The 72,089-nt window shown below is 42.0% G+C and overlaps 1 protein-coding gene and 1 long non-coding RNA gene across 3 annotated transcripts; one reads left to right on the forward strand and one right to left on the reverse strand.

Moving 5' to 3' along the window:
- Window positions 1-5,552: 5,552 nt before the first annotated feature.
- C1GALT1C1 (C1GALT1 specific chaperone 1) lies at window positions 5,553-9,050 on the reverse strand. Of its 2 annotated transcripts, none has more exons than XM_049644792.1 (2): window positions 8,858-9,050; window positions 5,553-6,770 (listed from the first exon to the last, which is right to left on the reverse strand). In XM_049644792.1, the coding sequence occupies exon 2, from the start codon at window positions 6,763-6,765 to the stop codon at window positions 5,812-5,814; it is 954 nt and encodes a 317-aa protein (XP_049500749.1). In that variant the 5' UTR covers window positions 6,766-6,770; window positions 8,858-9,050; the 3' UTR covers window positions 5,553-5,811. The 2 variants fall into 2 exon arrangements, with proteins under 2 accessions (XP_049500749.1, XP_049500750.1); XM_049644793.1 differs by lacking the exon at window positions 8,858-9,050 and adding an exon at window positions 8,648-8,844.
- Window positions 9,051-9,229: 179 nt separating this feature from the next.
- On the forward strand, window positions 9,230-40,773 carry LOC125932279 (uncharacterized). Its single transcript, XR_007460571.1, has 5 exons — window positions 9,230-9,531; window positions 12,889-12,958; window positions 28,472-28,595; window positions 38,933-39,127; window positions 40,538-40,773. It is a non-coding gene; the product is annotated as an uncharacterized LOC125932279 (long non-coding RNA).
- The last annotated feature ends 31,316 nt before the right edge of the window (window positions 40,774-72,089 follow it).

Genomic DNA, 72,089 nt, shown 5'->3' on the forward strand with positions numbered 1-72,089 from the left:
GAAGGGGCACATGCACCCCAATGTTTATAGCAACACTATCAACAATAGCCAAAGTATGGAAAGAGCCCAAATTTCCATCAATGGATGAATGGATAAAGAAGATGTGGTGTATACACACACACACACACACACACACACACACACACACACACACACACTGGAGTATTACTCAGCAATGAAAAAGAATGAAAGCTTGCCATTTGCAACTACATGGATGGAACTGGAGTAAAATTAGAGAAAGACAAGTATCATATGACTTCACTCATATGAGGACTTTAAGATACAAAACAGAGGAACATAAGGGAAGGGAAGCAAAAATAATATAAAAACAAGGAGGAAGACAAAACATAAGAGACTCATAAATATGGAGAACAAACAGAGGGTTACTGGAGGGGGTGTGGGAGGGGGGATGGGCTAAATGGGTAAGGGGCATTAAGGAATCCACTCCTGAAATCATTGTTGCACTATATGCTAACTAACTTGAATGTAAATTAAAAAAAAAAAAAAAAGGCTCCACGCCCAGTGCAGAACCCAGCATGGAGCCCAATGTAGGGCTCAATCTCACCACCATGAGATCATCACCTGAGCTGAAATCAAGAGTTGGACACTTAACCGGTTGAATCACCCAGGAGCCCCTTGAGTGATTTAAAAAAATTTTTTTAAATATTTATTATTGAGAAACAGAGAGAGACAGAGCATGAGCAGGGGAGGGGCAGAGAGAGAGAGGGAGACACAGAATCTGAAGCAGGCTCCAGGCTCTGAGCTGTCAGCACAGAGCCCGACGCGGGGCTTGAACCCACAGACCGCGCGATCATGACCTGAGCCAAAGTTGGATGCTTAACCGACTGAGCTACCCAGGCGCCCCATCCCCTTCAGTGATTTTTAATTAAACTTTGGGGGACTCTTTTGTGGAGAGGTTGGCAAACATTTCTGAATTTCTTTGTATGCCAAAAAAAAAAAAAAAGCTAAACTTACAAACATAAAGCTCTTCATGACACCACTCAGATCCTGCATCGAATTCATCAATACAAGTCAGCCAGCACTAAAAGGAACACAGTATTCTTTTTTTTTTAATGTTTATTTGGGGGGGGTAGGGCCAGAGAGAGAGGGAGACACAATGTGAAGCAGGCTCCAGGCTCTTTGCTGACAGCGCAGACACAGCCTGATGCGGGGCTCAAACTCAAACCGTGAGATCATGACCTGAGCCTAAGTCAGAAGCTTAACCGACTGAGCCACCCAGGTGCCCCAGGAACACATTATTCTTAAAAAATTGAGGGGAAATTAGTGGTACCTCATCACTAGACTCTGTGATTTTGGTAACCTTCCTAATACAGGTGTGCCCTGTTTTTTTAATTTTTTTTTTTTTACCGTTTATTTATTTTTGAGACAGAGAGAGATAGAGCATGAACGGGGGAGGGTCAGAGAGAGAGGGAGACACAGAATCCGAAACAGGCTCCAGGCTCCGAGCTGTCAGCACAGAGCCCGACGCGGGGCTCGAACCCACGAACTGTGAGATCGTGACCTGAGCCGAAGTCGGATGCTTAGCCGACTGAGCCACCCAGGCGCCCCAGGTGTGCCCTGTTTTAAGAAGGCCCAAATGCGCCTGGGTGGCTCAGTCGGTTAAGCGTCCGACTTCGGCTCAGGTCATGATCTCACGGCCTGTGAGTTTGAGCCCCGCGTCGGGCTCTGTGCTGACCGCTCAGAGCCTGGAGCCTGTTTCAGATTCTGTGTCTCCCTCTCTCTGACCCTCCCCCATTCATGCTCTGTCTCTCTCTGTCTCAAAAATAAATAAACGTTAAAATTAAAAAAAAAAAAAAAAGAAGGCCCAATTAGGGTGCCTGCGTGGCTCAGTTGGTTAAGTGTCTAACTCTTGATTTAGGTTCAGGTCATGATCTCATGGTTCATGGGATTGAGCCCTGTGTTGGGCTCAATGCTGACAGCATGGAGTCTTCTTGGGATTCTACCTACCTCCTCTTGGGATTCTCTCTACCTCCTCTCTCTCAAAATAAATAAACTTCCCTCAAAATAAATAAACTTGAAAAAAAAAGCCCAAAAGAAGGGTGCCTGTGTGGTTCAGTTGGTTAAGTGTCCAACTCTTGATTTCGGCTTGAGTCATGATCTCACAGTTTGTGAGTTTGAACCCCATGTTGGGCTCTGCACTGACAGTGTAGAGCCTGCTTGGGGTTCTCTCTCTCCTCCCCTCTCTCTGTCCCTCCTCTGCTGTCTCTCTCTCAAAATAAATAAACATTTTTAAAAAAGCCCAAAAGATGAGTTTAAATGCATTACAGCAAAATCTGGGCACTATAAATCAGATTGGATACATACGCAACCTTTTAGCTACATGAAAAGAAAAAGGGCAAGGGGTCTAATCTGTATTTTCCTCCAAACTGATTGTTTTCATTTTGAGGAGGAAGATCTAGTGATTAAATTCACACAAGGAGATGGCCTAGGGCCTGCTAAAAGTCAGGTTGCAGTTTCCACTGCATTCAAGATACCCAGCAAGATAAATAACTTTTAGAAGAAACTTCAAATTTTCTCTCATTCACATCTCACCCAGTGGGTCTAACATTTCTGGAATTGGTTAGACCTGTGTTGTTCATTATAGTAGCCACTAGCCATATGTAAAATATATTCACAACCATGATCAATTTTCATTAAACTTTCACTCTTCCCAATTCTGTCCCCAATAACAGAGCAAGGTTAGGGTTACAGTTTTTGCCTATTGAGTGCACAGTGATCAAAACTGTAACCGTGACCTCAGTAATACTATTTTCTATGTTACTGATTCAGATTTTATCTACAAGACTGGGTACAAATAAGTTCAAAGACACAGCATATTATTTATTTTTCCTCTTTTTATTTTTTTTTAACTTTTTTAATTTATTTTTGAGACAGAGAGAGACAGAGCATGAATGGGGGAGGGTCAGAGAGAGAGGGAGACACAGAATCGGAAGCAGGCTCCAGGCTCTGAGCCATCAGCCCAGAGCCCGACGCGGGGCTCGAACTCATGGGCCGTGAGATCATGACCTGAGCTGAAGTCGGACGCTTAACCAACTGAGCCACCCAGGTGCCCCTATTTTTCCTCTTTTTAAAAAAAATGTTTATTTTTGAGAGAGAGAGAGAGAGAGAGAGAGAGAGAGAGAAAGAGGCAGAGAGATGGAGACACAGAATCTGAAGCATGCTCCAGGCTCTGAGCTGTCAGCACAGAGCCTGACGTGGGGCTTGAACCCACAAACCGTGAGATCATGGCCTGATGCAGAGTCAGATGTTTAATTGTGCCACCCAGGTGCCCTGAGGCAGCATATTATTTAAGACAAATAATATTTTATAAAGGAATACTTGTGTATAAAAATACAACCAAAAGCATCAATTTGGTTTATTTCAAAAATTTTTAAAATTTTTTATTAAAGTTTTTTTAATGTTTAATTTTGAGAGAGACAGAGAGAGACAGAGCACGAGCTGGGGACGGCAGAGAGACAGGGAGACAGAGAATCCGAAGTAGGCCCCAGGCTCTGAGCTCTCAGCACAGAGCCCGACGTGGGGTTCAAACTCATGAACCGAGATCATGACCTGAACCGAAGTCAGATACTTAACCGACTGAGCCAACCAGGTGCCCCTAAAAAATTCTTTAAGTAATCTCAACACCCCATGTGGGGCTCAAACTCACAATTCCAAGATCAAGTTGGCATGCTGTACCAACTGAGCAAGCCAGGCACCCCTGAAGAGCATCCATTTGGTTTAAAAAGCAATTGTTACCTGAGGCGCCTGGGTGGCTCAGTTGGTTAAGTGTCTCACTTCAGTTCAGGTCATGATCTTGCAGTTTGAGCCCCGTGTAAGGCTCTGTGCTGACAGCTCAGAGCCTGGAGTCTGCTTCAGAATCTAGGTCTCCCTCTCCCTCCCCTGCTCACACTGTCACTCTCTCTCAAAAATAAAATAAACATTAAAAAAAATAAAAGCAATTATTATCTTAGCACCCACTAGGAAATCAAACAATGGGATGCATTCTTTGATATATTTATTACAATTACACCTTAATATACTAATATAATTGAAGCTGATAAATGCATAATTAAAAAAATATATTGTTGGGGCACGGTTGACACTTCTAAATTTTTTTTTTACCGTTTTTATTTATTTTTGAGACAGAGAGAGACAGAGCATGAACAGGGGAGGGTCAGCGAGAGGGAGACACAGAATCTGAAGCAGGCTCCAGGCTCTGAGCTGTCAGCACAGAGCCCGACCCGGGGCTTGAACTCACGGACTGCGAGATCATGACCTGAGCCGAAGTCGGCCGCTTAAACGACTGAGCCACCCAGGCGCCCCACGGTTGACACTTCTAAACTGGGTGTCACACTCAGGGTGATACTGTTTATCATTGTACTTACACCAAACATGACTTGATCTGTATTAATTGCATCTGAGACCACATATTAGGGTGCTCGATAAAGAGATTTTTATTATTTTTAAAAATTAACAATTCTTCATTTTAACCAAAAACCCCAATAAGGAATATCAGATCAATTGTTAAAAAGTGCTTTACACACCATTCTGATGATCAATAATAATTTGAAGCCCGAGGCCCTCGAGGAAATTCTTTCTGGTTTGCAAAAGCTGTGGGAGACCATTAACATCATGAGGCCAGTTACGGCAAATATTGATCTCTAAAATGTCATGGTCTCACACCCTATGGGGGGCGGGGGCTTATGGATCTGACTTAATATAGCATGTGCAGGCCTGATTATAGGACAAATCAGTTCCAAGTACTTCACACATTTATAAGCACAAGAACTAGTATATCCACCAGTGGATAAAGCTTCTGTGTAGCCACTGAAATTAGGCAAATGGTATGGTAATCCAAGGTGACTGGTGAGGTTAAGGCCTCCACACCCAAAACCATTGGATAGGATGCAACTATGAACATGGGAAAAATCTCAGAATTTTAACAGGTAAAGAAAAACCAAGGCAGACTCTACTGCCAGATTACCAAAACAAGTTCTTCAAAGACTTCCAAAGAACTCATCCGCCCAGCAGCAGTAAAGAACACTCAAGTATTTTTATCCAAACCACAGCCAAGAGCTTGATAAAGTGGGAAACAACACAGTTAAATGTTAAATGAAATTAGATTCTTCATAGTGACCACTCCTATTTCAGTATCTGCACAGAGAAGTAGAAGAGAGTTACACTGAGCTTGTGTATGCTGAAGAGTGCCACTAAATTAGCTCCTGGTGAAATTATTAACCTTTATAGATCATTTTCACTTTTTCTCCCAGGGACGCAATTCCACTTTCACTGTAACATTAGTTGGGAACATTTATTTCCTTTGTGGCTTGGTTGTGTATTTTGAGAAAGCAATCCATGGGCCCTTGCAAAAGTTCAGAACATATATCAGCATTACAAGTAATGGAAACACATAGCTGAAAGTTTTAATCACAAATTCACAACTAGAGATTTCATTCACGTATCTTAGAAAGCTAAAAAGACATGTTAAATTTTTTAACGGATCAGCAAAAATATGTGCCACAGATTCATAATTTAGAATTTATCACATAAATATATTTATAAATATCTTTTATTTGCAAAATTATTAAAACATTTCTTTCCAACATGTTTGACGTTTTCACATGTGTATTAAGGGGAAAAAACCACCCTATTTAAAATGTACCACTAAACTTTAATGTGCCATTAAACCAGTGCCACCAAAGTAAAAAAAGGAAAAGAAACATACTGCTGTGTTGGACATGCAGTTGTTACTGCAAATAGTGACAATACCTGTCCTACATGGTGATTGTACACATGCTCTTCTTTCACTTCTCAGTCATTGTCAGAACCATTTGGAGGTAAGAAGACCAATGCATCATTGAAAATATGCCCAAACGCCCTAAGACGGTATACTCCATACATCATCACATGCATCTGATTAGGAGTCAGTCCATTAAAAGTAACAGCCATATCCGAACAGCATCCTTCTACCACCAGGTTGGGGTGATTAGTCATTGCCTCTTTAATAAAAAGCCCAATGGATTTGGTATTAAATACATCTTTTCCTTCAGAATCTTCTGCATTTTCTGCAAACACTCCAGCATATTTCAGGCAGACTGCTAGCTGCTTATCTTCAGATATCTTCCAAATCATCCCTCCCTGTTCAGGACACTTTTCAGGGATACTGAGAAGGCTGTTAAGCCTTTTCATGGATTCTATACTTAAGACAATGCCTCCTTCCACACTCACGTATTCAAGGTCTCCAGATTTTATAGTGTGGCCTAGATAGAAAGGTTGTGATGGATCCTTTTTTAACAAAAAATACTTTAAGTTTTCAATAATAGCAAATGTAGAGGGGCGTGCAAGGAAGAACCAGTTGTATTGGTCTCTGTATTTATCAAAGGCATATTTGTAAGCTTTTCTCATCATCAACCACATGTCATTTGTTTCCATGTTAATTGACTCAAACACTTTAACATTTTCAGAACTGAAGAATTCTGCTTTGTCACAGTGTTTGGTCCAAGTCTCCTTCACTGCAGCCCAAAGACTCACATCTTTGGGTTTTACAAGAATGATACAGTATACTCGAAAGCTCTTACTGAGCTCCATGCGTTCATCCTCTGAAATCTTCGAGATATCTTCTTTATTAGGAGCTTGTAGGTGATGATGCTCATGGTGCATTCTGTTTCCATGACCAATCCTAATGTGTCCTAGCATAGTGATCAAGGCACAGAAAATGCTTCCGAGCATCACACCCTTCAAAAATGAACTGCTTTCAGAAAGCATTTTTCCTATAAAGAAGAAAAAAGATCCTTAGGATACTTAATAGAAAAGGATTAGTCTAGTGATTTGATTTGGTATGCCTTATAGACTTACATTTTGCTCTTAACATTAAAAAAAGTTCCCAAGTTTGAAATCAAGTTAGTTGCATAGAATACCAAGAAGTCTAAGAATCTTTAGCTTCCAATGGTATCTGATTACTGTTCTGTATAAACTGGAACTTTCCAACAACACCTCTATGCACTAGAATTTTCTGGGAGGCCATTTTTGCACTTCTTCTACGGGGATTTAATTAACTAAGTACTAAATCAAAACATTAACTCTAAAAATCAATGTTGTAGAGGTTGTCAGTCCGTCATTCTCTTTAAAGGAATTTCACTTCACAAGCTTGCTTATATTAAATATTTCTGTAGATATGAATGGACTTTATATCAAAACCTTAAATTGAACAGATAGAACCACCTATAATTAGCAAATCACCAATGACATCTGTGCTAGCATTTCTGTTCTTAACCTAGTGCTTTATTTAACTGATGGCTGCTGTCCTTAGGTGTTCTGAGTACATCTAAATCAAATTTCTTGAGATTGAAACCATACATGTTAATATTTACTCTTTTGCTCCTAAGACTAAATGGTTTCTGATACAGTAACCCAACTAACTGATGTAATAAAAGCCCATAATGAAAATAGTTAAATTATTTAGATGAGAACTGACTCAATATAGGCATATCTGGAGAACCATTAACCAACATCTTTATTGCCTCCAAAGGCATTTTCTTATTCTGGAAGTAAAAAGAGAAAAGTCTACACTTTTATTTCAATCAGAAATTAAAAGAAAAGCCAACATTAAATACAACTGTTGAGATTTCCCAATCTTCTATCTTCACAAGAAATGTTCTACTGAGCTACTTAGATTTTTCTCTTTGTCTCTTAAAGCTGAAAGAAGCCTTAGAAGCCACCTAATACCATTTCTCTCACTTTACAGATAGGGAAAGAGAGGGTCTACAGAGGTTAAGTAACTGACCCAAAGTCACACAGTCAGTGGTAGAACTAAACCAGCAATCAGATCTCCTGAGATCAGTGTAATGCTTTTTCTATTACAGAATAGTGATCTGAACAGTGCTTCTATTCATACTGTTGAAAATTTAATAGATGGGTTACTGGATAACCTTGTTTTCCTACAAATGAAAAAAATATGGGATTTGTTAACCGTAATTGACATTTTGCACCCACGATCAACATCCTGCTAGAAGGAAACCACCCCTTTGGTTTTCTTCTAGAGGAAATGGACTTTGACTTCTACTAGGACAAGGTGTGGAATAGTTTGACAGATGTAATTCGTGAGTGGGGGAGGAAGGGTGAGCAAAGAGGCTGGACGGTTTTCCTATGTCACTCACAGAACTTGGTCAATACACAGCTCTATGAAGAAAGAGAACTGACAGAAAATAAGCTCTGCTTAGTATCAGAATTCTCAGATGCACTCTAAAAGTAATTTATATAGGATTTTGACACTTCATATTATACAATTTTCATTATTTCTAGCCAATATATGATAATCCACACGTGTCTCTTAGTTTGATAATAGCATATCTAGATCAGAATTCTTCCTGATGGGGATACTACTCATGGATCATTTGCATAAATTATTCTAAGGAGATTTTTTTTTTCCATCAGGGGAGGCAAAAAAATGTAACACTGAAGATGTACATGATAGGATATTTGTTGCAGAGGAGAGGGAAACTTAAAACTGCACACAGGCATAAATGAAGCAGAAACTCCCAGAGTGGTTTCTGAGATGGCATCTTTTTAGAAGGTGAAAGTGGCTGGATGGAGTATGGAAAAGGGAGAAGAACGAAATAGAGAAAAACGAGAGGGAGGACGTGGTCACCTCAAAACCCCACTGAGGGGCCAAGGCAGCACCTCCAGGAAGGCAGTTCTCGGTCTCCCCGACTAACTACTGCACCCCCAACACCTGCCCGGGGATCCGGCGTGGAGCATGCTGGGAGTGGGCCAGGGCCCAGGCCTTCCCCCAGGAGAGGGGCGGGGTCGATCCGCTCCGGGGTCCGCGCAGGGTGCGGGCCGACGCCCCAGCACTCACCCGCGTCTACAACGGCTCAGGGGCGGGAAAGCGCAGCCGCGCACGGCTTTCCTCTCACGTTCGCGCGCCACACGCTTACGCTCCTGGTCGGGCTGCTCTAGCTGCAGGCGGTGTTCTCTCGTTGGTTTCGCTAAAGGTGGGGAGGGCCAGGAAGTGAACGCCGCTACGGCGCGGGTAGCGGGGCGGGGCGGGGCGGGGCAAAGGAACCCGCGGCCAGGCGGAGCGGCCGGCCCGGGCTGACGTCGGAAGGGCCGGCACGCACGCGGCGCTCCTTTATTCCCCGCCTCCCGCGGAGTTCACAGAAGCGCGTCTAGCTGGCGTGACCCGCACGCTTGCCTGTATCCAATGGGACGCCCGGAGGCGTGCGTGCGTAAGAGCCGCTGACACCTCCCGCCTCTTCACCTTCTTGGCGTGGAAACCGCGAGGGTGAGGTAGAGCATCGCTGCTGGCAGCGCTTGTGTCAGGTTTCTCGGTGGTTTCTCTCACGTGCTCCTGCATCGTTGCACCTTCATATCGACGAGAGGGTGCGCCAGCCCGTATTCCTGGGCTGGGACCAAAGTGCAAGCCACTGAAATATTCCTCGAATTATGAGGGCAAGGATTTTCTGTGGTTATTGGAATGGCATCTGAAGCCCCACTGACTGGAATCCAATCCTGTCTTCACCGCGTCCTTTGGTATGCTGGGAAAGTTACTTCACCTCGCTATGCCTCAGTTCCCTCCTTTGTAAAGTACAGAAAATATCACAGTAGTGCTAGGAGATTAAATGAGTGCATATGACTCCGTTAGCAAAAGACCAAGCACAGAATAAGCATTCATTAAATGTTGGCTATTACTATTATTCATCCCTGTATCACTGGCACCTCGCTTAGTGCCAGCGCACAGTAGACAATACATGTTTGTGGAATTAATGAATGTTAGAACTACAAATGAGACTAGGACCAGAAAGGAAAGGAACTTCCTAAAGGCCACACAGTAATTAATGTTGGAAGTGAGACTAGAATCCAGGTGTCCTAATTACAAGTGCAGAACTCTGTTAAACACATGATCTTTTAAAATTCTTTTTTTTTTTTTTTTTGTGGTAGCGAGGGTTTTTGCTAAAAAACACAATTTACCCCAAATATTTAAAATGACTAGGTTCCATCCAGATAACATTGAGTGGTGACTGTCTTGGGTCTGAGTTCCTAAAGATAAATGTTTTGAGTATTGACAGTGACCCAGTTTAAATAGACTGAAGGTTTCCTGAGGCACCGAAACAACAAATAGATACTAGGCAACTACTATCCTAGCAGCACTAACCTAAATTCTGGAGATACAGTGGTGAACAAAATTGGCCCCCTGCCTTCATGGAGCTCTTAGTTTAGCAGGGAAGAAAGACATTGAACAATTCATTACAAATAATTATAGTGGTGGTATGTTCTGTGAAGGAATACAAAAACAAGTTTTAGAACTGGAAAGGAACTTAAGACGAGTATCTCCACTGTGTTTTGTTAAATGCTATATATTGTCATTGTCACATATATATAAACATATGTATGTATATATGGACATACATAGTTCAGTGAAACAAGTTGCAGAATAATGTGTATAGTATGATTATACTGTGGTCTAAACAAAATTTTATATATGTGTGCATGTTTGATCTGTATGAGCAGGGAGAGTTGTGGAAGACTGGGCAGGCTGTTAATAAGATTACATCAGGAGGTTGAGGTGGAGGTGATTAGCTTTGTCTTTCTACATCCTTGTAATGCATTGTTTCACTAGTTATAATAAGCATTTGTTACTTTTGAATTTGAAGAACAGCAAATAAAGGGATCTTCAAAATGAGAGGGACAAAGAGTAAAAGGAAAAGTTACCAAAAAAAGTACCGTTTTAAGGACAGATTGACATGGCATTTAGAATTCAGAGACTGACAAAGTGACAGTTTAAAATGCCACTTCTGGGGTGCCTGGGTAGCTTAGTCTGAAGCATCTCATTTCGGCTCAGGTCATGATCCCAGGGATCATGGGATTGAGCCCTGTGCTGTCAGTATGGAGCCTACTTGGGATCCTCTCTCGCTGTCTCTGCTCCCTCTCTCAAAATTAATAAATAAACATTAAAAAAATGCCACTTCTTTCTAGTACAGGAAGGTATGCCAAACTGGAACTACTGATAACAGGATGCTCTGAAGGAGAATAAACCATGGGATATTTAACATCAAAGGCACTGTTATTGAGAGGTTGTCCAAGAACCCAGTTCTCTACTTAAAGCAGAGCTGAAATACACTTAATCATTGGAAGTGAAGTTAGTAAGGTGATTGACTTGTAGTTAGGTGATTGCATTTTTAAAACACCATTCCACAATGTAGCCCTAATTTAAAAATACATGCAAATAGTATCTATTAAAATTAAGAATATTTATACCCTTGGCTCAGCCAACCCACTTATAATCTCTCTCCCAGAAATTAAAGGCCCAGAATGTAAGGCTAAATGTATTGTTGTCTTATAACAGCAAAAGTGGGAAACATCCATCAATAAGAGAATGGTTGAATTAGTTATAGGGCATCCATGCAGTGGAATATTTAGCATAAGATAAACAGTTTATTTCACTTACCTACATTAAGCACTTCACTAAAAACATTAACCTGAACCTTATGCAGGTTGCTTTTGAGTTTGGTTGCCCTCATGTACCCAGCATGTAAGGCAAGATTGCATTTAAAGCTGATAATGCTGCATTTTTTTCTTAAAGTTTTTTTTTACATTTATTTATTTTTGAGAAACAGAGTGAGACAAAGTGTGAGCGGGGGTGGGGCAGAGAGAGAAGGACACACAGAATCTGAAGTAGGCTCCAGGCTCTGAGCAAGCGGTCAGCACAGAGCCTAATGCGGGGCTCAAACCCACAAACTGTGAGATCATGACCTGAGCCCAAGTCGGATGGATGCTCAACTGACTGAGCCACCCAAGTGCCCGAATACTGTATTTTTGATAAAGACCTCCTGTCAAGTGCATGGATTATTCAGCATGAGAAGTCATAAATTTCTAGTATTTGGCGATTTACTTGCATGTGAGCACTAAAATTTTCTAAATCTGGGGGTGCCTGGGTGGCTCATTTGGTTAAGCGTCTGACTCTTGTTTTCATCTCAGGTCACGGTCTCACGGTTCATGAGTTCGATGCCCCGCATCAGGCTCTGCGCTGACAGTGCGGAGCCTACTTGGGATTCTCTGTCTCCCTCTTTCACTGTCCCTCCCCTGCTCGCTCGGTCTCTCTCAAAAATAAATAAATAAAACTTTAAAAATAAATAAATAAATAAATAAATAAGTAAATAAATAAAAAATTCAAAATCTGTCCAAAGGCCTTTAGGAAATTAATCTGGCTTTCCACAACAGTTCACTGGAGTAGTAAATATTGAAGAAAACCTAAGGTAGATTGTTTTCTGCATAACATCTTTTTGGAGGGTTAAAAATGTTTCTATGTTTACCAAAATTAAGTACCTGTAATGTATGTACCTCTTCTGCCCAGAGTTTCACAACTCTTCGTCCTCAGTAAACAAATTCCCTTGTCTGGGCAAATTCATTATTGTTTCCATTTGAGTATAGTTGGTCCCTAAACGAATCTAATTTGTGTTTTCAGGCATATTCATGCTTGTAATTTCATTTCCAAAATGCTTTTCCACTTGATGGCCATCTGAGAGTTTTCTTAAAAAAAAACACAAATGATTCACCTGCCAACAGATACATATTAAGTATTAACAGTATGTCAGTCACTGTGCTAAGTATTGTTTCTTTTAAAAACTTTTATTAAGGGAAATTTCAAACACATTCAGAAATAGAAGAGTGTAATGAAACCACATGTAGTTTTTTTTTTAAATATTTTGTTTTTAAGTAATCTCTACGCCCAACATGGGGCTCAAACTCAGAAGCAAGAGTAGTGTGCTCCACCGACTGAGCCTGCCAGGTGCCCCTGAAATCACATGTACTTTTTAAGGAAGCTTCAATGTCATGAGTTCAAAGCCAGTCTTGTTAAATCTATACCCCTTCTATTTCTCTCCTTTCCAGATTGTTATGAAGGACCTTCAGGACATCATATAATTTCACCCAAAAACATTTCAATGTGTATCTGTAAGAGGTAAGAGCTTCTTTAAAAAAAAACCCACAATACAACTAGACAACTGAAAAATTAATTCCTTAATATAATCAAACATCTAGTGTTCAAATTAATATGTTTCTCTGTTCTTTGTGCTTCTTATAAATGGGTAGTTAGATCTAAAGTAGGATTGTCAGATTTAGCAAATAAAAATACAGGGCACCCAGTTAAGAGTGAATTTCAGATGAATAATGAATACTTTCTAGAAAAAGTATATCCCAAATACAATGCATGGGACATACCAAATATTGCATAGGACATGCTTACACTAAGAAAATTATTTGTCGTTTAACTAAAATGTGATTTTAACTGGGCTTCCTGAATTTTATCTGGCAACCATAACCCTAATCTAAAAGCTTTGTTTGATTAAGGTTCAGTTTGGGGTGGGGTGGGGGACAAAATTAACTTCAGGAGCCACGTAATGTCTGGTTTTCTCTGTGATGATAGCTGCATTGATGCCCAATGCCTAGATCTGCAGTTCATTAGGGTCATAATATGGCGATCTTCTAATTTTCCAAGGCATATTTTTTCCACTGATTTTTATTTTTTAGCTTTTTTTAAAAGTAAGCTCCTAATCCCAACTTGGGGCTTGAACTCACAACCTGGAGATCAAGAGTTGCAAGTTCCACCAACTGAGCCAGGCAGGTGCCCTTCAAGGCATATTTTTAAGAGGAACTTTGGTGTGGTGATTAAGAGGTCAGTCCTGAATCATGCATAGGAGAAAGACTTGGCTTGAGCTTTGGGTCAGCTGCTTTCTGGCTGTGTGACCTAGGGCAAGTTAGTTTGCTCCTCTCAGCCTTAGCTTCCTCATCTGTAAACCAAGGCACATTGTAGTACCTATGTCATAGGAGTTTGTGATGATCAAATGAGTTAAGGTATGTGGAGGATTTAGAACAGGGCCCAGCACACAAAGTAGATGCTCATGAAAGCTAGCCCTTATGAGACTCTTGAAGAGTTATGTACTTTAAAATTCGGCATTTTTTTAATATTAGAAACTTTAAATCCTCCATTCAACAGTTAGGTCTTATTTTCACATTAATAAAAACAGTAAAGATTTATTGAGTGAATAGTGTCTCATATTTGTCCAATGCTTTGCAGTCAACAAAGGCCTTCTTCACATATATCCATTCTCATTTGATCCTCATAGCAGCCTTTTACTTGTTTATTTTTTAAACTTTTTTTAAAATGTTTATTTTTGAGAGAGAGACAGCTACAGAGTGTGAGTGGGGGAGGGGCAGAGAGAGAGGGAGACACAGAATCTGAAACAGGCTCCAGGTTCAGAGCTGTCAGCACGTAGCCCGATGTAGGGCCTAAATCCATGGACCATGAGATCATGACCTGAGTCAAAGTCAGATGCTTAACCGACTGACTGAGCCACCCAGGCGCCCCTTCATAGCAGCCTTTTAATTGGAAGGACTGGTGTTATCCGTTTTTTACATCTGAAGAATTTTGGGTTTACGGATATGATTTGCTTAATGTGTAATACAGCTAGAAAGTCATACAATAGAGCAGGGACCGAGTCTTAGCCCAAGACTCTTTTGATGGAAAACATTAAGTAAAACTGTGTGGTCCTCCCTCTGTGCAGCGTTTTCATTTTTTGGCTCCAGTGACATCTGCTATCTTGTTTTCCTTTTCAACTTTTCATCTGTTTCTCAAACTGCTCCCTCCCATCCCCATCCCAGGGGTCTCTTTCTTTTCTTCCTGAATGTAGTTGTTCGTCAAGGTTCTATCCTTGGGCCATTTTTATTGCTGTATTCTCCCCTTATGATATCTACTCAGTAGTTTCATTTATTCAAATATCATTCACTCGGGGAAGATGATTTCTAAATCTGTATTCCTGGCCTTTACCTCTTCATTGAGTTTTGGACCCCAAATTTCAGTTGCCTGCTTGATATCTCCATATGGCTGTTTTAGACAGAATCTTGCATTCAGTTGATCTGTTTATCTGGTCCTGCTTTTAACCAATCAACTATAAACAAACAAGGAGGACATGAGGAAATTTGAATACTTACTGATGACATTAAGTATTTGATGGCATTAAAGGCTTAATGTTAATATTTTAGTTAAGATAATTGTATGTGGCTATGTGAAGAGTATCTTTTAGAAATAGATACTGAAGTGTTTATGGATGGTATCGTATTTATGGGATTTACTTTGAAATAATCCAGTTGGGGAAAGGGGAAAGGAGGACTAGGTAAGGCTCTTGATGAACCGAGATTGGCCGTGAGTTGATAATCGTTGAGCTGGGTAATGGGTATAGGGCTTTAATACCCTATTCTCTCAGTTTTTCTCTATGTTTGAAAATTTTAATTATAAAACATTTGAAAGATTAAATAGGTCCCAAACCAAATTGATCAACCTTGCCTACATATCCATCTCCTGACAGTCATATTCCTATTAATGTCACCTATCTTCCCAGTCACTTATTATGAAAACCTAAAGCTCTCTTGGTTTCCTCCTCCCTGACCTCTGCATCCAACCAACTGGTAAGTTAGGCTGAAACTCCCTTCACAGTGAATCCTGTTTCAATCCTTTCTTTTCCATTCCAACTGCTACTATTCTACTAAGTCCTTCATTACTTCTTGACTAAATTGGTGTCATAGCATTAATACATTTCTCATTTCCAGTCCCTCCTCACTTGGTATATGTAAAGCATCTAGCATAGTGCTTGGTGCTTAGTCCCTTCTCTCTTTTTCCTGACTTGTGAATTCACCTTCCTTGCTCCTGCTTAACCCTATGATGACGTCTCTCTTCCCTGAGAAGACTGTCCCTCTCTCTCTTTCAGCATTGCCTTCTTCCCTATCCCACCTGGATCCTGCAACCTCACTGCTGCCTCCACTCCACCCCCAGCTGCCATGCTTTGTGGAGGAAGTGTGTGTCTCTGCATAAAGACTGATTTCTCACTTCCAAAATTAGATATAAGAGCAGGATTTTTCCTAGCTGTAGGTGAGGGGGCCTTTACATACAGACAAAACAGGCATACTAAGTGTGAGTAAAAGAGAAGCAGGTCTCAAAGCTGCCTCTTTTCCCCCCCACCAGCTCAGTGGGGAAGAAAAGGGAGAATGTCTGGTTTAGATAGATCAGCTTCTAGAGCCAGGCAGGGGCAAGTAAATGCTGGCGGCAAAGAAGAGCTGGGTGGAGAATATTCCAGCAAGTGGGGGGCTTCTTGAGGAAACACATCTTGCCTAGTCTGGCGAAGGGAGGAAGAGCACGAACTGCCTCCACTGGGTCTCAGAGGTGTCACCTCAGCAGTATGGATTGGGTGAGGGTCACGTAACCCAGGCCCAACCGAGGAAAATGGCTGCAGAACTCTTGTTTTTGGCAGCCTGGCTGGGTGTCATTCTGTCTGTAATGGAGAGCAGCCGGGCATCCAGGGCTGGGCTGATCAAGCACAAAGAACTTTTATCCTTTAAAAAGAAAATGCTATAAGTCAATCACATTCTTACATTTTAAGCATAACACTTGCAACTAAAACCAAAGTGCCATATTATAATCAAGATGCATCCGCTTATTTTATATTTAAGGCCCACAGGCTTCAACTAATTTAGGGGACCATCTGCTGAGGAAGAGAGAAAGTCTAATTACAAAGTGGCATTTGTTTGCAGGCTAAGGCCTCAGAAGGGTTTGTCCTGGGGACCTCAACAAATGTCCTGTGCCCGTGCCCAGTGCTCCCAACCCTACCACTTAGGTAGATAGAGCACAGCTTTGGAGTCCGATAAGATTCAATTCTTCCTCCAACATTCACAGCCTGGGTACCTTGAGCCACAGGACTTCTGAGGTTTGAGTTCCCTCACTGTCCTCATATGTAAAATGGGAATTCACATACCCGCGGTTGTTGGAAAGATGAAAGGAGATCAAGTGCCAGAGGCAGCCTAGAACTACCACTTCCTTTCCTGTGACCCATAACTTCATTCTCCATCTTATTCCCTCTGAGCCTTGCTCTTGCCTTCTTTGCTTCATACCCACTTCCATGTGCATAGACCCCAGGCATGCTTTTAAATGGATCTTTGAATAAAAGATAAAAAAAAAAAAAGAATTTTGTTTGAATGCTGTCATTTGTTCACCTCCCCAGAAGGTAGAGGAGTGAAATGGAATTGCCTTGGGACACGGGTCAGAAGGCAGTTTTGCCTGTCGTGTAGTGTGCTGAACAAACGTGTTCTCAGAGTCCTCCTGTCCTGTGGAAAGGATTAGATCAGTCAGCTGGGAGAGGTGCTGGTTGCAGCTCAGAGGTGGGGGTAGCCGGGGAAGCAGGTTGGTTAGAAATGAGGAATCTGGGAATGGGGATGCTTTTAGATCTTAACTAGACAACTGCTGCTGAGGTGACAGCTTTATTTCAAGTGAGAATATGAATTTGGCTGTATTCCTAGTGAGAACCTAATGCTCAAAATCTCCTCTAAATCAAGAAACAAAATTAAAGAGTGATGACTGAGATTGGCAGAATGTAATCGCTGCAGCTGAGTAACAGATACCTGCAACTTAATTGCATTGTTCTCTATCCTTTTGTGTATATTCAAAAATACCCAAAAGTAGAAGGTTTTTGTTTCTGTGACAAGTGTGGGACAATAGAGGTCACTCAAGAACTGGGAATTTTGACTGCCATGTCAGAAAAGCTAGTAGAAGATATTTGGACCAAAAGAATTCCCTAGGGGAGATGTGATTTCTATAATGCATTTCTAGTGAACTGCATTTATTTGAAGGATTAAATAGCATGCAGATAAAATATTAGGTGGATAAAATATAAATTGACCTCATGAAACTTTTGGTAAGATATCCCAACCACTGTTTTTTAGGGAATTCAGTTGCTATAGGATTGTGACCCTCTTTCCTCTGAGTAGATACTGCCTTAGAAATAGGAAACAAAGGTAGAGATAAAGGTGGTTAGGGATATTATTTTGACATTTCAAAAGCATGATTTCTTTTTTTTTTTTTTTTTTTAATTTTTTTTTTTTTCAACGTTTTTTATTTATTTTTGGGACAGAGAGAGACAGAGCATGAACGGGGGAGGGGCAGAGAGAGAGGGAGACACAGAATCAGAAACAGGCTCCAGGCTCCGAGCCATCAGCCCAGAGCCCGACGCGGGGCTCGAACTCACGGACCGCGAGATCGTGACCTGGCTGAAGTCGGACGCTTAACCGACTGCGCCACCCAGGCGCCCCTCAAAAGCATGATTTCTTAGGGATGGGGAGTGGCTAGTTTTTCAAAAAACAAATCTTTACAAAAGATCCAAAGGGAGGAATGCACAGTGAAATCTCCAAGTGGAAGATTATATGAAAGTGTTCTTGACAATAAAAAGCATAGCTGATGGGAATAAGCTATAAGGAAATCTCATAGCCATGGCCCCATTACTGAATGACCTAAAGACCTTTTATTATAGGTAACGTACACGTGTGTTTGACACTAGAGTAGTTACTGGGATTGATTGTGTTACTCAGGAGACCAAATCTTACCCCCTGCTAGGACTGGCATTTTGGAAGGTATAGGCGGAGACTCTAAGGGACACCCATAATCCATTCTGTTGGGGCTGGCACTGGGAGAGAGTGTAAAGCTAACATCGAATAGGGAAGAAAAATAGTTGGTCCTCAGAGACTTTCCTTCTTCTTCTAGGGAGAGGGTTGATCAGCCTGCTGACAGTGAAAAAATGAGTCAAATGACTCCTTGTCAAGAGGTTTTCCTTTCTACGTGAAGGAAGGAAAATGAAAATAGCAAGTTCTTACGGTGGTGATGGTCGCAGAACAACACATTTCAGGGTGACAGCTGAAGAGGCAAGGTACGCTCCTGACAGGATCAGCTACATAATTTGCAGGACCCAGTGCAAAATGAAAATGTAGGACCCCTTATTCATGAATTATTCAGAATTTCAAAATAGTGACAATAGAGTATTAAACTAAACATGGGCTCTTGTAAGCATGGGGCTCTGTGTGACAGCATCGGTTGTATGCCCATTAAGCTGACCTTACTCCTGCTGCCCAGGAGCAGTGATAGCAAAAATTCAGAAGGCATTAATGGAAAACTATAAAGCAGAAAATCAAGATAATCTAAAATCCCACCACCTGGAAATAACTGTTGTTTTCATTTTGATATATATCCCAGAGATTTTTCTCTATCTCTATATATCTATATCTATATAATATTTATGTGTCTATATATAGACATGTATTTATATGATTTTTATACTATGGAAATGGTATACATTCTTTTCTGCAGCCTTTAAAAAAATTGTTTTAAATGTTTATTTATTTTTGAGAGAGAGACAGAGCACAAGCAGGGGAGGGGCAGAGAGAGAGGGAGACCCAGAATCTGAAGCAGGCTGCAGGCTCTGAGCTGTCAGCACAGAGCCTGATGTGAGGCTCGAACCCAAAAACCACGAGATCATGACCTGAGTGGAAGTCAGATGCTTAACCAACTGAGCCACCCACGTGCCCCTGTAGCCTTTTTTAACACTTAACCATATTTTAGAGAGTTTTCCATGTAGCTCATTTCAATCCTATTGTATAGAGGTTCCATTTAACCAAACCCTATTGTTGGGTGTGTGAGGAGTGTTGAGTTCTTCATTATTACAAGTGATGCACACTGAATATCAGTAAAGCTGATTGAGGATGGAATAAATTAATCAGTGCAAAGCACTTCACAGAGTACTTAGCAAAGAGCAAGCTCCTTATAAATGTTTATGTTATTTTTATATTGTCAAATAGCCCTCTATATAAAGATGAACTAATTTACATTCCCAACCACAGGGTGAGATGGCTTGGTTTCCCTAACTCCTTGCCAGTTTCAATTTTTGCCTTTTTGTATTTCTTTCTTGGTAAATGGCCCCTTCATGTTCTTTGATGGTTCTTCTTGGATTCCTCATTGCTTTAAAATTTTTAATTGATTTCTGTATTGGGCTATCAATCCTTTGTGATATGAATAACAAGTACTTTTTTCTCTAGTTTTTTTTAATTTTTAAAAATGTTTTATTTTTGAGAGAAAGAGAGAGAGAGAGCATGAGCAAGCAAGAGTGGGGGAGGGGCATGGAGAGAGCGGGAGACCCAGAACCCGAAGCAGGCTCCAGGCTCCCAACTGTCCGCGTAGAGCCGGATGCAGGGCTTGAACTCAAGAACTGTGAGATCATGACCTGAGCCGAAGTTGCATGCTTAACCAACTAAGCCACCCAGACGCCCCTCCTAGTTTTTTTTAATGCTTGATTTTGTTTGCTTTAACCTTACAGATGTTTTTCAGTTTAATATGGTGAAATCTGTCCCATCTTTTCCTTAGGATTTCTGTCTTTGCTGCCCTCCTTTAGAAAGTCTTTTGCCACAGAACAGGCTTAGAATTCAGTGGTGGTGAAGCCTTTCCCGCCTTATATTAACTCCATCAGGTTTCCTCTGAGGCTTCATTCTTCCTGGGCATGGTTTTTCAAATTGTATCAATGGAGTTCACAATACTAGACTACTTTAAATGTGTATGGGGGTTGGTGCCTGGGTGGTTCAGTTGGTTAAGCATCTGACTTCAGTTCAGGTCATGGGCTCAGGTCATGATCTTGTGGTTGGTGAGTTTGAGCCCTGATTTGGGCTCTCTGCTGTCAGAACAGAATCTGCTTCGGATGCTCTGTCTCCCTCTTTCTCTGCCCCTCCTCCTCTCATGCTCTCTCTCTCTCTCTCAAAAATAAATAAACATTAAAAAAATGTATATGGGAGGGGAATACTTTTATTAACTTTAAATCTACTTGTGAAGACACAAGATATATATATTAAAAATGAGTATTGTCTATCTTCTTCCAACCCAGAAAACACTTTTGCTCTTTTTATATTTTCTGCCTTTATTTGCTTTCTAGGGAGAGTTCTGTCTTTACTGGAGCTATTCTTTTGGGGATCCAACCAAAGATAAATTGAATTTCAGATATATTTATTTGGGGTTAGAAGGATATATTTATGTGGTTTGCTATCATTTCGGCATATAGTTAAGTTATTGGTGGCTGTACCAGTGTAGAAATGACTTATGGGAATACTCTTAAAGCAGTAAGTCTAAAGTTTATTTAAAATTAGTCATTACATGAGTGCCTGGGTGGCTCAGTTGGTAGTGTCTACCGTGGTTTTGGCTCAGGTCATGATCTCACGGTTTGTGGGATTGAGTTCAGGGCTCAATCGGGCTGTGAGCTGACAGTGCAGAGCCTCAGAGTCTGCTTGGGATTTTCTCTCCTCTCTCCTCTCTCTCTCTCTCTCTCTCTCTCTCTCTCTCTCTGCCCCTACCCCTACCCCCACACTCATACTCACACATCTCTCTCTCTCAAACATTAAAAAAATTTAAAAAGATTAGTCATTACGTAAAAAAACTTGACATAGCCTAAAATCACAGTTTACATATAAAAGAAATGATAGAGGTTTGATAGAGGTTTCCCCAAATTTGACAACAATCCAGAATATCTACATGACATTAATCATTGATGGGTTGGGAAGCCGGAAGAAACTTTTCTAAAGTCTTAGGAAAAACTAAATTGTTTCCCTCTTCTTTCTATAAGACATTATAGTCCAAAAGTGATACCTGATGAAGAGGTAATCAGAAGATATGCAGGGAAAGGATATAGAAAAGGTAGCAAGGAGTTGTACCAGTTAATACAATGAAAAATATAATGTTTGTAAAAATTTTGTCATGTTTGTGGGTTTTGTCAGTTTTTAAAACTTGTAATTTCTTGTCATTTAATGTTTCATTTTAAGTAAATGTTCAGGATTATACCTCATTTTACACTTTTTAAAAACTTAAACGAAATGGCATAAGCTTTAGGCCCCACAAAGGCTGCATCTGCCATTGCCTGTGCAGTGACTATTGATGGTGATTTAGAGTGTTTCATGTTACAGAGGACACTGGCCTGCCCAAGCTCGCATAGATAGTCGTAGAACCAGGATCCAACCCCGAGCCTGTAAGGCTTCAGGGCTTTTTCCCCCCACTTTCCAAAACTGTCTTTTAAAAAAAAGCTTATTTATTTTGAGAGAGACAGAGACAGTGTGCATAGGGGAGGGGCAGAGAGAAAGGGAGGCACAGAATCTGAAGCAGGCTCCAGGCTCCAAGCCGCCAACACAGAGCCTGACAGGGCTCGAACTCACGAACCGTGAGATCATGACCTGAGCCAAAACCAAGAGTTGAATGCTTAACCGACTGAACCACCCAGGTGCCCCCAAAACTGTCTTCTTTTGGATGAAAATGTACAGTAATCAACCCAAATTATAGTAATAATGATAATCTACTGGCCTCTTCTTCAGGGCCATACTCACAGTTGTCACTGAGGGCCCACTGCATTAATACTACATCAGTTGTGCTCTTTCTGGCTTTCACCAGTCCTGCTTTTGGCAACACTACTATCGTTTTCAGCTATTTTGTTGATGTAAAATGTGGTTGTCAGCACCTGGGCTGCCATGGTCCCTTTTTCTTCAAGAAAGGTAGACCCCAGGGCATACACTGGGATCATGCCAGTTCTCAGCTTGGAGGAGAACAGGGACCTCTGGGTCATACCCTTACAATGTTCCAGTATGAGTTTTTTTATGTTTATTTATTTTTGAGAGACAGAGCGAGAGTCAGGGGTGGGCAGAGAAAGAGGGTGGGAGAGGATATCTGCAGTGGGCTCTGCGCTGACAGCAGCAAGCCCGACTTGGGGCTTGAACTCAGAAACTGTGAGATCATGACCTGAGCCAAAGTTGGATGCTTAACTGACTGAGCCACCCAGGTGCCCTTCCACTATGAGATTTTAAACTGCAGCCCTCAGTAGGGCAGGTGGAGGCCAAAATAAGCATTTTGAGGGCCTGTGAAGAAAAGTGAAGCAGGGCTCACCTTCTTGAGTTAGAGCTGACTTGGCTTCAAGCCAGCTTAGGGAAAGCATTTTGCAGGTATCCTCTCACTCCCAGAGACCGGGCCTGTACTTGCTTTACTCCTTCCTCCCCACTCTCCCCACTTAGCTATTAGTTCAACTCTCTCCCATGAAGGAAATGCCCTTTCCTCAAACAATTCGCCTAGGCCTGCCTTCAGCTCCAAAGCTCTGCCTTCCAGGACATCAGGTACCCGAGGGTGTTGTCTGTAATTGTTCACTTTGTGCTACAAACTCAATTTTCAAAATTGGATCCCAAGTCTCATGAGCTGTCAGACCTTGCTTGGCAAATGTGATGGTTATCCTCACCTCTGGGTCTTTATGACATAGCACAGATCTGAAGTCTTCAAAACTGGCATCAATTTGTAAAAGGTCTCGGTGGTGGAAGACAACATGTGCTAAAACAGAACTCTGAGTGAGGCAGCCTGCCGATCTCCAAAAGCTCAAGAGGAAGGGCTCATGAGAGCAGTTTGGGTGAAAACTGCTTTGTTTATTTTGGTGGGGGTGGGGGGTGGGTTGTTTCCCACCTCCTACAAGGGCAGCTTTATTTTGATATGCAACATAGTTGTGCTCCAAGCACAGATCTTCCCGACTGCCAGGCCCCGGTATTTTGACCTGCCTTCCTCTCCCTCTTCAACTCAGGTGTGCTCCAGTTCTGACCTGATCACCCTGAGCAAACTCATTGAGGGGTTTTGCAATCTTTGAACAATCCTTCAGCCAGCTCCTGTAGTGTCTGCTGAATCCCCTTAATGTTTTAAAATGTTGGGACCTGACCAGTGATATTTCTAGAGTCTGCCCATCCCTTCTTGTGATTTTATATGTCCACTGTATTTTATTGAGGTCTGGCAGGCCTGGCATTTGTGAAGGGACAGTTTTAGGCTGTTTCCCAGGTGATTCAGTAATATAAGGAGCCATTGTTCTCCAGAGCTCTGCCAAACATAATTATGCCATCTAAACATATAAGCACCTCTAGGTAATTCATATCACCAAATGCTTTTTCCATCAAACTCTTCAAGGTGTCTGTGGCTCCAAAGATATGTGGAGCAGCCTTTCAAATAGGTAAAACCTCACAGAGCAGATGAAAGCTGTCTTCTCTGGCCCAGTCAGACATAGGGATTCAGCAATAGCACTTCTCAAACATAGTGCTGGAAATTACTGATTCCCTACCATGCAGTCTAGAGGTTAATCTGGACACAGAACTTTCTGTAAGGTGGAGAAAGATAATGGAAGGTCAGTACCACTGTCCTGCACCTAAGTCCCCTTGCCATCCTGAGTCTGCTCTCTTCTATCATGAGCTTTCCTTCTTCCCCTCTCCATTTTTGTTTATTCAGCTAAATAGTAGTTCTTAATCCTGACTACCTAGTATAATCTGTGGAGTTTGTTATAAATTTTTTTTAATGTTTATTTATTTTTGATAGAGAGACAGAGCACGACCGGGGGAGGGGCAGAGAGAGAGGGAGACACAGAATCCGAAGCAGGCTCCAGGCTCTGAGCTGTCAGCACAGAGCCCGACGTGGGGCTCAAACTCACAGACTGCGAGATCATGACCTGAGCCGAAGTCGGACGCTCAACCGACTGAGCCACCCAGGCACCCCTGTGGAGTTTGTTATAAACATCTATCCTTGAGTCTCACCCTCCCCAAGACATCCTAACATTTTCTAAACACCTAGTCTATGCTAGGTCCTATGCCCTGCGCTAGGAGGAGAGGCAATTTAGTCATGATCCCTGCCTCCATGTAGTTCATAGTCAAGGGGCAGAGACAAATACATTAAAATGTATAATTCACAGAGAAAATATGGTCTAACTCCATATTCTTTCCTTTCTTTTAAAAAAATTTTTTAATGTTTGTTTATTTTTGAGAGACAGAGTGAGTGGGGGAGGGCCAGAGAGAGAGGGAGACACAGAATCTGAAGCAGGCTCCAGGCTCCGAGTTGTCAGCACAGAGCCCCGTGTGGGGCTTGAACCACGAACTGTGAGAACACGACCTGAGCCGAAGTCCAACGCTTAACCGACTGAGCCACCCAGGTGCCCCATCTTTCTTTCTTTTTTAAATGTTTATTTTTATTTTTGAGAGAGCCAGAGTGTGGGCAGGGGAGGGACACAGAGAGAGGGAGACAGGATCTTAAGCGGGCTCTGTGCTGTCAGCACAGGGCCCAATGTGGGGCTTGAACTCACAAACTGGGAGATTATGACCTGAGCCAAATTCAGACACTTAACTGACTGAGCCATCCTGGTGCCCCTCCTTGGTCTTTTCTTAATCTAGCTTTTTTTCCTCACAAAACTGTGCCTGTATTAGTAAGGCAAACATAGATTCATTCAACAAGTCCTGGTATATAGGAGGAGGAGGCTTTCTTGGGTTTTTGGATGACATAAATTAAAAATTAAAAAAAAATAGTAAAATGTGAATGTCCATAGAAATTTTATTTGTAATAGCTCAAAACTGGAACACGGCCCAGATGCCCTTCCATGAATGAATGGTCACACAAACTAGTATATCCATACTTTGAAATACTACTTAACAAGAAAAAGGAACAAACTATTGACACTTGTGACAACCTGGGTGAATCTCTAGACAGTTATTCTGAGTGAAAAAGGCTAATTTGAAAAGGTTATAACTTGTGTGATTCTATTTGCATAACATTCTTGAAGTGACAGAATTATAGTGATGGAAGGCTATTTAGTGGTTGCTAAGGGTTGGGGAATTGGAGAGGGAGGGAGGTAAGTGCGGCTATAAAAGGGTAACACGAGGGATCCTTGTTGTGATGAAAATGTTCTTTATCTTGATTGTGGTGGTGGTTATGCAAGGCTATATGTATGATAGAATTATATAGCATTAAACACCCACTGCCCCATACACTCAGACATAAATGAGTACATTTATAACTGGTAAAATCTGAATAAGCAAGGAGGATTATACCAATGTCAATTTTTTATTTATTTGTTTGTTTTTAAAAATTTACGGCTTTTGCCATTAGGAGATTTAAAAAATTTTTTAAACGTTTATTTTTCAGAGAGAGAGAGAGAGAGAGAGAGAGACAGAGTGTGAGCAGGGGAGGGGCATAGAGAGAGGGAGACACAGAATCTGAAGCAGGCTCCAGGCTCTGAGCTGTCAGCACAGAGCTGGATGCAGGGCTTGAACTCATGAACCAGAAGGTCATAACCTGAGCCGAAGTCAGACATTTAACCTACCCAAGCACTTCTGTTTTTTTTTTTTTTTAATTAAAAGTTTTTTTTTGTTTTTTTTTGTTTTTTTTTTTTAGTTTAGAGGGAGAGAGAGAGAGAGAGAGCATGTGAGCAGGGGAGAGGGGCAAAGGGAGAGAAAGAGAGTCTCAGTGCTCAGCATGGAGCCTGATGCAGGGCTTGGTCCCACTACCCTCAGATCATGACCTGAGCTGAAATCAAGAGTTGGACACTCAACCAACTGAGCCACCCAGGTGCCCCAATTTCTTGATTTTGATACTGCACTATAGTTATGTAAGAAGCTAGCATTAGGAGCTCACTATAGTTGTATAAGATGCTAACATTAGGGGCTACTGAGGAAACAGTGCATGGGACTTCCCTGTACACTTCTTGCAATCTTCTTTGAATGTAATTATTTTGAAAAAATAATAGTACAAGAAGTTACTAACCAGAAGTCAAAGGATTAAAAGCGTTAGACACATTTATAAATGCAAAACTATAAATGGCTACATCAGGAGAAGCTGGGAATATTGTTACTCCTTAATGTTATATAAAGAAGACAAACAGTCCTTCTCCAGGAGTATCAAATTTAAAAAATAGGGGTGCCTGGGTGGCTCAGTTGGTTTAAGCATCTGACTTCAGCTCAGGTTATGATCTCGTGGTTCTTGAGTTCGAGTCCCACATCAGGCTCTCTGCTGTCCATACAGGACCCTCTTTGGATCCTCTCCTCCCCCCTGCCCCTCACCCTGATCACATTCTTTCTCTTTCTCAAAAATAAACATTAAACATTAAAAAAATAGGTAACTTTCATTTTTTCCAACTAAAAAAGATTGTTTCGTGTGGAAAATTTAGAACATGGAGTTCAAAAAAGGTCATTGATAATCCTATCAATTTGAGATAACCATTTTTTTCAACATTTAAGGTATATCTTTTCAGTTTTTTTCTGTGCATAAAATTAAAACAGAAATTTCACAGTCAGCAATAGATTTTTCTTGTCTTTCAAGAGTCTTGTATTAATAGTACTTTAATGTATATACAATATTCTATCATGTGGACACTGAATGAATTATTTACCCAGTCCTCTATTTTGGATATTTAGATTGTTTTCAGTACTATAAATACTACCGCAATACACATCATTGCACTTGCACCTTTGTGTATATCTCTGATTACTTCCTTAGTATAAATTCCTCGTAAAATTACAGAGTCAAAGCTTATGTAAAAATTTTAAAGTTTTTTTTTTTACGGTTGGCTAAATTGCCTGCTAGAAAGGTTGTATGAATGTTCCTTCTTTGTGGAATATTTTCCAGAGAAAGTTTTTTTGTTGATAATGTTAGCAAGTGGGTAGTAGGCTGGATAGACCGACTGTGGCAAATTTTCTGTCCTTGGTACAGTGTTATAGGATCTAGCACAATGCAAGGTTCACACTAGGCCCCTAAACAATATTTGCTGACTTAATATCCTTTATAATACATTCCTGGAAACTCTTATGTGGGGCACATGGGAAACAAAATCATCAAAATATTAGTGTGCCTTAGCCCTGAATTACAGCACTGACACCTTGTGAAGTTGTGAGGGAATGAACAGGTACATCTTGATTGGGAGGAAGGACTTGGGAAAAGTTTGGAGACTTTAAAGTGGGAAGTGTGGAAATAAAGGAAACCTCATTTAAAATGGAGTCGGGGCGGGGGGCGCCTGGGTGGCTTGGTCGGTTAAGCGTCCGACTTCGGCTCAGGTCATGATCTCACGGTCCGTGAGTTCAAGCCCCACGTCGGGCTCTGTGCTGACAGCTCAGAGCCTTGAGCCTGCTTCCGATTCTGTGTCTCCCTCTCTCTCTGACCCTCCCCCATTCATGCTCTGTCTCTCTCTGTCTCAAAAAAATAAATAAACGTTAAAAAAAAAAATTTTAAAAAAAAATAAAAAAATAAAAAAAATAAAATGGAGTCAGGGGGCACCTGGGTGGCTCAGTTGGTTAAGTGTCTGACTTCAGCTTAGGTCATCATCTCGCAGTTCGTGGGTTTAAGCCCCGCGTCGGCCTCTGTGCTGACAGCTTGGAGCCTGGAGCCTATTTCGTATTCTGTGTCTCCCTTTCTCTCTGACCCTTCTGCTGCTTGCCCTCTGTCTCTCAAAATAATAGACATGAAAAAAAATTATCATGGAGTCAGGAAGTCCTGAAGGGGCAGCTCTCATGCATTACCAGTTGCTGGAAGAAGCCTATCTCACACTCCCCAAGAGGGAGCAGCTTACTTACACCAGCAGGAGGAAGATTTTCTCCTTGTCTAGCAACAACCCGGTCAGTGAGAATGCAGTGGAATAGCCCCTCCCAGCTTCCTCCTTTCCCCTGGAAAAGCTGGCCCCTCTCTGCTGTTTTCCGGATCTGCCTGTTAACCATAGTTTTCCTGCCCTGAATTGCAATTCCTCTGCTATATCTGAGTAAAGTCATTTTGCTGGTAAAATAACTGGCTCTTTTGTTTTTTAAGGTCAACATTATACGGTGACCCAGATGGGACCCAAAAGAGATGAACCCCTGAGGAACTAATGACCCTCAGAACCATGTGAAGTACTCACTTGAGTGCCTAGTACTCTCTGCTTCCTTTTAGTTTGGTAAGTCTCTTCTCGGATCCGAGCTCCCTGCTTTCGGTTGAGCTCTCCAACTTTATTCTGGATCTGTTAAAATTGTGTGTGTGTGTGTGTGTGTGTGTGTGTGTGTGTGTGTGTGAAGGTGTTGTCTTTCCTGGTGAGTAATCTGTTTCCTGAACCTTCTTTTGAGTAATGGGATCTCAATCTGCTAAATTTTCTCAGGAGGGTCCTCCTTTTGGGACCCCAGCCAGTTTTTATGTTTAAAAACTATGGTACTTCCTCATGTGCATTTTTAACTAATTGGGCCAGGTTAACACAGAATAACTTAGGACTCCAGTGGCTGTTATGGGGAACTTTTGATCTTCCCAAACTTTTTTTTTAATATTTATTTTTGAGAGAGAGAGATAGAGACAGAGAGAATCCACAGAAGAGAGCGAGAGACAGACAGACAGAGAGAATCCAGAGCAGGCTCATCACTGTAAGCACAGAGCCCCACATGGGGCTCCAACTCACGAACCTGAGTCAAAATTGGACGCTTAGCCGACTGAGCCACCCAGGCACACCTCTTCCCAAACTTTCTTAGAACCAAATTCGAAGCTCTAAAATAAAACAAACTGAATGGGACACCTATTTCAATTAATATCTTGACGCTTCCAAGAGTATCCAAGACTCTAAAATCTTGTTTCTACAAAAACCATTTTAAATTAACCAAGGTGAACAAATAATAGAAAGAATGCAAAAAACCTTTTGAGGGCTCTTTCTTCCCTTTTGTCCTCTTTGTCTCTGTCCCCACCTCCTTTACATCCTCTGCTTCCTCATTCTATTTCTCTCAGTGAACTTCCCCTTTGTCTCTGAACCTCTTCCCTCTCCCTTCTCTGAACCCAATAGAACCTGCCCCTTTAAAATTAAACTCTTGGACAATCCTGACGCTAAGCCCCTAATTTCTTTCCCATGTCCCCTGGACTAAGGCTGAACTATGAGCCATAGTGAAAGATTTTGCTGGAGTTACTGACGATCCTTTTAGATTTGACAAGGAATTTAATATAGTCATCCAGACCTACCAACCAGGTTCCTCAGATTTGTACCAGCTAGTTCACATGCTTGTTGGTAAAGGCCAGGCCCAACGCTGGATGAAAATAGCTAATTGAGATGATCCTGAAAAATCTTTAGAACTTTAAATGAGAGATCAACCCCATGCCTTTTTATATGATCAGGCTGGGAAATTGCTAAATGACTTTACCTGGCTCCGTAGGGCTTTCCCAAAACTGTTGATTGGAATAAGATTGAGACTTGCTCCCAGAAACCCATGAACCTGTGCACAACTATTACTGTCATCTCTAAACTGTTATTAAGGAATATTCTGGTCTCCCTATGGATGTTGAATCCACTCAGGTACCCTTCAACTCTGTATTCATTAAAGCGCTGAACTGGGATTTTCCTCTTGTAAGTTAAAAGGGCTAGGATGGAATGGGACACTGTCCACGCAGATTTAGTCAATTTAGCAAACTGGCCCACCCACACCCTAGAGAAGTCAACTACAAGGAAGACCACTAAAATCCTTAATTTTCAACTCCCGACAAACGGAGGCCCATAAAACAAAACCAACCCTCTCCTGGTCTCTGCGATTATTGCAAACAAACAGGACATTGGAAGGAAGATTGTTCCAAACATAAGCGTTGCAGGTGCCTTCAGCCCTCTAACTGACCTTTCAGTGCCCTCCAAACTCCCAACTACAGGACTCAAAAGAACTGCAGAGGCTTTTCTCAATCCTTCCTCTTCACCAACTTGGAGGAAAAACTCTCCAGATTTGGGATGATCTCTTTCTGTCCTTATGACACCAGACGTACACTCTCAGTGCTCAACTCCACTGTTTAAATTTTTTTTGTTTATTTATTTTTGAGAGAGAGAGAGAGAGCAAGCAGGGGAGGGGCGGAGGAAGGGAGGTGGGGGGGGGAGGGAGAGAATCTCAGGCAGGCTTTGTGCTGTCAGCATAGAGCCCAGTGTGAAACCAAGAGTCAGACGGTAACTGAATGAACCACCCAGGCAGCCCACAACCCCACTGTTTAAACAGCCCCTGCTCAGAGTACTTAAATGTTTCAAGTAGTGGGGGTCTCTAATAAACCTCAACAGGTTCCTGTCTTTTAAAAAAATTTTTTTTAATGTTTATTTATTTTTGAGTGAGAGAGAGAGAGAGAGAGAGAGAGACAGAGCGTGAGCCGGGGAGAGGCAGAAGAGAGGGAAGACACAGAATCTGAAGCAGGCTCCAGGCTCTTAGCTGTCAGCACAGAGCCCGATGCAGGGCTTGAACTCAAACCATGAGATCATGACCTGAGCCGAAGTCAGATGCTCGACCGACTGAGCCACCCAAGCGTCCCAATAGGTTTCTATCTTTAAAACAATTCCTTCTTGTTTAGACCCTTTGAGAGATACTCCTTCTTCTTAGTTCCTCTGCCCTATTCATTTATTGGGCTGAGATTTCATAGAAAAATATCATATTGCAATTTTTTTCTCCTGAAAGGGGGAAGTAATTCTAGAATTGATAGCAACAACTAAAATTGCCAACTAGGTGAATCAGATGACCCTGCAACATCTTTTATTTGCTCCATCAGATTTTTCACTGTGATTGATTTCTTTGTGGATAAGGCCAGTCAATATCTCTTTGCCTTTTGGGGAAGGAAAACAGTGTATTTGTACAGTAATGCCCCAGGGTTTTACTGAAAGTCCTTCCTACTTCTCCCAAACCTTAAAAGTGGATTTAGCTGATATCAAGTTACCTGGAAGTTCTGCTTTATTACAATACTTAGGCGACTTGCTTCTCTGCTCCCCTTCTCAGGTGGCTTTGCAGGAAGACAGCCTTTACCAGTTCAGGCTGTTAGCCTTAAAGGGACACAAAGCTTCCCAGGAGACACTGCAGTTTACTCAGACTCTGGTTTGATATTTGAGGCACCTGAGTTCAGAACAAAGACTACATTTAGATCCAGTTAGACTTCATGGCATCCTGAGCTTCTCCAAACTAAGCCAATTACAAGGTTTTCTCAGGCTGGCTGACCACTGTGCAAATTGGATTCCAAACTCTCTTGTGGTAATGATCTTAACCCTGCCACCATTCTTCCTTCTCTGTGGACAATACTCATGACTCCCTGTGTTGGCTTATAGCAAACTCCTTTGGATAAAGTGAGCTTCTTGTGGTTTACCAGTAGTTCTTATTTAAAAGGTGAAAATGGCAAATACTATGTTGGGTATGCTATTACAATTTTTTTTGAAGTCCTCAAGGCAGCAGCTTTGCCCTCAGCTACCTTGGCCCGACAGGTTGAATGATATGTTCTTGCTTGGACCTGCATTTTAGCCAAGGGCAAAACTGCAAATATCTATACCAACAGTATGTAGGCCTTTGGGGTAGCTCCTGACTTTGGGATGCTATAGAAATAGTGAGGCTCCCTCACGTACAGTGGGGACAAAATTAAAAATGGCCTTAATGTTCAGGGATTATTAGGTGCCATACTCTTGCCAGATGCTTTGGCCAGTATCAAGATCCCTGCACATTCCAAACTGGATTCCTTACAGGCCAGAGGAAACCACCTTATTGATATTTCCACAAAGAACACTGCTCTCAAAGGAACTAACAACCAGACTTCTGTCATGATCCAAAGGGATATCCCCCGCACAAATGATAATCTCAAAAATTGACTAGAGATGCCCAACAGTCAGCCCCAGAAAGGAAAATCAATATTGGAAACCTAATAACTGTTGGTTCGATTAAGAAAAGAAAACTCTGGGTTGGGCCAAATAATAATCCAGTGTTGCCAGAGACTCTAAAGTTTCCATTACGACTACTGTACATGTATCCAGTCATTGGTCTTCTGATGAAAATGAAAACATTTATGAGGCCTTTGGAGCCAATACTAGTGGGTAAATATTAGCAAGGCCATAGAATGCCTACTTTGCTTGCCCCACCTGCCTGAAATACGATTCAGGAAAACCTGTCTGCATTGTTCCTCGACACTTTAATTTGCCCAATGGACCACTCAAAGTTTGGCAGATGGGTTTTATTCAGCTTCTTCCAATCTCATGCATATAACTATGTTTTGGTAATGGTTTGTATGTTTTCTCACTGGACTGCCACTTTGTGGCTAAAATCCTACTAGAAAAGATCATCCCTACCTGGGGGATCCCTCTTGAACTTCATAGTGACCAGGGAACGCTTCAACAGGTCTGTGCTGTTTGGCCAGTGTTACAACACTTCCACTGTGCTTACGATCCTTAATCATCAGGGCTAGTCAAACACACTAATGACATCCTTAAGAAGAATATGTAGAGACCCTTCAAATACACTGGGCAAAAGCACTGCCATTAGTTTTTCTAAATCTCAGGTCTATCTCTATTGGAACTTATAAACTCTCGCCCTTTGAAATAATCACATGATGGCCAGTGTACTTGGCTCCTGCTTCTTTTGATCCACAAATGGTAAAGGAGGATATACTTCAGTATTGAAAAGGCCTAATTGCTTCTGTTGAGAATAACCATGCTTTAGTAGAACAATCTTTCCACAGTGTGTTCCTGGGAGACAAAGACCTTAAGCATCATGCCTTGCAGCCTAGAGATTTCACCTATTGGAAAATACATTTCCAGAAAGACTCTCTTCAACCCTGTTGGAAAGGCCCCTATCAGGTGCTGTTAACCAACCCTTCTGCTGCCAAACTCCAAGGAAATGACTCTTGGATCCATGTGTCACACCTTTTTTTTTTTTTTTAAAGATTTTATTTTTTAAGTAATCTCTACACCCAATGTGGGGCTTGAACTCACAACCCCGAGATCAAGAGTTGCATGCTTTTCCGACTGAGCCAGCCAGGCACCGCCCCCCATGTGTCACATCCAAAGAAAGCACCAAACCCTGACTAGATCTGCATGTCAGCTGATGACCTGGAAATAAAGATTTCCAGGAATTGAAGCAGACGACAGCTGAAGGAGACAGCTTTCCCAAGATGACTGGGCCAGACCTGTATACCTTTTTCTTGCTGCTGCTTCTTACCCTATTTTCTCCCTTTCTTTCATGGCCCAATCTGTTGCAAAAAGGGAACCTTTCTGACTGTTGGATCTGACATACCAGAAACTTTGATCTGTTCTTCCCTATTTATTTTTTTAAAAGTTTATTTTTGAGAGAGAGGGTGAGTGTGCAAGCAGAGGGGGAGGGAGGGTCAGAGAGAGAGGGAGAAAGAATTACAAGCAGGCTCTGTGTGGAGCCTGATGTGGTGCTCAAACCCATGAACCATGAGATCATGACCTGAGCCAAAATTCAGAGCTGGACTCTTAACCGACTGAGCCACCCAGGCGTCCCTATTCTTTGCTATTTAAATATTTTTTGTTCCCCTGAACCCAAGGAAAATACAAATGAGCTAGCTTCTCTTTGTAAGGCTTTTAGAAAAGACCACTTTACAGGAATAAGACAAGGATGTCCACTCTCACCATTACTATTTAACATAGTATTGGAAGTCAGCCTCAGTGATCTGACAACAAAAAGAAATAAAAGGCATCCAGATTGGCAAGGAAGAAGAGAGGCGTTCACTATTTACAGATGACATGATACTCTATGTAGAAAACCCAAAAGACTTCACCAAAAAATTGCTAGAACTAATACATGAGTTCAGCAAAGTCATAGGATATAAAATCAAAGTACAGAAATTGGTTGCATTTCTATACACCAATAACGAAGCAGGAGAGAAAGAAATCAAGGAATTGATACCGTTTGCAATTGCACCAAAAACAGTTAGATGCCTAGGAATAAAGCTAACCAAAGAGGGTAAAAGATCTGTACTCTGAAAATTATAGAACGCTGGTAAAAGAAATTGAAGAGGACACAAAGAAATGGAAGAGCATTCCATGCTCATGGATTGGAAGAACAAACATTTTTTTCTTAGTTTTTTTTTTGAACTTACGTTTTTTTTTTAAGTTTATTTATTTTGAGAGAGAGAGAGAATGCACACACAAGCAGGGGAGGGGCAGAGAGAGAGAGAGAGGGAGAGAGAATCCCAAGAAGCAGGGGGAGGGCAAAGAGAGAGGGAGAGAGAGAATCCCAAGCAGGCTCCAGGCTGTCAGCACAGAGCCTGACATGGGGCTCAGTCTCACAAACCATGAGATCATGACATGAGCCGAGATCAAGAGTCAGACGCTTAACCAGCGGAGCCACCTAGGTGCCCCAGAACAAACATTATTAAAATGTCTATGCTACCTAAAGCAATCTACACATTTAATGCGATCCCCATCAAAATACCACCAGCATTTTTCACAGAGTTAGAACAAATAATTCTAAAATTTATATAGGACTACAAAAGACCCCGAAGAGCCAAAGTAATCCTGAAAAAGAAAAACAAAACTGGAGGCATCATGATTCTAGATTTCAAGCTATATTATTATTATTTTTTAAAGTTTATTTATTTTGAGAGAGAGAGAGAGAGAGAGAGAGAGAAAGCCAGTGGGGGAGGGGCAGAGAGAGAGAGGGATAGAGGATTCGAAGCAGGCTCTGTGCTGACAGCAGAGAGCCTGATGCAGGGCTTGAACTCACAAGCCATGAGATTATGACCTGAGCCGAAGTTGGACACTTAACCAACTGAGCCACCCAGGTGCCCCTCAAGCTATATTATAAAGCTGTAGTCATCAAGACAGTATGGTACTGGCACAAAAGCAAACACATATATCAGTGGAACAGAATAGAAAACCCAGAAATGGACCCACAACTATATGGTCAACTAATCTTTGACAAAGCAGGAAAGAATATCCTTTGTTGAAAGATGGTCTTTTCAACAAATGATATTGGGAAAACTTGACAGCAACATGCATAAGAATGAAACTGGACCACACCATTTTCTTACACCATACACAAAAATAAATTCAAAATAGATGAAAGACCTAAATGTGAGGCAGGAAACCTTCAAAATCCTAGTGGAGAGCACAGGCAGCAACCTCTTTGACCTTGGCCATACCAACTTCTTACTAGATACATTGCTGGAGTCAAGGGAAACAAAAGCAAAAATGAACTATTGGGACCTCATCAAGATAAAAAGCTTCTGAACACCGAAGGAAACAATCAGCAAAACTAAAAGGCAGCCTGTGGAATGGGAGAGGATATTTGCAAATGACATAGAAGACAAAGGGCTGGTATCCAAAATCTACAAAGAACTTAATCAAACTCAACACCCAAAAAACAAATAACCCAGTGAAGAAATGGGCAGAAGACATGAATAGACATTTTTCCAAAGAAGACATCCAGATGACTAACAGACACATGAAACAATGCTCAAGATCGCTCACCATCAGGGAAATAACAAATCAAAACCACAATGAGATACTACCTCACACCTGTCAGAATGGCTAAAATTTAACAACACAAGAAACAACAGGTGTTGGTGAGGATGCAGAGAAAAGGGAACCCTTTTGCACTGTTGGTGAGAATGCAAACTGGTGCGTTCACTCTGGAAAACAGTATGGAGGGTTCTCAAAAAGCTAAAAATAGAACTGCCCTACAACCCAGCAATTGCACTACTAGGTATTTACCTAAAGGATACAAAAATACTGATTCAAATGGGTCATGTACTCTGATGTTTATATAGCAGCATTATCAATAATAGCCAAATTATGGAGAGTCCAAATGTTCATCAACTGATGAATAGATGAAGAAGATGACATATATGTATGTGTTTGTGTGTACACACACACATACACACACACACACTGGACACACACACTGGACACACACACATATATACACACACACAATGGAATATTACTCAGCTATCAGAAAGAATGAAATCTTGCCATTTGCTCCTATGTGGATAGAGCTAGAGGATATTATGCTAAGTGAAATAAGTCAGTCAGAGAAGGACAAATAACATATGATTTCACTCCTATGTAGAATTTAAGAAACAAAACAGATGAACATAGGGGAAGGGAAATAAAAAAGAGAGAGACAAACGATAAGAGACTTAACATAGAGAACTGAAGGTTGATGGAGGGAGGTGGATGGGGGATGGGCTAGATGGGTGATGGGCATTAAGGAGGGCAGTTGTTGTGATGAGCATTGGGTGTTGTATGTAAGTGATGAATCAGTGAATTCTATCCCTGAAACCAATATTGCACTGTGTTAACTAAGTAGAATTTAAATAAAAATTTGAAAAAAAAACAAACCAAAAAAACCAAAAGACCCCTTTTAAGCTGGGACAGTTCCATGTAGAATGTCTGCTCCTCATCTTACTCTGTTTAATCATTTTTATTTTTATTAAAACATTTTAAAAATATTCATTTTTTGAGAGAGAGAGAGAGAGAGAGTGTGAGTGAGTGAGTGGGGGAGGGGCAGAGATAGGGAGACACAGAATATGAAGCAGGCTCCAGGCTCTAGGCTGTCAGCACAGAGCCCAATACGGGGCTTGAAACCATGAACCGTGAGACCATGACCTGAGCCGAAGTCAGACACTTAACTGACTGAGCCATTCAGGCACCCCATGTAATCATTTTTTTCCCCCATGTAATCATTTTTAAACTTTATACATGTTGACTGTCAAACCTTTGTAGAAATGACATGCCTAATAGGGTGATGCTAGCTCAGTGCTTCAAGATGATCTTCAGCGTTTACCTCAGAGGGGAAATGTCCGACAGTTCTCCCTCCTACCCTTCCCTGTTACTCAAACGTGACCTCAGTGGTTTCCAATCTATCCACTTTCCCTTTGATAATGGGTTGTGACCATCAAGGAAGGTCCTTTCTGGCACCAAGGGGACGAAACCACTAAATATGAAAAAAAAAAAAACCCACCAAAAAATCACAACCCTGATTCCTGTTCAGCAATGCTTTTGAAGAAAGACCTTGATCAAAAGGGGGAAATATGAAAATACAGTAAAACCTTGGTTTGCAAGCATAATCCATTTCGGAAACATGCTTGTAATCCAAAGCACTTCTATATCAAAGCGAATTTCCCCATAAGAAAGAATGGAAACTCAGATGATTCATCCCACAACCCAAAAATATTCATAAAAAAGGATTAGAATACTGTAATACACTTCAAAATAATAAAACATAAAATATAAAGAAAGATAAATAACCTGCACTTACCTTTGAGAACTTTCGTGGCTGGTGTGAGGGAGACGGGAGAGGAGGATTATTGTGTAGGATGACTTTCACTATCACTAACGAAATCACTGCTATCTATTGGCTCAATGGAATCTTTTTCTTTTTGTGCAACTTTAACAAGGAACCTATCCAATGACACTTGCTTTTGCCTCCTTTTGAGGATTTTGTGGAAATGTGACATTGCATTGTCGTTAAACAGATTTCATCGCTTGCACTGCTACAGCCTTATTTGGGTGGTGCTTTTCTATAAAAATTTTGCACTGTTTCCCACATTTTACACATCTCCCTAATCTCCTTTGGAGTGAGAGATTCCTCCACCTTTTTCTCCTCCTCTGCACATGAGATCTCCTCTATAACCTCTTGCTGTTGCTCACAATGCAGATTCATCAGTTTGATGGTGGTCAGCTCCGGGCCATGTTCCTCCACCAGCTCTTAAATCTTATCCTCTTTCACCTCTAGTCCCATAATCTTCCCCAGGGTTATGATTTCATCGACAACTGGCGGCTCCTGTTCATGAGCAGGCCTCTCTAAGTCATGTCTGAGAACACAATCAGGCCTCAGTTTTCTCTAAGCAGATGAGGGTTCTCTTGGTGATCCCATCCCAGGCTTTATCGATGATCTTGAGGAAGTTCACGATGTGGAAATGATTTTTCCAAAACTCTTGGAGGGTAAGATTTGTTCCTTCAGTCACCTTGAAGCATTGCTGAAATAGTGCTTTGGGGTAAAGCTTTTTAAAATTCAAAATGACTTGCTGATCCATGGATTGGAGGACTGGAGTGGTGTTGGGAGGAAGGAACCTGACCTTAATGAACTAAGATTCCTCCAGTAAGTCATCCTCAAAGCCTGGAGTATGAGCAGGAGCATTATCCATAACCAGCAAGGCTTTGAGGGGCAGATTCTTTCCTAAAAAGTATTTCTTCACTGCAGGACTGAAGACCTTGTTGATCCACTCAATGAACAAGATCCGGGTGACCCAAGCCTTGTTGTTGGACCTCCACATAACATTTAACTGGCTCTTCTGCACCTTGCATTTCTTGAAGGCTCATGGATTCTTAGAATGATACACAAGCGAGGGCTTGACTTTGAAATCTCCGCTTGCATTAGCACAAAGCAAGATGGTGAGATGGTCTTTTGTGGGCTTGTGACCAGGCATTGCATTCTCTTCTTCTTTAATGTAGGTCGTCCTCTTTGGCATCTCTTTCCAAAAAAGCCCTATCTTATTGCAGTTAAAATCTTGTTCCGGCAGGTAACACTTGGAAACCATGATCTTATGGAACTCAGTAGGAAACGCCTCAGCTGCCTTAGCGTCCGAACTCACAGCCTGTCCGTGCCTCACAATGCTATGGATGCCACCTCTCCTCTTAAAGTTATCAAACCATCCCCTGCTTGCCTTGAAGACTTCTTAATTTTCTGCTGATGTACCTGGCAGTTTACTTATGAGGTTGGTGTACAAGGCCTTTGCCTTCTTGCAGATAAAAGTTCTTGGTCACAGTATCACCTGCTAGTTGCTTCTCATTTATCCAAACCAGAAGCAACTTTTCTACATTTTCCAGAATACGTGCCATTGCTTTGATATTCTTGTGACTCCTTTTGCTGCATCCAGTCCCATTGTTTCTTCTTTCTTCTTTAATATTGTGCAAATGGTCAACGTAGACTTCTTATGAAGTCTTGCAATTTTGGCCACTTGCATACCTCGTTTGTACTTCTCAGTGATTTCCTTCTTTTTTTTATTTAAAAAATTTTTTTTAACGTTTATTTATTTTTGAGACAGAGAGAGACAGAGCATGAATGGGGGAGGGTCAGAGAGAGTGGGAGACACAGAATCCGAAACAGGCTTCAGGCTCTGAGCTGTCAACACAGACCCCGCCATAGGGCTTGAACCCACGGACCGCGAGATCATGACCTGAGCCGAAGTCGGATGCTTGCACAACTGAGCCACCCAGGTGCCCTGTTTCTCCTTTTTTTAAAAAAAATTTTTAATGTTTATTTTTTGAGAGAGACAGTGCATAAGTAGGGGAGGGGCAGAGAGAGAGGGCAACACAGAATCTGAGGGAGGCTCCAGGCTCCGAGCTGTCAGCACAGAGCCCGACGCAGGGCTTGAATTCACAAACCAAACTGTGAGATCATGACCTGAGCTGAAGTTGGACACTTAACCGATGGAACCACCCAGGCACCCCTCAATGATTCCTTCTTAACTTCCACCGTAATCATCTCCTTCTTACTGCCTTTCTTTTCAACCTTTTTCTGCATGGGGGCCATTGTATATGCTCGCATGGATGTTGACTACAGTACAGTATTAATGAACTCTTGCCATATACTGTATTTAATGTAACTGGCAATAAGGCAGCAGAGGAAAGGGCTATATCTGCCGGCAGCCTGACCTAGAATGAAGCAAAGCATTCCTATGCTTCCTCTTGTATGGAGAAGGAAAGGACTGTCCAGAGGTGCTTTGAAGTGACAAAAAATACACTAGTGCCAGTTATCGGCACCTTCCAGCGTTCTGAAAAATCACTGATTTCTGCCAAACACCGTGGCTTGAGACCAAGCATCCGAGCATGAGAGGTGATCACCCACAATCCTGCAGTGAGAGAGAGAGAGAGAGAGAGAGAGAGGAAGAACCATTGGCTCAGTTGTGATCATGTGATATTCGGCGTCTTGTACTACTCATATTGCAAGACATCACTTGTTTATCAAGTTAAAATTTATTAGAAATGTTTGCTTTTCTGTTACTTGCAGTCCAAGGTTTTACTGTAAAGGAAACCTCATTTAAAATGGAGTCAGGAAGCCCTGAAGCGAGACCTCTCACACATTACCACTTGCTGTAAGAAGCCTATCTCACATTTCCCTGCAGGAAGCAGCTTACTATATGTACCCCAGCCTGAGGAAGGAAGAATTTCTCCTTGCTCAACAACAGCCCAGCCAGTGAGAACTCAGTGAAACAGCCCCTCCCAGCTTCCTCTCTTCCCCTGTAAAAGCAGAACCCTCTCCTCTGTTCTCTGGGTTTGCCTATGGTTTGCCATAGTTTGCTTGTCCTGAATTGCAATTCCTCTGCTATTCCTAATAAATTCATTTTGCTGGTAAAAATAACTGGCTCCTTTGTTTTTTAAGGTCAACAGAAGCAGAAACCACCTGTGGTTTCTGGGAACAGACTAAAGGGGTCTGAAAATCTGAGGTTTGCTGAGAAGGGAGGTGGTGTCTGGGGCATTCACATAGTTGCTGTGGGGGTTGGGAGAGAGTGAAACTCTTGCCCATTACCTACTTCCCACTACCCCACTCCTTTAAGCACTCAGGATGTTATTGATCTGGTGGCCTTTATGTAAAACATTAGTGTGCAAATTTCTGCCAGCAGAAATCTGGGCATAGTTATATTGAATTGTGCTTTTATTTTTTATTGGGGGAGGTAGGAGTTTCATCTGTCTTTCTAAGTTTCATCTGACTTTCTAAGTTTCCCCCTTTGTGTCCTCCGTGTGATTATTACTGGTCAAGTGGGACCAGTGGCCAGAGGTCTGGGCTTCCCATCATTGGTGCTCTGCCCACCCTGTGCCTGGAATACAAGTAGGGTGGGAATCCACACAGGCCCCAGGGCTCTCTAGGAAGAGCCCACCATGGTTGTAGAAAAGAATACCATGGCTGGCTCTATTCAGTTACCAGATGGGATTAAATAATAAAAATATGTGAGCACTCAAATTATACCAGACTCTTCTTGGATGACTTTATATCATCTCATTTAATCTTTCTAACAACCTGTAAGATAGATCCTTATTATCCCCATTTTACAGTTGAGGACATGGGTTTAATTAACTTACCTGGGTTACCCAGTTTGTATGTTGCAGATCTAGGATTTGAAATTGGATTTGAAATCTCATCCATCTGATTCCAGACAGCTGCTCCTAACCACTGCCTGATTTGAAGCACACAGGGCAATGTGCTCTTCCTGAATCTATTTCCTGCATCACATGTCTTATTTTCTTAGATTCCACCATTTGAGATTCAATCCTTTGGATCATGAAGGCTTTTCCTACCTCAGAATCCCTTTATTGTTATTATTATTATTTAACGTTTATTTTTTATTTATTTATTTATTTAAAAAAAATTTTTTTTTCAACGTTTTTTTTTTAATTTTATTTTTGGGACAGAGACAGAGCATGAATGGGGGAGGGGCAGAGAGAGAGGGAGACACAGAATCAGAAACAGGCTCCAGGCTCCGAGCCATCAGCCCAGAGCCTGACGCGGGGCTCGAACTCACGGACCGCGAGATCGTGACCTGGCTGAAGTCGGACTCTTAACCGACTGCGCCACCCAGGCGCCCCTTTAACGTTTATTTTTGAGAGAGAGAAAGACAGAGCATGAGCAGGGGAGGGGCAGAGAGAAAGAGGAAGACACAGAATCTGAAGCAGGCTCTAGGCTCTGGGCTCGAACTCATGAACTGTGAGATCATGACCTGAGCTGAAGTTGGACACTTAACTGACTGAGCCACCCAGGTGCCCCTAGGATCCCTTTTTTAAAGGTATCTATCCATAGGAGCAGCAATGGCTTAAGCACATTAGATAACATTTGAGTGGAGGAAAATGGGTTGTTAGCTAAGTTCCTCAAAGGACATGGACAGTTGTTTCCTCAAGGTAGTCAGTTTTGGCGAATCAGGAACACAAAGGTCCAAAGAAGAATAGATAAGATCAAGTATACATTTTATATTGGTCTTCTTAGAGATTTGCTACCATTGATAAAGCCAACTCTTTGGGGCCTGCTCTACTGTTTTTGCATTCGAGATCACTTACTAGCACATAAGGTAAATGACACCTTTTAATTCTTCGAGGCCTCTGACTTAACCATCTGTAGCCTTTTTTGCTTTCTTCAAAGTTCCCTTTATTTCTCGAGATTATAGGAAGATTCAGTCATGTACCTGTATCACGAAGGAGTTTTTCCCCTAGCAGGCTGAGATAGCATGCCATCATAGGTCCTTTGATAGTCCGCTTTTGCTGTACATTTTAATGGGTACTTGTTCAGCTTAAACAATCTGTATGATATTAACAGTATATTATTGAGTGCATGTTATATTCCAGACATTGTACTAAGCACTTTACATGCATGATCTCATTAAAGCCTCATGAATCTGAGAACAAACTCCATCCCAGAAAGGCCAACTTGTTTGAAGTCACAAAGATAGTAGCAGAATGAGGATTTAGGTCTAGTCTGACTTCAGAGTCTCATAACCATGCCTGGTGGTAGCTAGAGGTAGAATGTAATAATGAATTTAAATATAGAAATAGGGGCCCTGAAAAAAGGTGGTAGGGTATTTACTTACTAACAATGTAGTCTGTGCTACCCTCTTGCTGATTCCTGTAGGGATAACTATCAATGAAATAGCACGTTTATTTATTTTTATTTTTTTATGTTTATTTTTGAGAGAAAGTGCACACAAGTGTGTGAGTGGGGATTGGGCAGAGAGAGAGGGAGAGAGGGAATCCCAAGCAGGCTCCACAATGTCAGCATAGAGCCCTACATGGGGCTCGAACCCACAAACTGTGAGATCATGACCTGAGCTGAAATAAGAGTTGGATGCTTAACTGACTAAGCCACCCAGATGCCCCTGAAATAGCACATTTATAATATTATCTAATATAAGCAAATAATAAATAACAATTATTGTTAGTATTAGTTTTTATTTGTAGCAAATATTCATTGAGTGCTTTCTACATGTCAAAGATTGGGCAAGGTTCTGGGGATACAGAAGTAAGCAAAAAATACATGTTTTTTGCTTTCTTGTGCTTATAATTTAGTGGCAGAAACAGGCATTAAACGATCGCTCTGATGACTATGTAATTACAGAGATAAGAGATCAGAAGGGAGAGAACATGGTTCTCAGGGGGCAAATAACAAAAGAACCTGAAATAGATGGTGGGTTGGGATTAGGGAAGGCTTCCCTGAAGAAGAGAAGTAAGGATGAGTTGGAATGAAGTAGGTGAACAGGGAGTGGGAGTCTGCAGCTGAAATGCACATCTCAGGGAAGGGAACGCATTACCACATGTCTTAAGGATTTGGTCTTAGTGCTAAGAGCACTGAGAAGTCACTGGAAGGTTTTAAGCAAAGGTGTGCCATGATCAGATTTACATTTTAGTGAGATCACCTGAGTTGCTGCAGGGATAGTGGATTGGAGGGTAGTGAAAGTGGAAGTCAGGGGACCAATTAGCCATAGTCTAGGCTAGAGATGGTGACTTAGATCAGGGTGGTGGCAGTGGAGATGGAAACATATTTTGGAGGTGACAAATTTCTTGGAGGTGGTACTGATAGAACTTGGTGATAGATTTAGTAAGGAGATGCCAGGGGCACCTGGGTGGCTCAGTTGGTTAAGCATCATGACTCTTGATTTTGGCTCAAGTCATTATCTCACAATTTGTGGGATTGAGCCCCATGTCAGGCTCTGTGCCGACAGTGTGGAGCCTGCTTGGGATTCCCTGTCTCCCTCGCTCTCTGTTCCTCCCTTGGGTGGTGTGCTCTCTCTCTTAAAATAAATAAATGTTTGAAAAATGGAGGTATTGGATGGCAGAGGACAGTGATGCCCTTTAATCTTCACAACTACCCTATGAAGGATGTGTTACTATCCCCTCTTTTACAAAGAAGGAAACAGACTTCTCGTGGCTTTAGCATAAAGTCTACAGGCTTCATACGACCCTCAGGACATTATATAAGCTAGAGTGTGTTGACTTACATATCCTGGTCTCTCTGCCATCATCCACCTAGTTCTCTGTGCTCTAGCTACAGTTGCCTTTTAGTTATTTGCTATGCCAAGTTCCTCCTAGTCTTAAAGCCTTTTCATATGCTGTTCACTTGATCTGAAATGCTTTTTTCCTTTTTGCTTGGCTCATCTTTCCTTGGGGAAACCCCTGACCTATCCGACTGGGTTAGGCTTTGAGGCTATCTGCCTCTCACAACACTCTGTACTTTTACAGTTATTAATTACACATCTATCTAGTTTTTTGTGTGCTTATTTTTGGACTGTCTCACCTACAAAACTGTAAGCTCTGGAAAAGGGATCTTGTCTGTCTTGTTTATCATCCCATTCCCAATAACTAGCATAAGGCTTAACATATCATAAGGTGTTACATATATATTTGGTGAATGAATGACTGAAGCTTATAGAGTCTAAGCTAACATGTCTACTGTTAAGCAGTATGTGACTAATCTAAGACTTGGACCAAGTCTACCTAATAGGAGAGCCCAAGCCCTAACCAGTAATATTGGCACTGTTCTTGTTTGCAAATGAAATACTTCAAAGCCATACAGCAATTGCTAAAGAACTTAGAATCAGCTTTCTTTTTCCTCCTCCATTTCCTCCATTCTTCTTTCTTCTTTTCCTTCCTCTCTCCCTTCTCACAACCCTGCCTGCCTCCCTGTCTTTTTCTTTCTTTTATAAGATTTGGAAAGACTATTAGAAGTCATCTTGTCCAACCTGTGCATTTTACAAACGATCAAACTGAGGCTAGACCAAATTGCCTGCCCAAAGGCTACAGTTATTGGCAGACTCAATAGATAACTTTATCTTTTCTGGTGGGCATCATTCCAGCAAAATCAATGGAGATCTAATTTATTTCCATCTTGTTTACTCAATGTCTGTTTGTTATAACCAGGTTAGTCTCATCACTGACCTGGACACGTGTTTTGCTAATTTTTATCTTAGTAGCATGATCCACAATGGTCCCTTTGCTTGGGATCTATTTTTTCTTTTCAACCTATCCTTCAAGCCCCAGCTCAGTTCTTATCCCCTCCATGCAGACCTTCTGGCTCACTGTAAAGTCATACAGCAGTCTAGATCACTCATTTGACCTTTAATCACAAATTAATGTGTATTTTCTTTTTTTAAGAAAAGTTAACTTATTTATTTTGAGAGACACAGAGAGACGGAGCTCGTGAGCAGGGGAGGGGCAGAGAGAGGTGGGGAGAGAGGATCCCAAGCAGGCTCCATGCTTTCAGTGTGGAGCCAAACACGGGGCTCAAACCCATTAACTGTGAGATCATGATCTGAGCCAAAATCAAGAGTCAGATGCTTAAACAGCTGAACCCCCCAGGTGCCCCATTCTTATAAATGTTCTTATGTGTGTTTTTTCTTCTTTATAGACTGCCCTCACCCCAAGCTTATCAAGCTTATGAAGCTTATCAAGAACCATATCACATAGTTTGCCTCTTTTATAATCCTTTTGATCCCTAGAATAGTGCTATACACATGGTAGACACTCAATAATTGTTGAATGAATGAATGAATAAATGATGTAAGCAAGGAAAAAATGAAATGGTAAATTCTGCCATCTTGTGGCTATCAGTCTTTAGTGTTGCCATTTTCACTGTTTTTCATGTTGAAATTAGAAAAGTGGCACATGGTAATAAACAAACAAGATGGTGGTGAGTGGGAGAGGTTTCTTTTTCTTTTGATTAATGTACCAACGGCATGGTTGCTGATATTTTATAAGAGAAAACAGATTGAGGGAAACTAAAAACCAAACTAACCATGTACCTAAGGACTGGGGAATATTGATTGGATTTCCTCAGGTACAATTCCTTCTTTGAAAGGGACAAGTAAAAGAAATTGTCACAACACACCCAACAGAGCTCTGATCAGATGACCAAGCTACTCATTTCGGGGGATCTATTAATGGACCTTTTGTGAGAGTCATCTGGGGAAAAGAATCTCTGCCTTTGAGTTAATGGGCTTAAGATCCAGCCTTTGTTGAGCAGCCTTGTGTGGATCACACAACCTCTTTGTCTCAGTTTTCTTTTCTTTTTTCAACCCCCCCCCTTTTTTTTTGAGAGAGAGAGCAAGAACGAGAGGCAAAGGGAGAGGGAGAGAGAGAATCTTTTCTTCTCTTAAATGTTTATTTTTCAAGAGAGAGACAGAAAGCACAAGCGAGGGAGGGGCAGAGGGAGAGGGATAGAGAGAATCCCAAGCAGGTACCATTGCTCAGCGCAGAGCCTGACACAGAGCTTGATCTTACGAACCATGAGATCACAACCTGAGCCAAAATCAAGAGTCAGATGCTTAACCGACTGAGCCACCTGGATGCCCCTCTTGTCTCAGTTTTCTTACCAGTTAATTTACTGTCCAATTTACTTTCAGTGCTGTTTTAAGACTCTGCAAAACCACAGGCATGAAGATTCTTAGAAGAGTTTTTAGAAAGTGATGTATGTTTAACATTTTCATAAAAGAAGAATGTTTATACTTTCTGTTTGTACAGCACCTAAATATTTAAGTGCCTGTAAGGCCATTACCTATTTTCAGTCTCATGGCAACTCTAGGAGATAGGCAGGCAGATATTACCCTCAATTTACAGATGGAGCTCAGAGATTTATCTTCAGAGTTAATAAACATACATTGAGGACCTGTTACATGCCAAGCATACTGATAAGTACTTTTGCATGTTAGAGAAGTTAGTTCAGGATCACCTGGCTGATAAGTGGTAGCGTTGTAATCTGACCCAGGTCATTTGATTTTAGAAGCCAGTGCTCAAATGCCACTATCTTTAGGTCAGTTGAATTCCTCTCCTGGGGCCATTTGCATTTAATTGTTCTCTCTCTCTTATAGAATGAAATCTTTTGTTACTGTTAAACATATTTAAGGTCTGAAGAGCAGACTTGGTGTAGGTTACAAGCCTACACTCCACTTAAGGCAGTGGTTCTTAGCCCTGGTTGTACATTTCACATCATTTAGGGAGTTAAAAGAAGTTACTCATGTCTTGGCCCTAGAACAGAGTAATTAAATCAGTCTCTCTCTGGAGGTGGAGCCCAGGAAACAGTTTTTTTGCATTTTTTTTTAAAGCTACTTCCGAGGTGCAGCCATGGTTGAGAACCACAGTGCTCTAGTAGAAAGGTCATTCTAACAGAGTCAATCCAATTTTTTCAGAGACTGGTTCTGGCATCAAGACTGTTCAATGAGGAAGAGGGAAGAGGAGTAAAGGAACAGCTCAGAAATGTAATTTGTTGGGTCTGCTTTTAGTAGTGTAAGCAAATTGAATAACAGTGGCAGAGGTAAATCATTAAAGAAGAACCAGGAAAGAAAAGGACATGGATTTCACTTTGAAGCAGCAAGAAGGATGGCAGATACCTCCTTCTCCAGAAGAGCAAACTTTATAAACCCCTGTTCATTCATTCACTCATAAGTTGTTCACTCATTAAGTATTTACTGAACATCCACTATGTGTCAGGCACTATTCTAGGTCCTGGAGATGTAGCAGTGAACAAGCCAGGTACAGACTTTGGTCTCATGGAACTTTCATTCTAGTTGTGGGTGTAAGGGAATGGTTCTGTCCTGGTGACCTTGAACATCTCCATATAGGCCACATAGCCCAGGCTCAACCACAGTCTGACTCACGTCGTAGAGGAATGCCCTGTGATCCTCTCTGGAACACGGCAAGATAGGCAATTGTGAGGAGCTGTTACAGGACCATCATCTACCTCCCTATCTTCTGGGAGGCTGCTACATGGTGGCTGGCCTCCCATCTGCCTCCCTGGTTCTGGTGAGGCATAGAGCTTTCTTTCACATACACAGTTCCCTTAAGGATAGCTGCAGTATAACCTGCCTAGCTGTTAGGTTTGAGGTGGGTCCTGCACAACAGAATGACCCACCATTCACGTCATCTGTCATCTGGCCCCTCCATTTCAGTGTCATCCTGTGGGAGTTGGGATGTGGAGCGCTGGCACCATGATGACCTTGGTTTTGGGGCCTATATAAGGAAGACACTGACTGTATGCATTTGGACTCATTGTCTTCTTGTTGGCCGAATCTATGGAAGTGTCTTAAGCCAGCCTAGCTGCTGCCAGTGTACTGCTGTTCAGGGACTGCCTGACCGCTTGATAGAAGTTCCAGGCTGTATAATTTGATTGGAAAAACTTAGCAGTTGGCGGAACCCTCACACTGGTTTTTTGGCCAGTAGGGTAAGAGCTATTGTAGTACAAAAGGCCAAATAGAAGCCCCAGAAACTCCTCACTCCCACCTCCCAAGATAATAAGTAAAGTAAATAGAAGCTAAAAACCATATTGCATCCCAGGAAGAATTGCAGAATTGAGTGCTTTCAAAGACTTACACAGTGCATACCCCCATCAGATACCTGTTAAATTCACTACTGTGGCCCTGAAAAAAAAAAAAACAGATGAATCATGGCAGGTGACAATATGAAGTACCACAGACTTTACTAAGTAGTACCTACTGCTCTGTCAGATGTGATATCTTCACACAGCCATGTGTTTGTGGCTACCGATCTAGTGAAGGTGTTATTTTCCATTCCCATAGGCAGACAGATCAGAAAGTTTATATTCACATGGTATGGCCATCAGTGCATGTGACAAATGTTGTAATGTGCCACCCAGGTCTCCTTTCAGCAATGAAGACCTTATTCCTCCAACTGCTGGGAGCGCATCTGGACATCCCTTGGGAGTCCACCTTCTTTATGGATTGCCTCAGCTAAAGAAAACTGCTTTGTCTAAGATCGTGCCTCCTTCTAAGGGAAGGCCACATCCAATGACTAATAAGTTCAGGGGTATAAATGCCCAGCCCTTTTAGCCCAGTGTGGGACAACCAGACATTCTAGTTATAGAGCCTACCATGGGGTTGGCAGGGGCCTTCATGGGAACCATATCATAGCTTAACTTTTTTCTCCCTCTGCCTAGTGCTGTTTTGGCCACCTCTTTTCCAGAGGTGATGATCCCGAAGGCACTCCCTAGTAAACGTCCTGTGCACTAGTCTTCATCTCGAGGTCTGTTTCCTGGAGAAGCCAGACCCTGTGACAGTTGGTGCCAGGAGTGGTCTGTGGAAGAGGGTGATTTGATGGAATTTTGGGCCTGGCCCACTCACTACCTGGCTGGTATCGAGGACCCTGTACTGGTAGTACGTGGAGCATGGATAGTCCCAGACACAATGTAGCAGTGCAGTTAAAACTTTCACTGGTGGGAAGGAATAAATCAGCTATTGGGATATATCAGATATTTGAGAAATATGGGGAGAATAGTAATCTTTTGTTGTTGTTTATTTATTTTTTGAGAGAGAGAGAGAGAGAGAGAGAGAGAGAGTGCAAGTGGGGGAGGGGCAGAGAGAGAGGGAGACAGAGGATCTGAAGTGGGCTCTGCACTGACAGGCTGACAGCAGTGAACCCAATGCAGGGCTTGAACTCAGGAAAAGCGAGATCACAACCTGAGCCGAAGTTGGATGCTCAACCTACTGAGCCACCCAGGCACCTCAGGGAGAATAGTAATCTTTAAAAAAAATGGGATTTGGTGACTGCTCCTAAGTTTGATTGACACTCTGGCAAAAGATAACAAAAAGCTGAAAGTGATTAGTTGGCAATTTAAAGTTAAGTGTGAAAGCCACAGAACCTCTTTGGCAGCATACACAGAGGCTCACCTCCTGCAGGATGATAGAGAAAGTGAATGACTGGGCCCGGAACTTTAATCCTAAGAGTAGTCCGTCTCCAAGGGTGGTTAAAATCCCACGTAAGGCAGGTCTACTATGCCAAGGTGAGGGCTCTGGTTGAGAAAGAATGGGACTCTGACATATGAGAGAGGAACTTTTAGGGCTTGGAAACCTTGAATTCCTATATTTCTCTGAACCCTCTGGGCCTGTAGAAGTGGCCCACTCCTCTCTGTTAAGAGCTAGCACACCCTGTTTGTTTGAACACAGTACAGAGGCCTCTCCCTTGGAAGACAGCATGTGCCTGTCCCCTGTCCTACTCCTCCCAGATGGTAGGCCAATAACTAGGGTTAAAGCCCAGTGTCACCCAGTTGGGGATGTTCTGTGCCTGCTAAGATAGGACACGAACAATACCCTGTAAAAATTGCAGCATGGAGTCAAAATGTAACAGCAGCAGCTGGGATGGTAGATATGGGCAAGGAATTTGCTTAATCAGGAGTGGTAGAACACAAATTTGCATAGAAGATCTTTGTAAATATAGGAGTACTCTCCTGGGATATAGGATCTCACACCCTGGCAAAGGCCCTGAAAGGCAGTGCAGACATGCTGCTAGGATGGAGCTCAGAAGCATGGAAGACATGTTGGCTGAGTTGGGTAGAAATACCTGAATTGTCATTACAGACAGTGGATTAGAAGGCTCCGAGTGGAGCCTGCTGGGTGGGTGGATGTTATGTGAGGCCAGAAGAGCTCCTGGAGGATAGTGTTGCACAGAAGGGCTCAGGGAAACACGCTGTTCACCAAGGCCACGAGGTACGTGCTGGTCAGAAGGACACCAGCATGACTGAGGAGTTCGTCTGCAGGCTGCATGGTGGCCGGGGTGGACCGTAGGAAAAGCAGTCACGGAGCTGAGCTCAGAACTAGCAATGGGGATGATGGGGAGACTGAAGTAACCGATGCCAGGTGGCTCTGCTCCCCTGCCAGAAGCTAGGTTGATGCGAGAGTCATACTAAGGAGCTAGGTCCGAGTGGCAGCCAAGGGGGCCTGAGTTAGCGGGAGTTATAGAGGTTAATATAGCATCCCCAAGGGCAAAACAGATGGGCAGATGACAGGGACACTGCTCAATCTGCAAAATCAAAAGCAATCCAGGTTTGGTCCGGAGGCTGAAGATAGTTGCTCCAATACCAAGTCATGACCTCTTGCTGAGTTGCTGGACATAAGTCAGTTTGCAGATGTGGAACCCGTGGATTGAATGGAGTCCAAGTCCCCAGGAGGAAGGACGTGCAGTAGTGCTTCAAGTATGTATAGTAGTGATTCCTCCAGTCCTTTTCCAGGAGGACTCAGGGCCATTCACTTGGGGAACTGTGCACTGGAGAAAGGAACTCAAACATTTTGAGAACTGTTTGACCGATGGACAAGGGGGTACAAAGGGTTTCCTCAAGTTGGGGTTTGGGGGGAAATACTCTGGAGCAGTTTATACTCCAGAGGATCTCCGTGGGATCAGACTGAGGCTAGTCTCTAGCTTAGACCAAATTCTTGCCTAGCTTTTCACCCTGGTCCCATCCTGCTGGACTTAACTCCCTTTTGCTGAGAGCACCTCCCCAGTAAATCATGTGCACAAGAATCCTTGTCTCAGGCTCCATTCTGGCAAATGCAACCTGAGACAAACTGTCCATTCATACATGAAACATTCATAGTAGTGCAGAGTAGGGTTGTGTCCTGCTACATTTAACTGTCTGGAATTTATTTAGTCTTTTCCTGTTATAAACAATGCTTCAGTGAACGTCCTTGCACCTGACTCTTTATGTCCCATGTGTCTTCAAACCTGTTTTTTTTTCAGCTTAATTTATTTTGAGAGAGAAAGAGACAGTGTGAGTGGGGGAGGGGCAGAGAGCAAGGGGGAGAGAGAATCCTAATCAGGCTCCGCACTGCCAGCACAGGGCTAGAACTCATGAAACTGAGATCATGACCTGAGCTGAAACCAAGAGTCAGACGTTTAACTGACTGAGCCACCCAGGCACCCCTGTCCTCAAACCTCTTTATATAACTTGCCAGCAGAGATGCTCATATCAGATTCCAGGTAGTCCCAAGAGGGCTATGAATATTAGGTTTGTGGACTGTGGCTATATTCCGGGAAACTGATTACCTGAGGTAAATAATAAAAGGGTCCATGAATTAGGGAGCTACACAGAGGTATTTGTGAAAGGGTCACAAATTAGGGAAATGGAAAGGATGAACAATGGTTGGAAAAATAAATTCAGTTATAATAGTCCAAATAAGCTTTGAGGGAGCAGTTAAAATAGCATTTAGGAGTATTTTTACTAGAGGAAAATTAGAATATTGACATTAGGTAGGATTAAGTGGCAAACACAGGTTCAAATGTTCTGGTTAATTAGGAGACGAGATAAGGCAAGGGACTAACGTGAGGATCTTAGAGTAGTGGAAATTATAGTCAAAATGGCTCATCTCGACAGGTGTACCTAGGAATGAACTACTAATGAATGCAAATGCCTAAGAATCATTTTTCTTGAACTCATTTGCTGTAGTGCTTTTCTGAAGGAACACGATGCTCCTTTCTAAGCTTATTTTCTTTGTTTTGATCTTTCCTCCCTCACTTGCTGTCTTCGTTGCCAAGATCCAGGAGGCAAAGATAGGCAAGAGAACATGTCATGGACTATAACTGGATAAGCTGTGTGACTCAAGAGTCCAAACAAAGGTTGGGGCATGGGAACCCTGCCTTGGCTATGCTCTTATACAAATAGGTCACCTGGCTTGTTTTTTGTTAAATGTATCCGTTAATATGACAATGTGCATTTTGTGATTGTTCCATTCCATGTGTTCCAATGGCATGCTGTTTTTACTCCCGTTTTACCACTGTTTTCATTCTGATTTGCATTACAGTTAAATTATTTACTATTCTGAGATCACAGAGTGGTAGCTTATGAGACACCTCTGGCACATACATATGCTTCATTAAGCTCACACATGTCCACATTAAAAAAATAGTTGCCAGTATTTCAAAAATAGGAGGGTTCATACAAAAATATGGATTCCTGACCTGAAAAAACAGAATCTGGCACGACAGAATTTCCTCATGACAACTGGAACTGAGCAGTGGCTACTCTTGTTATTAAGTTGATATTGAATCTGCAAGTCTGCTACCGTTTTTCACGGAACTGGCATTGTTCTTACAGTGACATTCAGGAGAGAGGGAAACATTTTTCTATATCCAGTTTATATAAAAATGGGGAAACCAATAGCTAGCTGAGGGGGGGAAGACTTGTGATTTAAGAATTAAAGATGGAGGTAGGGTGAAGACAATGTTAGGCTAAGAATGGAGAATTTGGACGAAACCACTGAGATGGCAGAGGGAGAAGGTAGAGGAGTAGCTCGGTCACTTCTCTTACCAGGCTTCTCAGGGGGGAATTCACTCCTAGAACATACTGTACTGTTTTTCTGCCATCAACTGAAATTTTCATTGAGGGACTACACTACGCCAGGCACTGGTAATGGAGGTGAGGGAAGGACACAAACCCCTGTCTCATGGAGCTCACACTTGAGTGAGGGAGCCAGACATCAGTAAATACTATGCGGGAAAATAAGAGGATGTTAAAAGAAATACTGGAGAAATGGTTTTCTAATGTAGGGGATCAAGGCAGGCTTCCCCGGGGAAGTGACACTTAAATTGGGGACTGAGGAGTAAATGAGAATTAGGCAAAGAGGCAGGGTAGAGCTTTACAGACTTAGGGCAGAGCATGTGCAAATACCACAAAGCAGGCACGAACTTGGCACCACTGAAGACCTGACGGGTCAAGTGGCTGCAGTTAGAGAGCAGGGAGGAGAGTGGCTGGGAATGAGGTTGGATGTTCAGAGTGGCAAGAGTCACCAAGAGGTTTTTTTTTTTTAATGTGTATTTATTTTTGAGACAGACAAAGCACGAGTGGGAGAGGGGCAGAGAGAGAGGGAGACACAGAATCTGAAGCAGGCTCCAGGCTCTGAGCTGTCAGCACAGAGCCTGATGCGGGGCTCAAACCCACCAGCCGAGCTGAAAGATCATGACCTGAGCCAAAGATGCTTAACCAACTGAGCCACCCAGGCGCTTCTCAGTTGCTTTAAATAGACCTCACTTTTTACATATGTAAGAATATCAATAATAATAGTAATAGTAATAGAAATTCTGTCCAACATATATTGAATGCTACTATGTTTCAGGAATTATGTTAAACATTTTATATTATCTCATTGAATCTTTACAACAAAGCCATGGAGTTAGTTATAGTTATAGATGAGAAACAGGATCACAGATGTTAGTTAGTGAAGGTGGTGTAGCTGATAAATGGCAGACTCTGGACTCTAATCCAGGTCTGAATATCCCTAAGTACATATTTTTCTCCCATGAGGGGGATTTTGCCCCTACGTTCATGAAAAATACTGGTCTGTAATTTTTCTTTTCTTATACCGTTTTCATCTGCTTTTGGTATCAGAGTAATGCTGGCCTCATGAAATGCGTTGGGAAAAGTTTGCTTCTCTGTTTTCTGGTAGACATTGTGTAGAATTGATGTTATTTCTTCTTCAAATGTTTCGTGCTGAAGCAATCTGGGCTTATGTATTTCTTTTTTGGAAGGTTTTTAAAATATGACTCCAGTATCTTTAATAGAGGAATATTTAGGTTATCTATTTCATCTTGGATGAGTTTTCATAGTTTGTGGTTTTCTTTTTTTTTAATTTTTTAATGTTTATTTATTTTTGAGAGAGAGAGAGAGAGAGAGAGACAGAGCATGAGTGGGGGAGGGGCAGAGAGAGAGGGAGACAGAATCCGAAGCAGGCTCCAGGCTCTGAGCTGTCAGCACAGAGCCCGGCGTGGGGCTCGAACTCACGGACCGCGAGATCATGACCCGAGTTGAAGTTGGACGCCCAAACGACTGAGCCACCCAAGTGCCCCCATAGTTTGTGGTTTTCAAGAAATTAGTCCATTACATCTAAGTTTTCAAATTTCAAATAGAGTTATTGTAATATTCCCTTATATTCTTTTTAGTGTCTGAGACATTTCTACTGTCTCTCTTTAATTTCTGGTATTGGCAATTTAGGTCTTACCTTCCTTTATCAGTCTTTGTCATGTTTATTTTATTGATTTTTTCAAATAATTCGCTTTTATTTTCATTTATCTTCTCTATCATTTCCTAATTTCAATTTTATTAGTTTTTACTCTTTAAAAAAACATTTATTTATTTATTTTGAGAGAGAGACAAAGAGTGTGGGGGAGGGGGAGGGAGAGAGGGAGAGAGGGAGAGAGAATCCCAGGCAGGCTCTGTGCTGTCAGCTCAGAGCCGGACACGGGGCTCAATCTCACAAACTGTGAGATCATGACCTGAGCTGAAATCAAGAGTCAGATGCTTAACCAACTGAGCCACCCAGGCACCCCTAGTTTTTCCTCTGTATTATTTCCTTTCTTCTGCTTGCTTTGGGTTTATTTCATTCTTTTTTTCTTTTTTTGTAGTTTCTTGAGGTGGGAGCTTAGATTATTGACTTGAAACTTTCCCTCTTAATATACGCATTAAATGCTATAAAATTCCCTAGTCTAAGGTTTGTTTTCACTGCTTCCCACAATTTTGATGCTTTTACTTTCATTTTCATGCAGTTTTATTATCTAGTAATCCTTATTAATTTTTTCCATCTTTTTTCTCTGTATATAATTTTAAATAAAATCTATTGCTATTTCTTCAAATATACTCATTTTTTTCTTATGCAATTTGTTATTTGCTTTTTTTTTAATGTTTATTTTTGGACAGAGAGAGCGTGAGCAGGGGAGGGGCAGAGAGAGAGGGAGACACAGAATCTGAAAGAGGCTCCAGGCTCTGAGCTGTCAGCACAGAGTTCAGCGCGGGTCTTGAACCCACAAACTGTGAGATCATGACCTGAATCGAAGTCGGATGCTTAACTGACTTAGCCACCCAGGTGCCCCTGTTATTTGCTTTTAATCCATCAAGTGTACTTTTCATTCCAAATGTAATTTTTCACTTCTGGAAGCTCCATTTGAGTCTTTTTTATATCTCTCATTTCTCATCTCATCATGCCCATGTTTTTCTGCCTTCTTGAATATATAAGGCATATTTACAATAGCCTTTTTTTTAAATGTCCTTGTCTGCTATTTCCATCATTTTGGTCAGATCTTGGTCTCTTTTTATTGACTTTTCTCCTGATTAAGAGTCATGTTTTCCTGCTTCTTTGTATGCCTACTAACTTTAAATGGAACGTCAGACATTGTTCGATTTTTGTTGATTGCTGGATTTTATTATATTCCTTTAAATAGTGTTGCATTTGTTTTTCTGATATGCAGTTAAATTCCTTAGAATTAGTTTGATCCCTTCAAGACTTGCTTTTAAACTTGGTCAGGGCAAGTCCAAAGCAGCCTTTGGTCTAGGGTTAATTTTGTTCCCCTACATCTTCTGAGGATTCCACTGGATGATCTGTGTATGAGGATTTTTTCTACTCTGGCTGGTGAGGACATGAAGTATTACCAGCCTTATGTGAACTCCAAGAAATATTCTAGTTTCTTTCTTTTTCTTTTTTTGGGGGGGTGGGGATGGGGCGTGGTTTCTTTCCGTGGCTCTGGGTATTTTCTCTCTCTCGTCTGTGCATATCAATGCTTAGCTAAAGACTTAAGAGGCCCCTTCTGCATATCTCTGCTACTCCTTCTGTGTGCAGCGGCCCCCTGTCTGGTAGTCTGCCCCACGAATCATAAGTGCCTTGGCCTTTGTCCCCTCAACTCAATGAGTGCTCTGTTTGGGTCCCTTCTCCTTGAGCTGCATCCTGGAAACTGCCTCACAGTAGTAACCTGGTATAATTTTAGGGCTCACTTTGTTTACATATGCTTGAGGTTACAGGCCTTCCCTGCCCAATGTCTGAAAAATATTCTCTCTTTTTAGTTTTTAAGGTGGAGGGATAAATCCAGTCCCTGTTACTCCATCTTGGCTAGAAGCAGAAGTTCAATTAACTGAGTTTTAGCTTTCAGATTTTAGCTTTGTTTTTCTCATCTTGCTATGCTTAGTTTTGGGGAGAAAGTGGCAAACCACGGTTGTGTCAGGAATTTATTTATTTATTTTTGATGAAAAAGTGTTTATTTTTGAGAGAGAGAGAGAGAGGGAGTGCGAGCAGGTGAGGGGCAGAGAGAGAGAGGGAGACAGAGAATCCAAAGCAGGCTCTGTGCTGATAGCAGAGAGCCCAATGTGGGACTTGAACTCATGAACTGTGAGATCCAAAGTCAGATGCTTAACCGAGTAAGCCACCCAGGCGCCTCAGGAATTTATATTAAAAACCAATTTGTAGAGCATGTCCCAGGTTCAGTCCACACTCAGGGAATCTGAGAACTCTATGCCCTAGATGTCTAATTTTTCATAATTGATAGTAATGACCCTTAGGATCTTGGCCAGTAGAAAACTGTCTCACTTAGAGCATGCTCACTAAGAAAGGATGAGCTCAGGGGCACCTGGGTGGCTCAGTCGGTTAAGTGTCTGACTTCAGCTCAGGTCATGATCTTGCAGTTCGTGAGTTTGAGCCCTGTGTTGGGCTCTTTGCTGACAGCTTGGAGCCTGGAACTCCTTCGGATTCTGTGTCTCCCTCTCTCTCTCTGCCCCTCCCCTGCTCACACTGTCTCTCTCTCTCAGAAATAAATAATAAACATTAAAAAAAATTAAAAAAAAAAGAAAGGATGAGCTCAACTTTTATAAAATGGCTTTCCAAGGTGGGGAGGGTGTTGTGTGGTTGTGGGGAGTAATCCAAAAAGGCTTTTGCTTAACTTACTACTAACTTACTTACTAACTACTTACTACTTACTACTAACTAACTTACACTTAACTTACTAGAATATTCTATTGCCTAAAAGAATTGCTCCAAACTTTCCCAGTAGTACATGTTTTTCCTATACTTGATATTTATTACCTAGTTTGTCATCTCTACATATGGTTGCTTCTTATCCTCTTCTTTTCTTCCTCACCATCAGTGCTTCTTCTCCATAGACACCATTTTCTTCCTGGCCCCAGTATGTCAGAAGCTGAGCTATGTGTCCCAACTCTGATTAAGCATCAATCTTGATGTAACTCTAGCTGTACTTGCCACTGCTCTCTGCTGTGGTCTCTCTACAGGCTGGTTTCCTCACTGACTTTTTTAAAAAAAAATTAAATTTGTTTTTAATTAGAGAGAGAGAGAGAGAGAGAGAGAGAGAGAGAGAGAACACGAGTTGGGGAGAAGGGCAGAGGGAGAGAGAGAGAAAATCCCAAGCAGGCTCCATGGGGCTAGATCCCACGACCCTGGGATCATGACCTGAGCTGAAATCAGGAGTTGGATGCTCAGCCCACTGAGCCACCCAAGTGTGCCCCTTCTCACTGACTTTTGAATATGTTGTACTCCTTTGGGATTTTAAGTTCATGCTGTTGCTGCTGCCTGCAGTGTCCCTTGCCACTACAAATCTTGGCCATCCTTCAAGGGTCAACACAAGTTGCCTTCAGCTATCTTTGGCCTCAGCTCCACCAAGTGTACTCTTTCAATCTGTATCATTCATTTAGGCACTTAGTGCCTTGCCAGGGTTCCTAACAATATCATTCCTGCATACATCTTATCGCCACCATTGTATTGTAAACTCCTGGAGAGTAGAGACTGCTTAGAGGTGTTCTTATCTTTCTTTGTACTCCATCCCCTTGCCCCCAGTGTCTAGTGCTTTGTTATGCTCATGGTAAAGTTAGCACCCAAACAATACTCTTTGGAATGAGTAATGAATAAAGGAATACAAAAAACTCAGATATTTAAAATGAATAATAACGGAAGCTAAGGTTTATTGAACACTTACTCTGTGCCAGGATTTTGCTAGGGACCCTACACAGACTCTCATTTAATATTCTCTTTTTTCAGAGGGATCAACATTCATTTTCCAAATGTTATAATAAATCCAGGTGGAATAGAATGGTGTTAGCAAATAGAATATCTTTATTTCCATCTCTACATTTGCATCTGTATCTATGTATCTTTCCATCTCTGTCTCCATCTCTGTCTTTATAACATCTATTTCCATATCCAGGGTTTGACCTTTATATGTTATTTACCACAAGGGGGAGAAAAGGCAACAAGAAGTTGTGTTTCATTAGATATGTTCTTTTTACCTACCTCCCAAAAGCCTACCATGTCTAAAAAGGGCACACAGTCGAGTAGCGCCTGGGTGGCTCAGTTGTTTGAGCGTCTGACTCTTGGTTTCAGCTCAGGTCATGATCGCAGAGTGGTGGGATCGAGCCCTGCGTCACTTCATGCTCCACACTCAGCTCACACCTGCTTGTGATTCTCTCTCTTCCTCTGTCCCTCTGCCCTGCTCATGCTCTCCCCCTCTCTCTCTAAAATAAAAAAATAAAAAATAAAAAGGGCACACAGTTGATTCCCACACCAGAAGGGTAACCTTACGGAGGGCCAGTGCTCCAACTCAAAGACCGTTGGAATAGCACAAGAGAGACTTGACACTCAACATGGGGTGGCATGGTAAATGCTCAGACTCTGAGAGTGCAAGCACTCTACTTCTGGCCCAGGGGCTTAGTGGGTAAGGTCAGCAAAACTTATGTGGAATGGGAGTAGGAAAGAGAATCAGAAATTGACCTCAGCAGGTGCAGAGCCAAGGAAAGAGGTGAGGACATGGACAGGAGCATTTTACATTACTCAACTCACTTGGGAAGCTGCAGGGGAGCCTTTTCAACTACCCCTGTGGAAGGAAGGCCAGAGGGATAATGGGAAATTCCTCAGGAAGGAGAAGGGGGAAAACATGGCTAGGAAGGGGCAGCAGCCAGTTCCTTTTTCAGCATGGGAAGAAAGAGCACCAGGTCTGGCCAGTGACACCACAGTGACAGTATGTGTCTAACAACTTAGAAATCACCCTCCGCCCGCTCCTCTTTCTGCTCCCTGACTCTCGGTGTGGGTGCCAGTCTCTGGCCTGAGGAGATGGACAGTTCCGCAGCCTGGTGCCTTGTCTCTTCTTTTGTGTCTCTGGCATTGCTGGCAGAGGTAGCCTCTGCCTGGGACTCCTGGCTCTTGGGAGGCCGTAGCAGGGGGCCTTTCCTTCCTGGTAGGCTGCTTGATACTGCCAGCCCGACCTTCTCATTCTCCTCTTCCCCTTGGTGAGTGAGGCTAGAGACACAACATCAGCTCCTTTCTGGTTTCTCTTGAAGGAAAAGCCTCTATTTCCTATAAGGGGAATTATTTCTCTTCTTCTCCCCCTCCGTTCCCACCTCTCGTCCCTTCTCCTTCCCCTCTTTCTCCTCTTTCTTCTTCTGAGTCTCTCTGGTGGGCTCTTTCTTGGACTCAAGAATTAAAGGTGCTGGCTCAATGACACTGCTGGTGGCCTGGGTGCCTCATGTATCCTATTCAGGGTGAGGAGACCCCCCTCTTTGCCTGTGGATGTTAAATCTTTACTGCTTTTTAAGTGGCCGTTCTCTTGTCCTTTGTCCCTGGTGGTGGGGTAGGGTAAGTTTTCACATTTCCTTGGGGTGCCTAAGCTCTGGATGCTCATACTGAGGGTTTGCTGGGGGATACCCAGAGTCTCCCCAGACCCACACCCCCGGAGGAGCCTGGTGCTAGTGGAGTGGATTACTGAAGGAATAGAGTGTCAGGGGAGGGGCTGTGCCAGAATTTCTCATTTAATTCTTGCAACAACTCTGTGAGATAGATAGCTATTGTTATCCCTTATATGAGGTTCATAAAACGGAGTCTCAGGAGTTTAGTAACTTGTGTAAGGTCACATAGCTAGTAAGTGACTTAAATTAAAGCCCGTGTTGGTCTCTAGAGCCTGTGTTCTAAACCAGGATGTTAGGCTACTTTGACTGCAAATCAAAAAGCAAATAAAAAAAAAGCAAATCAAAAAGCAAATCAAGAAGCTATGTGAATGCTGGTACTGACAACTATGACTTTTCATGCTGCTGACTGTGGGTATAAGATGTATTCTTGTCCCCTCCGAACTGTGTGTCTTTGTGGACACAGACTAGACTACCTAGAGTTCGGATGTTTGGCAGATGTGACCAGGGCCTCTGAAGGGAATTGGAGTAGTTGTCAATTGGATGACACAGTTCAAGTCACTGTGTCCTGGTTGATAGAGCCATAAGAGGTGTTGCAGGAAGCACAGCTACTAGTGCTCATGGCGGAGAAATACTCATTGAAGCAGAATTATTCTTGCTTGTGAAATTTCTTACCAAAGGGTTTCCTGCTGAAACTCATCTGGGCTTTGTGTCTTTTCTTGAGTGAGTCAGGTGGTTAGAATGTGGGCATCTGGCTGCCAGGAGGGTCCTATAGCCCCCTGTTGGAAGGTGCCAGCTAGAGCTCTCCTGTGAGCGCAATAATCACCAAGCCATTATTGAAATGGGGTTTGGAAGAAAATTTGTTTAAAGGGTTATATATCCTGGGAATTTTTACTCCTCTAATGTTATTAAAGACCAGTTGCTGTTTTCTCAGTTAGGCAAATGTTAGAGGAAATGAAATATAAGCAGAGATTAATTTCTTCTCTCTGACATTTGATTTGCATTAGTTCCAAGCTATACTGTGTTCTTTTTAAAAGCTCTGTTCTAAAAATTAAAAAAAAAAAAAAATGGGGCGCCTGGGTGGCTCAGTTGGTTAAGCGTCCGACTTTGGCTCAGGTCATGATCTCACGGTCCGTGAGTTCGAGCCCCACGTCAGGCTCTGTGCTGATAGCTCAGAGCCTGGAGCCTGTTTCGGATTCTGTGTCTCCCTCTCTCTCTGACCCTCCCCTGTTCATGCTCTCTGTCTCAAAAATAAATAAACATTAAAAAAAAATTAAAAAAAAAACTCTGTTCTACAAAGTTAACGCATCTATTTTTTTCTTTTGAGATTGATAATGAACTTTAAAACTCATGTTTCTAAAGCGTTGATGTGACTGACCTGCCTGTTTTTTCATTTTTACCCCATTCACCTTTGTCAGGCCCTTTAAATGAGTGCAGTTCAGACAAGCAAGTGCATGATGGGAACACTTAAAAAGCCACCATATTGGGGCGCCTGGATGGCTCAGTTGGTGAAGTGTCCGGCTCTTGATCTCAGCTCTGGTCATGATCTCATGGTGCATGGGATTGAGCCCTGCACTGGGCTCTGTGCTGACAGTGTGGAGCCTGCTTGAGTTTCTCTCTCCCTCTCTCTCTCTTTCTATCTGCCCCTCTTCCACTCACTCACTCTTCATCTCTCTCAAAATAAAAAAAAATTAAAAAATAAAGAAAGTAAAAAATTAAAAAAAGGCACACTATTATCTGTTCTTATTCATCTGAATTCATTTAGACCTCCCACTTGCTCATCTTATTATTCTTTGTTCCTAACTTTCCTGGTTTCTTGTTTTGGCTTCTGTTTTTCACTTCTACCAGGGTTTCTTAAATCCAGGTACACAAATTCCCAGAGTCCATGGATAAATCCATCCATTATATCTCAACTTAAAAAAAAAAACAAAACAAAGGGTCAGCAAATTTGTACAGGGAAAAGTACAGCTGTTTTTGCTAACGTCTAACTGAAATTTAGCATTTTCTTCTATCGTGAGTATAAGCGAAGAGCCGCAGTAGTATTCACAGTACCTGCAACTTTGAAGCCAGTAGAATTTTTTTTAAAAATTTTTTAACGTTTTATTTATTTTTGAGACAGAGAGAGACAGAGCATGAACGGGGGAGGGGCAGAGAGAGAGGGAGACACAGAATTGGAAGCAGGCTCCAGGCTCTGAGCCATCAGCCCAGAGCCCGACGTGGGGCTCGAACTCACGGACCGCAAGATCGTGACCTGAGCTGAAGTCGGACACTTAACCGACTGAGCCACCCAGGCGCCTCTAGAATTTTTTTTTTTTAATCAAGTGACAAGTTGTAGAGATTTCCAAATACCTCTTGTGCTCATCACTGCTTTCAAATTATTATGGTAGTTATTACATCCCCTACTAGATCTTATTTAATGTGTTAATAAAGAAACACATGTATTACTATATCATATAAAATATCATATAATTGTATAGCCTTATAGTTGGTTTCCTTTTTAATCCATTGTGCCTTATTTTGTACATTTAGAAATATTATTCTGAAAAGAAATCCATAGGTCTCACCGAACTGTTAAAGGGGTCTATGGCTCAAAGATGATTAGGAACCCCAGGTCTAGACACTTCGATAACATACTTCAACTCCCTATTCTAACTTTGACTTGCTGCCTTCATCCCCCTTCATTCCCTCTCCCCTCCCTACCATGGTGTTTATTGCTTGCTTTCTGCCTGGTCCACAGGAAGGAGGCACCTCTCTTCCAAATCCTGCCTGCAGGACTGATTGCCTGGGGCCTGCTCCTTTCACTTTCTGCCAAAAGAAGAGTCTGAGAAACCTTGGCTGGCAACCCCAGCAAATGGATTCTGCCAATTATCGTTTACTAGCAATAAATGGATGCCTGATGGATGACTTTAATATATTTGAGTTTTCTACTGCTCAAGTCATTCTCATAATTCAGCTGGTTTCACATTATAATCTATTTTAGACCCTGACTGTTGGGTAAATATTTAATCCTTGACTCTTCCATGGTTTTGGCAAGCACCCCAGCCCTTAGGATTATAAAAGAAGCAGCAGGCTGGGTTCCATGCCCCTCCACACTTTCTTTTATCAATGCTCCCCCCACCTTTTCTGCACCTTCTTTGCCTCCTTCGTCTTCATACTCCAAGACGGTTTCATTTCTTTTGGGCCCAGATCTCTGCTTAGGTGGGCATCAGGCCAATCTAGTGGGCCTCACAATCTCATGGCCCCTGCATTGAAATTATAGGCATGAGCTGTGGGAGCACATGAGCTGTGGGAGCACAGCTCAGGTTGAAAAGGGTGACCATCCAAGCCTCTCTGTATGGAGGCTTTGTCTCATTCTCTGCCTCAACTGTCCCAGCTGTCCCACCCAGGTGTCCCCATTTTCTCTAATTGCTATCACTCTTAGCCTTTAGGACAGTGACCAGACCTGGACAGCTACCACATGGGCTTGGTCACTCTGGAGGTGGGTCTTCCCGAGCAGGTACTAACACCCTGGGAGCATCTGTGTCATGGAATATTCAGTTTCTAATATCCACTATTCACTTGTCAGGTAACAGATAATTACTGGTCCCTGTGCCTACAGTAAAGTGTCCTCTAAGTTCTTTTATTATGTCTGAGTGATGCTATTTCTATAAATCATTTGCAGAGGAGAAAAGATTGACATGCCCTGATTCTTCCCTTCTTCTGCTAATAGCTCCTGTCAGTTTCCCAGGTAACTTTTCTCCTTAAAAGGGAATGTTCTTAAAAGAATCTAATAATTGTGGTTTATAATGTCAAAATATCTTAAAATTACTGTTCTTTTCAGATTTTTCAATGCAAAATCAGGCAGGAGAATCCTATAAAAATCTGAGGCAGACAGCTGACAATTAATTCAGGCCCACCCCAGTTCCCTTCATGGTTCTTCATTTCTGCTAACCCCCCAGACTCGGGGATCTGTGTTTTGGGCTCTGTACCAACTTTCATCTTGGCGTCCTCAGGACTCTGCGTTTGGAATCTGCTCCTTGGCTCCATCCCTTGTAACCCTGGGCAACAAACACAGCGGCTCCACCCACAGTCCTTGGAACATCGGCTCCTCCTGCTGAGCTCATTCACTTTCCACAGCCTCCAGAGATCTCTCATATAGAGTCCTGGATCATGCTTCCCACCTTCCAGCTCAGGAAAACAGTATCTGATGAGAATGAGGCAAAAGTTGAACCAGCACATTGGCCTACCTCTATCCTTGTGCAGAAACAAGATAGGAGTTGCTGGCACTGTTCTCTCAGGCCTCCTGTTAAGATGCCCTTGAGCTGCTTCTGCTTCTATTACGGCTTCTCACTTCAAATACCAGCATTAGCACATAGAGCAGTTGCATTTTTGTATTGCGGTAAAATATATATGATACAAACTTGGCCATTTTAACCATTTTAAGTGTATGATCCACTGGCATTAATTACATTCCCAATGTTGTGCAGCCATCACCCCTGTCCATTTCTAAAATTTTCATCATCCCAAACAGAAACTCTGTACCTGTTAAGCAATAACTTCCCATCCTTCCCTCCCTCCCATCCCTAGTCCCTGGTAACCTCTAATTTATTTTTTGTCTCTATGAATTTGCCGATTCAGGCTATTTCATGTAAGTGGAATCATATAACATTATTTCGCTCAGCATAGTATTTTCAAGGTTCATTCTGCTGTAGCATCTATCAGTATTTAATTCCTTTCTAAGGCAGAATAATATTCTGTTATATGGATATACCACAATTTTTTTTAATCCATTCATCTGTTGATGGACACTTGAGTTGTTTCCACCTTTTGGCTATTGTGAATAATGTTGTTACAGATATTGGTGTACAAATACCTGTTTGAGTCCTGACTTTCAATTCTTTTGGGTATATACTCAGAAGTAGAATGCTGGATCATATCGTAATTACATTTTTAACTTTTTGAGGAGCTGCCAAACTGTTTTTCACAGTGACTGCACCATTTTAATGTCCCCATCAGCAATGCATGAGGGTTCCAGTTTCTACAGTCCCCACCAACGTTTGTTTGTTTGTTTGTTTGTTTGTTTGTTTCTTTCTTTCTTTCTTTCTTTCTTTTAGAGAGGGAGTGCACGAGTGGGGGGAGGGGGCAGAAGAAAGAGAGAGAGAATCTTAAGCAGGTTCCCTGCTGAGCGTGGAGCTCAATCCCACAACCCTGGGATCATGACCTGAGCTGAAATCAAGAGTTGGAAGCTCAACTGACTGAGGTACCCAGGAACCCCAACACTTGTTATTTTCTGATTTTTAAAATATTATAGCCATTTTAGTAGAAGTGAAGAAATGGGCAGAAGACATGAACAGAGATTTCTCCAAAGACCTACAAATGTCTAACAAACACATCAAAAAGTGCTCAACATCACTCATCATCAGGGAAATACAAATTAAAACCTCAGTGAGATACCATCTCACACCTGTCAGAATGGCTAACATTAACAACTCAGGAAACAATAGATGTTGGTGAGGATGTGGAGAAAGGGGAACCCTTTTGCACTGCTGGTGGGAATGTAAACTGGTGCAGCCACTCTGGAAAACAGTATACTTTTAGCTCTTAAATTTAGGTCTTTGACCCATTTTGAGTTAGTTTTTGTGCATGGTATAAATTCAGGTTTACTGCTTTTGACAGTCTTGATTCATAACTTCTAGCTCTTTCTCCAAATTTGGCTTCATACCATTGTTCCTACTGTTTTTACTATTATTTCTTAAGTCTGCACCCTTGGGTTGGCTATGCAGTGAGGACCTTGGACCCGTCAAGTCTCTGCAACCGTGAGTTAGTGTCACTTGACCGATGTGCTCTCTAGCAGTGTGTCAGGGAAGAGTATCAGGCATAAACGTAGAGTATCAGACAATTGGTCACCGATTCTAAGAGAAGGATATCTTCTTACATTATTATGGGGGAGAAACATGTGCCTACCACACACCTAATTGGATCCAGTATAAAAGGATATTATAATACAGAATTCAGAAGGGTTGAAGAATCATAGATTATCCATAAAAGAGCTATAAGAGCTGAGATCTGGCTCTCTCCACATTAGTCAGGGGACCCAAACTCTGCTGCATGTTAATCCTTGAGAGTAGAAAAATATCCAAACTTTTTTTTTTTTTTACAGAAATATTAAAAATTTTTTTTTAACATTTATTCATTTTTGAGAGACAGAAACAGAGCACAAGCAGGGTAGGGGCAGAGAGAGAGGGAGACACAGAATCTGAAGCAGGCTCTAGGCTCCGAGCTGTCAGCACAGAGCCCGACGCAGGGCTCGAACTCATGAACCGTGAGATCATGACCTGGGCTGAAGTCGGACGCTTAACTGACTGAGCCACGCAGTGCCTCGAAAAATGTCCAAACTCTTTAAAGAGTGAGGACTGTACAGAGAAGATAAGGCAACATGACAGGCCACTGCGGGGAATTACCTTGGACAGGAAGGAGGCACTTTCAGTGCTGCTGGGTGTTCACCACAACATGCTGCTGGTTCTTGACTGTGGTGCCACATAAGGCTGAGGCCATCTGGAAGGAGTAATGCATTTGCATCGGTGACAGAAAGTGACTCTGGAATGAAAGGCTTGCTGTGTTCCAACTGATGCTGTAGATGACAGCATCTCTCTCACTTCCTTTACTGCCTAAGGTTGTGGTATCTGCTAAGGAAGGCTGAGAATCTCTTTTTCCTTCTTCCTTCCCTTCTTGTGCAATTCAATGAAATTTCACTGAGCAATCTACTCTGGGCCAGGCCCTGCACTAGACACTGGGGAGTGATTGAAGGGTGGAAAAGACTTTGTTCTTATTCTTGGGAGCATTTTCAACACAGTCTTATTTCATTGCTGCCTTAGCCTATTTATTACTTTATGGAAATGTGAGTGCCTCAGTCTGCATTGGCTTCTGGGGATATTTGTATGTATGTATATATGTATTTATTTATATTTTTTAATATAATTTATTGTCAGATTGGCTAACATACAGTGGTTTTTGGGGTAGATTCCCATGGTTCATCGCTTCCATACAACACCCAGTGTCCTCCTCAATGCCCATCACTCATTTTCCCCTGTCCCCCATCCCCCATCTACCCTCAGTTTGTTCTCTGTATTTAGGAGTCTCTTATGGTTTACCTCCCTCCTTCTCTGTTTATAACTATTTTTTCCCCTTCCCTTCCCCCATGGCCTTCTGTTAAGTTTCTCAAGATTGGCTTCTGGGGATATTGAAGGAGCCTACACGGCATAGAGACTCAGGATTTTATGCTTAGGTTTCCATAGAGGAAGTGAGCTCTGAGGATCCATGTATGAAAGGTATAGATTTGACTGAGGGAAACAGGGCATGCTCCTGTAAGAAAATCTTCCCTCTGCCAACCAGTATATAGTTGTATGTTCTTAGATTATTGGGCTTTGATAATGTATTGATAAATAATAATAATAATAATAATAATAATGGTAAAAACAGTTAACAGTGGGTATTTACTTTTGTCAGGCACTGTATTTAGCATTCTACACGTATGGACTCATTAAATGTTTGCTTCAATCATATGAAGTGGGTGCTTTTATCATCCCCATCTTACAGATGAGGAAACAGAGGCACAGATGGATAGACTGGTTTTGCTATCTGTGGGTTTATATAAATAAAGCAGCACCTTTGGAGATAGACGTTTTCCTCTCAAGGGGGTGCCAGTCCAGTCGAGCTCTGCCTGGATTGAGGTTATACTTATTGCCTAAGAATGTCTGGCTACCATGTTGATTGTGTTGGCATGGATGATGTCCTGAGGGCTCTCTGAACCCTCTTAGGAAACCATGCTTCTTGTGCCTTTACCAGGAACTGCCTCTTGCTCAAGGGGCTATGAAAAGCCTTAGAAACATGTTGGTTGATTTTAAAATGTGATCAGACAGGTGAGGCTAATGTCAAATCTTAAGAAAGCAACTTGTTATAACTGACTTAACTTCATTTGAGAGATCTAGGACATTAGGATTTTGAAGTCATGGGTACTAACTCTGTAAACACTGAATAACTAAGCAAGTTTTCACCTAATCGTGCTTTGGAATTTTTTACCTGTCCAATTTCTCTGTCTAGTGAATTTGTTAACTGTTAATGTTGAGTGTTATGTATGTTATGTTATGCAACCATTGGCCAAATGGTATCCTTGAAAGCTTTCTTGGGGGGCGTGGGGGCACTGAGTAACAAATCAAAACATTCTTGACATAGAACATTCCCTCTCTATCTTCCTCTTTCTATTTTCTCTGTCTTCTTTTCTTTCATAAAAAAGCCCTCATCCCAGTGCTATCCCCAAAATACACAGTCTGCCTTGCAAGTGGATAGAAACTCTGTTTCGATAGCCCCAATTCCCTCTTCAGTTGCAATGTGAACGGCAAGCTAGTTTTGCAAGTTGTGGCAATTATATATTGAAAAAAGAAACACCAGGTAAACTATTTTTAAAGTAGGACAGAAAAAATAATTGTATTAAATCTCTGCTGCTGGAAATGTAGTAAGTCAGCAAGTATGTATATTTCTCTTATATGCAAAGCTCTCTGAAATGCTACAGTCTAGGAGATGAGAGAAGAATAAGACAGTCTCTGCCTTCCACCAGAGGCTTAACCTCAGTCTTCTCTGTTCCTCTCAAAATCGCCTCAATTGCCTGTTCTACTTCATTCTCACTGCCAAGGTGGTAGTGTGGGCTGCTGTGCCACCAGAGCTGCTTTGCTGCCGCCTGTCTCCCAGCCCACTTCCATCTCATTTCAGCCTCCCTTGTACACCATTGCCACATTCATCTTCCTAAAGTCATGTATCCTAAATTGTGCTTTTGGGGACCATTAGCCCTGATACATACTCCCTGTTAAAAAGAGGATTTTGTGCTAATGCAAGTTCAGAAACCAGGCAACATTCAAATCCCTCCTTGAAGATTCACAGGGTACCTATTAGCATGTTAAAGGATCTGAAAAGTCCTGAAATAAAGAAACATCTTTAACTTCCTTTAAACTCAATTGACCACAGAACTTCTTTTTCATGTAACATCAATTAGTATTACATATAACGCTTTTTCAGAAATGCCATCCTAAAACATCATTTTATCATGCCATTTTCCCAATTTTAAAATCTCCAGTGCTTCTCTGTTTTCCCATGGGAGAGGGATATCTACCTTGTCAGCCTTATGTCAAGGACCTTTGCAACCTGATCCTAACTTAATTCAACTCAATTTCATCTTCTACTGCTTCCCTCCTTGGGCCCTTTTCCCCCCAACTAGACTGCTCTGCTCATCATTCTGTGCTGATCCACTATTACGGTCCAGATGAGGAGGTAGGCCAAGAATGGTTGGGGACAGAGATGTGAGGCTTTCAGCAGCAGTCATTTGTGAGTAAGTTCTACTTGGAAGGCTCAGCAGCAGAAAGCTGGGAGTGGGACAGCCTAAGTAAGATGAAATGGAAGTAGAATCCAGGATGAGTAGGTGTGGGAATACCCATAGCTGAAAATGGCTTCTCATTTCAGATAGAATCATGAACATGCAGGGCAAGGCCGGATAGGCAGAGAAATGAACGTCAGGACAGGGAAGATTTCAAAATAAGTGCCAAAAAAATGAAAAGAAGCAGTGGTGAGATCAGGTCAACTATTTCTCATGTACAGAAACAGTAACATCAGAAATGAAGTGTGTGTGTGTGTGTGTGTACATGTGCCTTTGTTTAAGGCAGTGGTTGTTGATATTCTTTGAGAATCTGATGGAAGTTATGAGGCCTCTCTTCAGAAAAATGTACATACACACAGAATTTTGCATCAAACTGGGGGGGGTTTTAAAGACTCTGAAATCCATGGGCCTAAGTTTAATAAATCCTTTTTATCTAATGTTTAGGGGAGAGAGAGAACGAGAGAGAGAGGGGCAGGGAAAGAGTGCCTTCCAAACAGAGGTCCTACCAGGCCAATCTCTTAGGTATAGTTTTCTCCTGTATGTCTTCAAAGCAGCCCCAATTACAAAAGCTAGCAGCATGGCATCAACCAAATTGTACTTCATTTCTGCTTATTGATTTACTCTGCTACCCCTTCTAGAACCGATTCACTGACCTGTTCTCCGTTACACTTTTGAACGTCCCAGGGGAATCCATACTCTGTGACCTTTCGATCTGTGAAACACACATATACATTCACACTCACACACTCACATAGAGTTGCTTACATACCTCCATGTCCACTTAGTATCCTGGAGAGAAGGAAACACATGAAACAAAACAAGGTGGTGTATAAATCAGATCCCCATCAGACTTTAAGGAGAGGGTTTTCTGTGTGTGTAGGGACAGGGTACAAATGAAGTTGCTGTGCTGAGGCAGTGATTAGGGTGGTGATACTTGCTTCAAGGAACAAGTGTGCTTGGAGTGGTACTCACAGTAAAGTGCGAGGCTTGAATTTCTTATCACTATTCTCCCAAAGCAATGGTTGTCAACCCTGGCAATGTATTAGAATCACTTGAAAAGCTTTAAAATTATGCCTGTGTCCAGGCCTCAAACCCCAGGGATTCTTATTTAATTGTTCTGAGGTATAGTCTGAGCATAATTATATTTTATAAACTGGAAAACATTTAACTTAAAAATGCTACTCTACATATATTAAAAATAGCTTTTATAAACATTTATAATGTATTCTCTAGCTACCTAGTTTCCTTTACCTAAAAGTATTTTATCTATTATCTATCTATGTATCTATGTATCTATTATCTAATCATCTAAGGAAACTGTAAGTTTCACCTGTAGAAAAGCCTGTATTCCATCACAAACATGTATGGCCAGATTCCTTGGATATCCCCCCTCTCTTTTTGGTAGAGATATTTTAGATTTTTCATTATGATACAAAAGTAGACAACAGTATAAAGAATCTCTGTGTTCCCATCACACAGCTTTAATAATTACTACTACTACTTAAAAAAATTTTTTTTGAACATTTTTATTTATTTTTGAGACAGAGACAGAGCATGAGCAGGGGAGGGGCAGAGAGAGAGAGGGAGACACAGAATCCGAAGCAGGCTCCAGGCTCTGAGCTGTCAGCACAGAGCCCGACGCAGGGCACGAACTCACGGACTGTGAGATCATGACCTGAGTAGAAGTCGGACGCCCAACCAAGTGAGCCACCCAGGCGTCTCTACTACTACTAAATTTTAAAAGATTTTATTTTTAAGTAATCTTCTCACCCATCATGGGGTTCAAACTCACAACCCTGAGATCAAGAGCTGCACACTCCACCAACTGAGCCAGCCAGGCACCCCTCAGCTTAAATAATTAATTAAAACAAGTTTTAAAAATGTTTATTTATTTTTGAGAGAGAGAGAGAGAGAGAGAGAGAGAGAGAGAGAAAACAAACGAGTGGGGGAGGGGAAGAGAGAGAAAGAGGGAGACCCAGAATCTGAAACAGGCTCCAGGCTCTGAGCTGTCAGCACAGAACCCAGTGTGGGACTCAAACTCAGAAATGGCAAGATCATGAGCCACCCAGGTACC

This window comes from Panthera uncia, chromosome X (genome assembly GCF_023721935.1).
Source record: "Panthera uncia isolate 11264 chromosome X, Puncia_PCG_1.0, whole genome shotgun sequence".
Lineage (NCBI taxonomy): Eukaryota > Metazoa > Chordata > Mammalia > Carnivora > Felidae > Panthera > Panthera uncia.

Bases quoted from the DNA above. Each gene is read 5' to 3' on its own strand.
- C1GALT1C1 (XM_049644792.1), bottom strand. From the start codon at position 6,765: ATGCTTTCTGAAAGCAGTTCATTTTTGAAGGGTGTGATGCTCGGAAGC.